At 41.7% G+C, this 55,915-nt stretch overlaps 6 protein-coding genes and 1 long non-coding RNA gene across 9 annotated transcripts; 4 read left to right on the top strand and 3 right to left on the bottom strand.

Moving 5' to 3' along the window:
• Nucleotides 1–483: 483 nt before the first annotated feature.
• Nucleotides 484–8,617, bottom strand: usp49 (ubiquitin specific peptidase 49). Its single transcript, XM_084349466.1, has 7 exons — nt 8,482–8,617; nt 6,372–6,480; nt 4,766–6,216; nt 3,191–3,398; nt 2,590–2,698; nt 2,235–2,440; nt 484–2,148 (listed from the first exon to the last, which is right to left on the bottom strand). Exons 3-7 carry the CDS (start codon nt 6,149–6,151, stop codon nt 2,045–2,047), a joined length of 2,013 nt encoding a protein of 670 aa, XP_084205592.1. The 5' UTR covers nt 6,152–6,216; nt 6,372–6,480; nt 8,482–8,617; the 3' UTR covers nt 484–2,044.
• Nucleotides 7,907–9,015, top strand: LOC311255194. Its single transcript, XR_014622334.1, has 2 exons — nt 7,907–8,058; nt 8,539–9,015. It is a non-coding gene; the product is annotated as an uncharacterized lncRNA (long non-coding RNA).
• A 952-nt stretch (nt 9,016–9,967) lies between these two features.
• med20 (mediator complex subunit 20) lies at nt 9,968–12,380 on the bottom strand. Its single transcript, XM_084349271.1, has 4 exons — nt 12,225–12,380; nt 11,802–11,947; nt 10,476–10,729; nt 9,968–10,390 (listed from the first exon to the last, which is right to left on the bottom strand). The coding sequence occupies exons 1-4, from the start codon at nt 12,236–12,238 to the stop codon at nt 10,169–10,171; spliced, it is 636 nt and encodes a 211-aa protein (XP_084205397.1). The 5' UTR covers nt 12,239–12,380; the 3' UTR covers nt 9,968–10,168.
• A 111-nt stretch (nt 12,381–12,491) lies between these two features.
• On the top strand, nt 12,492–17,955 carry bysl (bystin-like). Its single transcript, XM_084349270.1, has 7 exons — nt 12,492–12,877; nt 13,474–13,630; nt 13,754–13,892; nt 14,761–14,894; nt 14,990–15,150; nt 16,954–17,056; nt 17,228–17,955. The coding sequence occupies exons 1-7, from the start codon at nt 12,613–12,615 to the stop codon at nt 17,580–17,582; spliced, it is 1,314 nt and encodes a 437-aa protein (XP_084205396.1). The 5' UTR covers nt 12,492–12,612; the 3' UTR covers nt 17,583–17,955.
• Nucleotides 17,956–18,582: 627 nt separating this feature from the next.
• Nucleotides 18,583–22,894, top strand: ccnd3 (cyclin D3). Of its 3 annotated transcripts, XM_084349387.1 has the most exons (6): nt 18,583–18,683; nt 18,946–19,169; nt 19,250–19,465; nt 19,828–19,990; nt 21,371–21,513; nt 21,782–22,894. In XM_084349387.1, the coding sequence occupies exons 2-6, from the start codon at nt 19,071–19,073 to the stop codon at nt 21,944–21,946; spliced, it is 786 nt and encodes a 261-aa protein (XP_084205513.1). In that variant the 5' UTR covers nt 18,583–18,683; nt 18,946–19,070; the 3' UTR covers nt 21,947–22,894. The 3 variants fall into 3 exon arrangements, with proteins under 3 accessions (XP_084205513.1, XP_084205512.1, XP_084205511.1); XM_084349386.1 differs by having other exon boundaries at nt 18,589–19,169; nt 19,831–19,990; XM_084349385.1 differs by having other exon boundaries at nt 18,590–19,169.
• nuak2 (NUAK family, SNF1-like kinase, 2) lies at nt 22,891–34,517 on the bottom strand. Its single transcript, XM_084349384.1, has 6 exons — nt 34,014–34,517; nt 28,296–28,416; nt 27,596–27,747; nt 26,494–26,559; nt 25,908–26,160; nt 22,891–25,812 (listed from the first exon to the last, which is right to left on the bottom strand). Exons 1-6 carry the CDS (start codon nt 34,248–34,250, stop codon nt 24,767–24,769), a joined length of 1,875 nt encoding a protein of 624 aa, XP_084205510.1. The 5' UTR covers nt 34,251–34,517; the 3' UTR covers nt 22,891–24,766.
• Nucleotides 34,518–38,207: 3,690 nt separating this feature from the next.
• Nucleotides 38,208–55,382, top strand: dstyk (dual serine/threonine and tyrosine protein kinase). The gene is made up of 14 exons (XM_084349383.1): nt 38,208–39,417; nt 40,630–41,039; nt 44,433–44,939; nt 45,096–45,291; nt 47,433–47,671; nt 48,035–48,118; nt 48,204–48,380; nt 51,124–51,253; nt 51,582–51,738; nt 52,268–52,400; nt 52,499–52,612; nt 53,882–53,996; nt 54,262–54,396; nt 54,759–55,382. Exons 1-14 carry the CDS (start codon nt 39,213–39,215, stop codon nt 54,944–54,946), a joined length of 2,790 nt encoding a protein of 929 aa, XP_084205509.1. The 5' UTR covers nt 38,208–39,212; the 3' UTR covers nt 54,947–55,382.
• The last annotated feature ends 533 nt before the right edge of the window (nt 55,383–55,915 follow it).

Raw genomic sequence — 55,915 nt, 5'->3', positions numbered from 1 at the left:
TGATAAGAAAAGAAATAATCTTCAGAGATTATTTACATTTAATGCCGTCTCATCAGCAGCATCTTTGTCTGGTCGAGATTACATTTATTCTAGGTTGCCAATCTTTAAGAAAGCATTAGAGAAGCAGAATTAATAGGCTCTAGATCAGCAGCGCTTCCATCTGCTAATCCTGTGGATTAGTTCAGTTCTACTTCACTGCATCCATTTCTGTTACCATGCTAAATTTGTGAAGATGGTTGCAAACGCTCCATTTTTGTACACCGAACACGTACGATGTGAATTTTCCTACGACGCTGAACCCTCTCCAATCTTTTAAGATGTTTAACACGTGCAGTAAGTGATTCTGTAGAAAGATCAGATCACATTCCCAGGTCATCAAATACCACTTTAGATCAGTGGGTCTGTATGAAACAACCTGGGAATGAGACGCAACAATCAACTATCTTACATACTGGCTCTAAAATGAATACAAGCCAGGAAACGTTTCAAATTTGCTTTGTCTTTTTAATAATTACTGTCAGGCAAAACCCATATGACCATTACATTTATGACAGGTATTCTTACAGTACAAGACAGAACTCAAGGGGATCAGAGCCAGTGGCATGGCCACAACTGACCACTAAAAAGTAAGACATTCATCGTCATTAGATTGTTCCAACTTTTACATAGAGTTCACAAATGTATTTTGCATTTGACTCGTATCAAACACAACAGTTTTTCTTGATTACCTAGCAAATTCTAAAGACCTTGATAGAAACAGCAGAGTAGAAAAAAACATTGTATAACAAGCAGAAGAATTCCTGATTTTATCTTAATTTCCTGTCAAGATGCAAGACGTACAATATATTGCTTTCAGGTGCTCAACTCAAAATGGGTACCCCAAGTCTCCCAGAAACACATTCTTCAGTATCGCAGTCTGCCCTGTTCACTCACTTGACTGTCTCCTGCAGTTATAACAGAGGCGCAGTGTCTCCGGCCCGGGCTCAGACTAGTCTAACCGTTACACCACAGGGGGAGCTGCCATTTAAAGAACATACAGGAGCTAAAAGATGAACAATCACAAAGATAGGACCAACAATATTAGCCCCTCCTCAAAAGTGCAGCTTTCCATCACTCATCGTCAATCAAAGTGTCTGAAACTCATACGTTTTGCTTCTTTTCGTGGTAGTGAAACACAGAATGACTACAAAATAAACTAAATCAAAAACTATTCCTGTTCACTGAGAGCGCAGGACACAGTATTCAGTCATCGCAGTACACTTGAGGAGAGGACATGATGAAATACAAATGACACGGGGATGAGTATTCAAAGTTTCCAGAAGTGACATTTCACAATAATTAAAAAAGCTGAACAGGAGGCAACACAGAGTCTGGACTGTAGTTTGTTCTGCACAATGATGCTGGTAGATGTACCTCTTATAATATTTAGTGCATTGGCATCAAATGTAGTTATACAAATAAAAGGTACATCGACATTATTGTGATAAAAAAATGCTCCAAAATCCAGAATCTGTGTTGTCCCTGAATGTAAAAATGCTGTCTCAGGAGAGCACCTGGTTGGTTTCAGACTCAACAGACAAGAGCCTGATTGTTGTTTTTTTTAAACATGGACACACGACTTGGTGTTCAGCAGGACAGAGTCAGACCTGCTCCCACAGTCTTCAGGCCATTAACCAGTATGCTGGTCCCACAGGCAGAGAAACCTGTGGCCTCATTTATGAAAAGGTTTTTGATTTTTTTTTTTTTACAGTTAAAATCAAATCAAAGATTTCCATCAGAACATTTAAAATCAAATTAATCAATTATTTTCCTTGGCAACATGACAGTATATACCATTATTATCATCTTTCTCATCAGGATTATGCTGCTAAAATCTTCACCTCGACTCATGATTGTGGCCGTCCTACTGCCCTCGTTGCCATCTTTTTTTAGCGAATAATTTTAAAGTGATTGTTTTAATGACATCTGGGAAAACATCAGAGAACATTTTCATAAATGCAGCCTTTAGTTGCCGCGTACAGGTCGACATCACAGCGAGAGGTGCCTAGGCAGACCTCTGGGTATAGAAGAGAATATAGGCCTGAGTGTTGCACACTTCCTCCACGCTGCAAACCTTCATCTCAGAGTCATTACAGTGGACCCAGAAACCTGAAAGACAAAAAACAGGTTTAAATATGATGCAGAACAGCAGGACTTCATAGGTTGATCTGAAATATGTCCAGTGTTTTTCTCACCTCCTTCTGTATTGTAGCAGTATGCGGTGTAGTGCCCTGAGCCGAAGCCTTTACCATGGTGCATAACTACAGCAGACAGATCGTAGGTGTAGCCTCCTCTGTGGACAGAGTGACCTGAGCCTGTGCAGCAGTATGGTTTGATGTTCAGAACTTGGTCAAAGGCCACATGGACGCCAATTTTCTCCCTATGGTTCCGCCCCGACCATCTGCCGTACAACAGGGACGAGTTAGCATCACAAGGATTCACATGCGTCACACTGAACAGAAATGCGCTCTGCTTCCAGCTACAAATAACAACAAACAAGACCGATTTCTGCGGCTGTAATAAAAGTGATCAGCCTGAGGAGAGACTCACCTGAAGCGTTTGAGGTGCAGCCGTAGAACCTGAGGTAAACGGTAGATCAGAAGCTGCTTACGTGCCTCTGACAGAACTAAGGGTTTGTGGGATGATTTCCGTCTTCTTTCTGTCAAACCATAAAACAATGAGATGGTTATTTCACAACTCCATTCAAACTAATCTTATTGAAGTGAGGCTTTGTTTGAGTGCAGAGGTGACACTCCCCTATAATCTAAAATATCAGGATTTGCAAGCAGCTAAAACATTTAGCTCTCCTACACCAGACTCCTGATTTAAAATGAATTAGCCAAGTGAATTTCAGTGGAAAACACATTTAATTTCAAAGTTCTATTTTGTAAACGTATTAATTAAAATGTCTGTTTTTAAAACTTTAAACTAATGTAATTTACACAAATATCTCCTGCACTCAAAGTCAAATTTCCTTTTCTGATGGAGCTCTATTTGCACAAGTATGTGGATCATAGAATTATCATCAATGCCGTTTGTCAGAAGTTGATTAATTGATTAATTGTGAGCAGGCATCCTGATTTAATGAAGAATTCCAAAATCTTTAAAAGCGGCTGGCTTTGCTACGCGTTGTATGAAACATTGTACTAACTGTTGCAGTGGTTGCAGGCGTAGATGCTGCCTTCAAGGGCCTCCATCTCCGTAAACTTGGACAGCATCTCGGTGAGGGTGCAGCTGCGCTGGTAAGCCTGGGAGCCTGAGCCTTTGCCGATGCTGTGGTATCGCTCTGGAAACTCCAGAGACAAATCCCAGAATGGCTCAACTGTGTTTGACTTGTGCTTACAGGACAGACACGTCACCTAAAAAGTATGCAGCGAGAAGAGAGGAAAAACAGGTGAAGACTCCAGGTGTAGGTACATGTCATGTTTGTTGAAGTCTTAGTCTTAGTTTTTAGGAATTTAAAGGACCAGTCTGTAGGATTTAGGGGCATCTATTAGCAAAAATAGACTATAATATTCATGATTAACTTTTATGTATATTCACCTGAAACTAAGAATATTTGTGTTGTTGTTCGGGTGAATGAGCCTTTTGTATCTACAGGGAGCGTGAGTCCACAGTAGCCCAGAATGGACAAACCAAACACTGTCTCTAGAGGGCTTTACATGACTTTCACATTGCAACCGCTTCGCTAAATGCCACTAAATCCTTCACACGGGAAGGGGATTGCTGAAGACAATACAATGACAATACAATCACTTTGAAATATTTGAGTATTTTAAAAATAATAATGAAGTCGATTACTGTTAAAGGGACGGAGAAATAAGCAGCATTAGTAGTTGATGTGTTTGTGTGGAACACATTGTTTGTTAATCTCACTGCCCAGTTTATATCAGGGATGCTGCATCCTGGAAGTCTTTTAAATTTTAAATCAATTGCTCAATCATTTTTTAGGGTTGTTCCGATACCAGTACCCGTAAATGCTGCCAACACTGCCTAAAATCCTGTAATCTGTATTAAGCACATAAGTCTATGCACCGGTCCGATACCACATCATTTATTTATTAGAAACAGGACCCTGCTTCTTCCCGGCAGTGTCCCTACACCTGTAGGCAACTAACAGATTTGTTACTGCACAAGTAGCCTATATCCATACACGGCAGGGGATAGTGTAATATCACATCCATAACATAACCTACAATTTCAATCAGAGGAGAAAGAATTTCCTTGACTGATTTTTTTATGCCTAAACAAACAAAATAAAACTTTCTTCGTTTTCATGACTGAAAAAACAATCTGACCTTAAAGGACACAGTTTCATACAGTTTTACAGCGGACCCTGCCACCTTTCTAGCTTCACACAGTGCTCTGGGGACCTTGTGTTCCTCTGAAAACAACTTGCTTATTCAGTTATGGAAAAAATGAATATTTCCGAGTTTGTATGAATACCTCATTAATATTGTGAATATTCAAATTCAGAGTTTTAATTACTTCTCCATACACAGTGCCCCTTTAAAGGCAGGTTTGGAAAAGGTGCTTCTGGGTGTAGACAGGATGAGGCTGCACGAGTCTCTATCCTAAAACCAATCTGTATCACAGTGACTCATTATGTCAGTGTTTTGTGAAATACGCACAGGAGCTATATGTTCAACACCGAGTACCTGAGGATATGTTAATCACACTGTAAAATGTTTTAATCAGCACGTATGTGATGTGTTGACAGTCTCACCTGGCTGAGTAGCTGCCCGTGAAAGATGGTGTTCAGAACCTTTAGCACTTGCTTGGATAGCTTCCTCTTGGTGATGGGGATAACTATCCTGCGTTTGGATCCCTCCGTGTCCAGCTCCTGCTGCACCTTGTCCAGCAGCTCGCACAAGAACTCCTGGGCGTCCTGCTGGTCGTAGCCACGGAAAGCTGGGATGAGGTTCCACACAGAGTGCAGCATGGCGAAGGGAGACACTAAAGACCACCGGCCTGACCACATGACCCTGAAAAGTGTATGTAACTCATGGCACAGAGACATCTGCTGGCGGGTTGAGCACCTGGGCTCCTTGGGCTGGACCAACTCCGCAGCCTGCGGGGAAGGCGGGGCGCTCTCTTTTTTGCCCACGGGCAAATTCCAACTGCCTGCCTTCCCCATGCGTCCAAGAGGGCATCCTGACAGTGCTGTGTTACCACTGCTGACGACGCCTCCTGTCACACCCTTCATCCCTTGGGAGTGATTGGTCTTGGCCAGCAGCTCCTCAGTCTCACACAGGTCCAAAGTGAGAAAACACTCCCTGAATTTCTGCAAGTGGCTCAGCACTTGCAATATTGAGTTCATGTAGCATGTGTTCCCCAAGTTGCGCAGACCAGTGACACCTGGAGCGAGTCTCCGGCGGGTTACGGCGTGCGTGGAGTAGTATCTCCTCAGTTTAGCGGATCTGCCATTCTGAGGAGCCTTTCGGGACAGGGTTAGGAGGGAAGGCTTCTTGGGAGGAGGAGGTAGGCGTTCTGGAGGGTCGCGAAATTTGCGAGGAATGAGTGTGATGGTTGAACGTGGCGCCTGAGTAAGAAGCCTAGCACTCTTTCTGGGTGGTACATTGCCAAGCTCTTCCATGAGTCTCCTTTTCACGTCTTTTTTTTGTCTTCTAGCTTCCTCAAGTTTCTCTTTACGCTGATTCTGCAGCTCCTGATGTTTGCTGATCCACGTCTGAAACATCTTCCCGAGGAGTGCTTTCCTCCTGTGACGCAGGGCCAGCTGCATGGCGGGCTGTGGCCCACCTTCCCCCCAAGTCGAGGAGCGTAGCGAGCGTCGGCCTGGGCTGCGCACAGTAGAGAGCGCCCCTCTGAGGAGTTTGAGGTCTCCCTCCGCATTATCATTGAGTACATAGTCTCCACAGGCGAAACAGAAGACGTCCAGCTCACGCACCTCCATAGCCAGTGGGTGGTGTGACTCCTGAAAGTGTTTGAGTGAGTGCTCCTCCATGAAACGTCCACAGGCCACATGGGAGCACTTGAGGCAGGCCCACACTGAATCGGTGGTGCTGCAGTCGACACAGCGCCATTTTTGAGGATTGAGGATGGAGTGGTCGTGGCCCAGACGAAGGCGTCCGACGTGCTTACAACGATCCATCTCTCCTGATACACATGTGGCCTCAGTGATAGGACACACGTCCTGTAACCAAGCTGCAACTCATTCTGAGGTAAGACATACAGGGAAACAAACAAAGTGAGATTAAGATCTGACCATATTATCCAGAGGAGAATTATTATAGTGTCCACTATAAATCATTGAATTAATGAGCATACACATACTCTATCAGAAGTGACAGAAGATTAGAAGGTTTACTTACTGTAAAAGTAGTTTCGAACAATACATCACAACATCTGCAGAGAACTCAACAGCACTGTTCAGCTTGATCACCCATGTCCACTGTCACCACCAGCACCAACAGGAACATTCTGAGACACACAGACGAAATCAAGTAAATAATGCATAGCTGCATTTACTCTGGTTAATTACACAAAAATCTGTCTCTACAACAGACAGATTTTCAATTAAATAATGTTACAAATCACCGAAACTAGAAACATCAATAACAATTTACAAACAATATAAATAAGGCCTTTGCTGAGAAGACTGGTCAACACAAAAATACTTGTTTCTCAGCTCCAGAGATACACTTTGATTGGCTATCCACTAGAGTGGGATAATATAACATTGTTTACATTAGCATAAATATGCAACTGTTTTGTACAATCTACTCTTCACAAATATTTACTAATCTGAACAATTCATTAAAAACAATACCAGACGCTGAAAACTGAACGTGCCTGCAAACCTTCTAAACATGACGGGGTTTCACAGTTAACTGTGATTTTGCATTTGAGTCCAGATATGCAAAACAGCATGTACACCATGTCCTAAATGCACTTGGTGAATGCAAGATAGCGTCCCAAAAATACCCGTCTTCTCCCATGTGCAGCAATTTGAAGCAATTTACATGCATTCATCATTTTTATTGGCCATCGAAGAAGTCGATGTATTATATTAATCTCTTTACAGAGACATTCAGTTTGTGATGTTATGTGGATTTCCTTGTGGAGGACTCGGGTCAGATGTGACTTTAAGCCCGTTCTCGAGTGCCTTGCCTCAGTGCCTCTCTCCACTCCACTAACAGAAAGCAACAGTAGCCAGCTCAAGTTTACAAACAGCGTCTGTTAACATAAACAACCTGGCTTGTAGGTTTTTCCTTGGTTTCAGAGAGAGCCTGGGCTGGGTGGGGTAACACCATTAATATTGTGGGCCTGTAACACCCATTTGAGATATTGCACATAATACTGGCCTGTACAAATAAACCTGGCATGACATTATAAAAGACATATAATACAGACTATTGGCAGCAATTAGAGTTAAAGCAAAATAGATTATAGCTGCTGTGGTGAAAATGTAGTAATGGTATGATAATGATACAGTCTGACATTGTCAATATGCTTACTCAATATAAAAGGTGATCATTTCATTAGATAAGATATCTAAAGCTCTTTAATGTCCAAACTTACAGGCAGAAATGCTGACATGAAGGAGACTGGCTGTCTGTCCATTTAAATGATCTGTTAATCCATGTAATTGTCTAGCTCGCCAGCACCAGCGCTATGCTACACCATTAATCTTGCTTTTTATTTTCCTCTCTGTGTGAATCATCCTCTACTTTTTAAAGCATTTTCGTGAAAAGACATCGTTAACTTGCAAGTCGGTGCAACTGGTTTCTGCACAGCTGCATACCCAAATGCTGTTACGTTATGTTGTGCTTTTGACGCTGTGTCTACTATTGTGGCGCTGATATTCACAAACCTTACAATATCCTAAATGTGTGTGTCCGTGCATTAAAGCCCGTGGTGTGGAGCAGCCTGGCTGGCTCTGAACGCCATGCTAAGCTACCCCACCATCACCATGTTCAGCCAGAACAAAGAACAGTCAGAGAGCCACTCTCCAGGAACATCCAACAACTTTGTTGGTCTGAGGCAGCTCTGCGAGCAGTAAGTTAGCCACCGCCGCTAACCGCTAGCTCCAGCAGCCCTGCTCGGGATTAGCGTCGCCTGGCCGTGTGCCGTCTCACCCAATAATGCACTTTGTGAAACACATCTGATTCGCTTGGCACCAAGTAGCTAACATTTTATGTTATTAGCTCGCTATAGTGGCTAACGTTAGCTTCACGGCTAACGCGTTTGCTGAGCACAATCGAAGTTAACCTAACGGTTGTTGTTGGTCGCTAGCGCTCACCAACTATTAACACTGTGCGGCTTAGCTCGCTAGCAAACTGCGCCGTTAACCGTGAGAAAACTCCCCGGTGACTTTCAGCACAGAAAGCCGGTTAATGGAGCGCACATTAACGCCGGGCCTCATCTGTGGTCGTCACTACATTTGTTACATCTGATAATGGAAAAGCTGGGTAACGTTACCATCGCCAACATCCATCCATCCGGTACACTCAGAGCTGGTTGTTGTCCTCCTCACAGATTGAACAACCCAACTCTCGATCCGAGCCCAGACCCTGCTGCTCTCATTGGACTGGGACTGAGCGGCAGCCGGGCTCTCATTGGCGGACTGGCTGAACAACAGGCAGCAGGATGGACCGTCCGTCCGTCCACCCACCGAGGCCACATGGAACAATAACCGAGGCTAGACCGCGAACCGCCGGGCTAAAAAGAGGACGGCTGCCCCCGAGCATCTGACCCCGGTGTCCCCGAAAGCCCCGCGTTCACCATGTGTCAGCTGGTCTGTGCTAATCTCATAACATGCGTGTGGGGATGAGTGGCTTTAACACACAGTATCAGCTGGATGAGGAGGGGACTTGATGCAAAACAAGACGAGCCTCAATCACTGCAAATAATTCTGATTTAATAAAAGATACGACTGATGTCAAGGAGTGTTCCTGTATAAAGCTTTAGTAAAAAAAAAAAAACACACACACAATTTAAACTCATTTTAACATTTATGTGTTGTTATTATTATTAGTGTTTTTTTGTTTTGTTTTTTTCAAATAAAATCCCATTGCTGATAAATGTATATAATAGCCACCCTTCTTCTGTCTGTAGTCACTACTCTGTTTCTCTGTACTCTGGTTACACATCACAAGTAAAAATCTATGAACACCAAAATAATCTGACTCTGCAAAGTAACAAGTTACTTAAAGGGGCACTCTGGACACTACTGGAAATTAGTGAGGGGGTGCATATATGCGTTGGCATGGATGCAATAGCAGTCAAATGAAACGTGTCGCATTAGTTTTGGGCACCAAAATTATTCACAAAACACAAAATATAATTCAGATATGTCACAGAATAAACAATCGAGTGAAACACACAATATCCCAATATTCCTAACTCATTTTGAGTGGTGTAGTTTTGGTGAGAAAATTCAAACTTTTACAATTTTAATTTTCACTACATTAATGTGTTTTCATTCATTTTGCCTGATCAGACTCACTTATTCTTCATGGAGGACATTTTGACAAGTCACAGGAATAAGCACTGGTGTAAATACTATTACTCATAGCCAAATTCCCTTTAGCCTCATCATGAATTTTTTGATTTTTAATGTTGTCAATAATACCTGTGGTTTGCCTGCTTTTATAAAGGAAAATGTAAAAAACCTCTGTCGTTGAGAAAATGTCTCCTGGATGTAAACCATCAGTGAACTTAGATCTTCAGGTCTCTGCCCTGATGCACAGAGACTTCCTCGTCCGTACATCATTAAGGTTTTTCCTGTTCAAAATTTTATTAACTAATTAAACATAAGCCACCATCCATTGCAGGAAATCTAATAATAATTATGTGTTCATTATATAGATCTACACATCCCTACAGAAGGTTACAACCTCACCAAGAGGACATCAGAAGTATGCTTGTATGATAATAAAAGAAGAAACACAGAGACTCTGGCAAATGTCCTCTTTTACGTCTTTTTATTACAAGATGCTTTATCAAACAAGAACGTGTAATGCAATATTGAAGCACCAGAAATGGAAATAAAAAATCCAGGCTTTCAAAACTGCCTGGATACCATGCAGATCCACAGGACCAGAATTAAAGCAATATCAATACAAACATATAAAAAAAAATAGATCTCTCCATTACCACTAACACCTCATCGCACGTTACTTCCTGGGGCTTGAAGTTTACGAAGTTTGTTGAACAGCTCCAGGTACTGAGTCATGGTGTCAACAGAGTCTGCTGGTGCGAAGAGTCCTTCGGGCTTGGCAGCAAACACAGACGGCAGTTCAGGGACGCTGGAGCCCAGAAAGGACTGCATGAACTCCTTCGTGAGATTCCAGCAGTCACCTGGAACCACACAGGGACAGTACTCCACCTGAGGAAGCACGCCTAGAGTTAATGCTGTCACAGTGTGACAATGTAATGTTTCTACTTGCAATAATATTCATTTGATGACATACCTCTACTGATATCCCTCTGGCGCTGGAGCTCATTGTCACAGTACCGACTTTTATCAAGAAGTCACAGTAGCGGTATCTGGCACCACGACACTCCACCTTGTGGCCCTTGGCATTTTGGAAGTGACTTTTTAGCTTCACCATGAGAACGTCAAAGTTAGCGTCGGCTATCAGGCAGGGTCCGCCTTCAAACAGAGCCAGGCAGCTCAGGGGAGTTTCAGAGTTGTGCATCACATATAAGAGTTTGGAGGGCTGACCTGTGACAGAAGGGAAGAATGACTGTCAGAGGTGTCAAGTAAAGGAGTTTATTCACTCAAGTACTTATGTACAGTTTTGTAGTATTGGAACTATGTATTTTTACTTTAATGGTCCAGTTTGTAGGATTTAGTGGGATTTTGGGGTAGGAATGAAATATAATATTCATTTTATGTTTTCATTCATGTATAATCACCTGAAACTAAGAATAGTTGTGTTTTTGTTAACTCAGAATGAACCTTTATCTCTACAGAGGAAGCAGATCCTCTTCTATGCCATGTTTCTACAGTAGCCCAGAACAGACAACCCAAACACTGACTCTAGAGAGGACCTTTCTTGTTTTTCGCAGCCACAGTGGAGGAGGGTAAGACGAAGGGTATTCAATTTAACACAATGCAATTTGTACATTGTAACACTGTAGTTACTGACAGGATAAGGCTTTCCATGTAAAAATACAACAACATGTTAAAATATGATGAACTGTTACAGTTTAAATTAGCCAGCAGAGCCCGACCAATACACAATACCAATATTAGGGAGTAGATACCAATATATCGGCCCATATACATATTTTTTGCAGCGATGCCTCAAATATGGCTATAAAAACACTGTGTGACGGATGTAACAGAGGCAGGATATTTAACAGTTTAACAATAAACCTTTATTGCCCAAAGTTACATCAGTGCACTGAAAAAATTAACTTTCCTGGAAATTTTACAATTATAAATCATCTAAAGCAACCTTTTCAGCATTATGTTCATACTCATTACGTAAGAACAAAAGTTTTAATATCGGCTAATATGGGACAACATACACGCGGATAGCGATATATCTGTGATAGGCCAAGATCGGTCGGGCTCTGGTATCCCCTATCCCTCATGAGTATAATAACAAAGAGCCATACGTCAGTATTGTAAAGATTTACTGTCTTTAAATGCTCTCACTATTGATGGCCGATATATGGCCCTAAAATAATATTGCAAAAAATCTAAATTCAGAAAATCACATCACTTTAATGCAATCTATAAGAAAGGCTGGGTGAAATGAGAGTCATAGAAGAGATTTAGTGGTTACCGCTGACATTCCCAGTTGCATGGTATGTCTCACAGTCTACACAGAAGCTGCCCTGCTTCACTGCACCCAGCTGCTCCAGCTTCTTGTGCAGGATGTCCACTGTCTGCTGCACACTCTTCCCCTCAGCCACAGGCACCTGGCACACACTACAGGACAAACAAGGCACCACATCACACATGCAGCAGCGTGCTCTGTAGGGAGGAACTGAGCAGCCAGGTAACATCTGCTTTTTCTTTGGGATGGGAATTGAACGTTATCGGAACTACAGACAGAGCATCGTGTGAATGAACCTGAGCGCTGAGACGTGATTAAAACATATGAGGCGAGATGCTGAAGATAAAGCCATTCATAAATTAAGTAAATAGTGCCCGCAAGATTGTTAAAATGTTATCAATAGTTCAAATCGTAAAGTAATTATCTCACCAAGTGACCCCCATTGATGTTTCGTCTCCAACTGTTTTCCTGCCTTTCGGTGGAGTACTTCCGGGTAAAATACGGCACTTCCGGTAAAGTTAAATCTGAGTATTTACATTTATTTATTTATTATTTAAAAATACAAACAGCCAGTAGATATTTATTTCAACTTACGATGCTGATATTCTTTTAATTTTGACGACAATAAAGCAGTTTAATGCTAACTTTACTTGCTAGGTTAAAGACGTAGCTGTGATACGTCACTTCCTCCTGGTATGGACGCCTGCACGTGTTGAACAAGCAACTGTTTACAGTTCTTGTTAATTTGAGACTTTAGACAGCACATGCCAACAGAAAACAACAGTACTGTAGCGACATTTTCTTTCAAACCACAGTGATGCCGAAAGTTAAAAAGTCCAAAGGCGGAGGAGGAGAGAAGAGCGGAGGAGCGGTGGCGCTGGCTGACCAGATCATGCAGGCGGACACGGTGCGAGCCCGAGGCCGGGTGAAGACCAGAGACAGCCGGCCAGAAGACGAGGACACGTACGTGGACGAGCGTCTGTCGCGGAAGATCTTACAACAGGCCCGGATTCAACAAGAGGAGCTCCAGGCCGAGCATGGGCTGGCACCGGAGAAGAAGAAAACACCAGTCACCGTTCTCGGTAATTTTTTTTACATCTATAAATTATGTTTTATTTAAATTTACAAATATTTGAATGGAGTCTGGTGTGGCAGAGCTGATCGCACCAGCCTCGACTACAAGTGTCCATATTAGCACATTTATTTAGAATTTAAAGGGGCACTATGTAGTTCTGGCGAAGAAATTAAAAGAATGTTTATTTTTTCCACAACTGAATAAACCCCAGAACACTGTGAAGCTAGAAAGGTGGCAGGGTCCGCCACATATAAACACAGTAAAACAGTATGAAATTGTGTTGTCCTTTATGGTCAGTTTGCTCTTCTGATTAAAATGTCTTCCCCAAAACTACATAGTCCACCTTTAATTACCTGAAATGTTCACAACGTTGTGAGTAATTTGTAGTTTTATCATCACAAATCATCACATTTAAGAAGCTGAAACCAGACAGTTTTGCTTGAAAAATGACCAAAACGATTAATCGATTCTGAGAATAGTTGGGGATAATTTTTTTTCGGATTGAGTAATTTATTAATCGACTAATCGGAATATGTTAAATGGTAAAGTTTGAGTGTGACAAACTATTTGACCTTTTTTTTTAAACGTGTAATCACATTTCAGGGTCCGGCACTCAGGATGCAGACTCAGATGAGGAGTGGCCTGCGCTGGGAGCAGCAGGTGCTGGTGACGGCGATGCTATGTGTGACACTGAAGTCGTCGTCGACGCTGACGATGAGAAGGCCATGGAAATGTTCATGAATAAAAACCCTCCAGTGAGGCAAGATACAACTTAATGATCACTCTATCTTACAACTAGTTGTAGACATTGAACCTAAATGACACGCACCATGAGTTGGTGCTTTAAATGCTAAGCTGTGTTATTACTTTGTGTTCTTCGTAGACGGACCCTCGCTGATATTATCATGGAGAAGATTACGGAGAAGCAGACTGAGGTAGGAACAGTGATGTCAGAGGTGTCGGGGTGTCCAATGCCCCAGCTCGACCCAAGGGTAGTGGAAGTGTACAAAGGTGTCAATAAGGTGAGTAACATCTGTTTTCTTTAACTGAGTGCACAAGATCCCAACCTACAGTATATACACATGGGTCATTTAAAAGGGAAAACCTCAATAAATGAGTGAAGAAAAATAATGAATAGCAGAGGCTTTAATACAGGGAACAAGTAGTTACTCGATGGTTAAACTATGAAAGTTATGCGACTCATTTAATGGCCATCGCACTCCTGATCAGACACAAGTTGATCACCTGTAAGAGATACAGTGGCCTCCATCAACATCATCTGAACACCAAATGAGAGAATCATTTCGGAAATGAGGGCCAACAACTTCATTGAGACCTTTTTACCATGTTTGTTTTTTTCTATGATTTGGTCCCATTACCGTGATTGTGCACAGAAAAAAGACTCTTACATGTCAAAGTGAAAACAGACCTCTACAAAGTTATATCACTTACAAATATAGCAGCTAATTGGTTTTAGAAGTAAATTCAGTCAAATGATTTGTGAGTGGTGGCCTTGATCTGGGCGTGGACCATGAAAAACATTGTTTTCCCTTAATGTTCATCACTACCAAGGTGCCCTTTACTCCTCTGAACCACAGCTGCTTCAGTGGAGTAAAAAAAAAAAAAAAAAATTTCAAGGGGCTAACTGCATTTTAAAAAATAAAGTTAGGTCTCTGCATGACACAAAATGTGCTGGTATAAGTAGTGTTCGTGTACCTATAATAAGTGTTTTGCACAAATCAGCAAACACGCAATCTGTCTCTTGAGGCCTCATTAAAGAACTGTTCTTCTAATCTGACGCAGGTGTCTGTTTGGTGCCTGAATGTGAAGTATCTGAAGACCTCTGAGAGCCGTCGAATGATGGTTGTTGTTTCTGTTCTTTTGCTTCAGGTTCTGTCAAGATATCGCAGTGGTAAATTGCCGAAGGCTTTTAAAATAATCCCAGCACTTGCAAACTGGGAGCAGGTTCTCTATCTGACTGAGCCTGAGAGCTGGACTGCAGCTGCCATGTACCAGGCAACAAGGTAAGTCCCCAGGTTGTACAGAGAGAGTTTTTATATGTACTTCACGTATTCCAACGTGGTACAATGATGTATTTTCTTCTGTACTTTTGTCATAGAATCTTCTCGTCCAATCTGAAGGAGCGAATGGCTCAGCGGTTTTACAATTTGGTGTTGCTGCCCCGAGTACGGGATGATATCGCAGAGTACAAGCGACTCAACTTTCATCTCTACAGTGCTCTGAAGAAGGCCTTGTTCAAACCAGGAGCATGGTTCAAAGGTGAGGCATAAAGACTATTTCTTAAGCGTATTCAGCTTTATTTGCAGAGCAATAAGATTAGATCGGCATTAGGGCTGCAACGATTAGACTATTTTAATTCAAGCTAAATACTCCAAATGTTTTGTGAGAATTTGCTGTTCTTCTTACACCATAATAAACTGAATATCTTTGGCTTTTAAAGTGTTGGTTGGATAAAAGTTACTGGATGACATCAGCATGAGCTCCAAGATATTGTGATATACATTTCATCATTTCATATAATTTCAACAGTCAACCAAGAAAGTGTTCACGTACAATGGTTCCTGATGCTGCTTGGGCATCACTAGTTATTGTTTCATGAAATGCCCTATGAATGCCGGGATTAGCTCAAGTCACAAATGACCCTTGAAAATAAGAAGTGGGTGAAGTGATTGAAAGAGAGGATTTGACAGCTTGTTGCAAAGAACAAAACACAAGCTTTCTGGGACGTGTCACGTTTCTAATTTGAGCACTAAATTTAGACATTTTACCCTGAGGACACTGATGGAGGATTAGGTGGCGTCCACAGGGTAAATAACACTTTTGGCTCTGGAAGCACAGTATTAATTAACACACTCAAATTTAATTGGGTCAAAACATCCTTCATATATCAAGAATTCCTCTTGGCCAATCATTGTTGAGGATTTTTTCCTTTTAATCCCATCAGTCCTGTGTGTTCACACACTGTCCCAGATTGAATGTGACTATTTTTCTCCCAAACATCCCGTGACCCATATTTAGAAAACCACCAGTATGAGACAACACCACAAGGTGGCAGTGTTGCTCACAAATACATCGCACCATAGACCACATACAGTGAGAATGAGAGTGCTCATTGACCACAAGTGATTGGTATTCAATTAATTCATCCATTACTGAAGTTAATTTGATTTACTCTAGAAATTAAATATTTAGCAGTCTCAACTGTGTGTTATTGAATCAGAGTAAGCACAATAGGTGGTTATATTAAAGGGGCAGTCTGCCAAGCTTAAATTTCAATGGCAATTTCATATTTGAGTTCCTGTTATTACCATTTTCTGACTTGTAAGTGGCATCCTAAGTTTGACTTGGAAACTGAAGTTCAGAACAACCTTAAAACCCAGATTTAATTGATAGTGTTATGTCGTCAGTACATAGTATTTTTAACTCTAAAGTCCCAATCGGAAAAATACTTGTCGCTACAGGCGTAGTCGCTTTAAAAACACCTTGGAAAGTTCTGTTTTAGACAAAGCTCAGAACTACATCGTCTTACTCAACACGTCACCAACAACAACATGGCCGCCAACTCGGCACAGAAAAGGTACTAAAAAAGATGAAAATCACAATAAATATGGTCATATTGACAACTGCAAGTTTTGTGAGCCTTACGCTGAAAAGTTGAACATATTTCAACTTCTAAAAATCGTGAGAAAATGCAACGTGCAGCACAGGAGAGGAACTCTCCCAAGCATCGTACCATAGGAAGACAAAGCTTGTGCTTGCAATAGGTTCCTAGTGATGCGTCTTGCTTAAAAGACAAGTGATTGGCACACAGCCACCTCTGCTTATCATGCAAACATATTGACTTCTCAGATGGCGTAAACCTGGGAATATCTACCATCCATCACATATTATGTGAACACAGCTGGAAGATGCTGATGACTTGTATTACTAGAAATGTGAGATTCAGTGGTTTTTTCCCCCTTTTTATCCAGTTCAATCTCTTTACTGGGGCCTAACAGTCACGTTTAACATGGCCTCTGCTGGAGTACTGTTGTAATATGTGGTGCCTCCTCTGTCACACAGGTATACTGATCCCTCTGTGTGAATCTGGGACGTGTACTCTCAGGGAAGCCATCATCATCGGAAGCATACTCACAAAGTGCTCGATCCCTGTGCTCCACTCGAGGTAAGGTTTCCTTTCCCTGCCACACACCAGCAGACAGATGTCCGCTCCTATCATTAGATGGAAGATTCAGCCAGTTATCCCTGAAAGCTTTGTATTGTGTTGGAAAATTAAAGGTCAAGGCTGCATAACATGTCAGGTTGTATAATGTGCACAATCTTTCTTGTCTTTCAGCGCTGCAATGCTTAAGTTGGCAGAGATGGAGTACAACGGCGCCAACAGCATTTTCCTGCGACTCTTGCTCGACAAGAAGTACGCCCTGCCTTTCCGTGTCCTAGATGCCTTGGTGGCTCACTTCCTGTCTTTCCGCAGTGAAAAACGTGTGCTTCCTGTGCTGTGGCATCAGAGTTTACTCACCCTGGCCCAGCGCTACAAGGCTGACCTGGCCTCCGAACAGAAGACGTCACTGCTGGAGCTGCTGAAGATACAAACACACCCTCAGATCTCTGCAGAGATTCGCAGAGAACTGCAAAACTCGGAGTCGAGGGATATTGAAATCGGGCTCCCTGTGACGGTTGAAATGGACTGAGGTTTCAGTGTGGTCTGACACATCCTCCTTCTCTGATGCAAATGATTCATAGTTTCCTGACCATGAAGAAAACATTGTGAAAACTTACTTCTTTATTCTTCCTGCTCTATTAAAGGACAGTTTCAAAAGATGGCTGAGTCTTGGCAGTCAAATGCTGTTCCCTGCTTGGACGAGTTTGCACATTCGAAGATGCACATCAGTACTGATGTTAGATGTTGTGGTTTTGTATCTTGCATTTCTGAGCTTTTGTCCTGCAGTTTCGGTGCAGTGATCACCTGGAATACAAAGACTGGCATTTGTGTACATTTGATGGAAAACAACTTTGTTGTTTTGAAGCAACAATTTGGATTAAAAACAAACTGAATCCTTAAAATTTTGTCAAGCGTCATGTGTTGTCTCTATGTTATGTTCACGTCTGTAATGCTTTACACAACATGGATGGTGAAAGAAACAGCAGGGGCTGAATTGGATATGTTCAAACCAGTCATGACATGATTAGTAGTCGCAGCCTAGGTTGTGTCTGAAATCACCAATGCATTCACTACTTTCTACTCACTACATAGGGAGTCCTATATAGTAAGCCCATAGGTCAAATAAAAAAACACTTGTGGACACCACTCAGGTCATCGGCAGTGCACGACTTCACGATGCATTGTGGGATACTTTGTGTCAACTATATAGGGTTAAATAAATCTCACTATACATTTGGACAACACTACAAAATGACTATATACTCACTATATAGTGAGTGATTTCGGACATAGCACTCTTTTTTTTTTTTAGCTACATGCCTTGGTATCTTCATATGGGAAATACATTACGATATCCTAAGTACACCAAGTTTAAAAAATGAAAAAATTTAAGTCTGAATAAATAAAATAAAAGACTGCCTTATCGTTACATTAAAATTCAGTTTTTTTTTTAAACCACAAATTGCAAGAGGATGCCTTGTTTTATTGAAAACATCCTTTGTCAAATGTAACTTGCTGAGGGGTGTCCAGATTTTAGTTATTTTTAGTTTAGTTTAGTCAACACTGACTGACTCCGGCCTCCACCACCACTCAAGAAGTAGGCCACAGAAGCCAGACTCTGCCTCATTAGGTTGACATTTTTGACAAATTTAAGATATTTCTCTTAGAGCATGACTTAAATTGTCGAATTGTCTTTAAAAGGTAAATCTGGAGCGCAGCTGAGCCTCTCGTTGCTCTGCTTCAACTCGAGGTAGTAGTTTGTGAGCCGTTAGCTTCACGACAGTTAGCAGCAAGCTAACGTTAGCTAAAATAAGGCGGCAGCTGCTAACAGCTAGCTCAACGGTTCATTTATATTGATATTGAATGCTGCTATAATATGGCTTTCTGTGAAGATGGACAGCCTCAAAGTCGATTCAGAGACACAGATGGCAGTGATACGGTGTTTGGTGTTGTACTCCGGGCGGCCACCGACCCCGCAGTGACCGGTGACCCCAGAGCACTGCACCGCCTGACGGCCATGGAAAACACCTTGCAGGCCCGCCCCTGCTACTTCGACACAGTCCAGACAGACGTCCAGCCGTACATGCGGAGGATACTGGCAGTGTGGATGTTTCAGGTACTGCAAATCAATTAAGTGTCCAAAACTGACTATATTTCACATGAGTTGACTTTATACAGCAGGTGGCTGTTTTACAGGTGTGTGAGGAGCAGAAATGTGAGGAGGAGGTGTTTCCACAGGCGGTGCACTACCTGGACTGTTACCTGAGCCGTTTCCCCATTGAGAAGTCCAAACTGCAGCTTTTAGGAGCTGTTTGCATGTTCCTGGCCTCCAAAATGAGAGAGACTGTCCATCTGACTGCCAGCAAGCTCTGTATCTACACAGACAACTCCATTTCAGTCTCAGACATCCTGGTAACTCTTTGTTTTTATATATACTACACACTGTATGTAGGATAACAGAAGTGCAGATTCACAAAATGGAGTTTGAGGATTATTAACACACTTTGTTATGTTTCCCCCACAAAAAGATAATGTTTACAATACACAGTCACTAATGATCTATAATTTGCCTTGACAAATGTTGACTAAGCCTCTAAATGAGGCCTGGAAGCCCCAAAACATTGGATCACACCTAAATGTAAAACTCATGTCGCTTTAATTAAGATGTTACAAGCAACCAGTGTCCATTCTCTGCAGATAATGTCTATGTCATGTAGATGTTTTCATGCCATGGCATTATGATGGATTGCTTTAGAGGAATATGTGTGTTGCAGCAGTGGGAGCTGGCAGTGGTGTCCAGGTTAGACTGGTATCTGGCCTCTGTGGTACCCTCCGACTTCCTGGAGCCAATTCTTCACACTCTCCCCTTTGTTCGGCCCCACCACCTTCCAAACATGCGCAGGCATGTTCACTCCTACGTTGCTCTGGCAGCCACTGGTGAGTTACATAACTGAGTTACCAACACATGAGAGGGTTTTTTCTCCAAATGTAATACCACAAAGGACAATATGCACCGGGAGTTGATATAAAAAATATTTAGAGAGACGTCATTCCAGCGCAATAAAAGCAGGTATTTTATCTGCCTTGTGATTGAATCAGTGATATTTTTTTTGTTAGAGAGCATTAAGTGTAGCTGTTAAATGACTTTCTACGCAGTGAACAATGGACACAAAGCAGCCATAACTTTGATTACGATGTGTCAGCAGTTCATTTCGGAGACAGAGAGCTGAGTTTGTGTAATCCTGTATTGTCCGCTGTGAAAGACCCACGTCCGACCATTCAGCTGGCTGATTTCCCACGAATCTCTGTGATGCTGCCCGAGGCAGCAGGTCACAGGGATACAGTCAGTTGGTGCTGTTTTAGACTATGACATTACAGCTCATAAAATTCAGATAACTCCAGTGTCCCGATATCGTATCCCATTCAGAAAGGTGTCTGAGCAGGAAGAGAATAGCTGACTCTTTGTCTCAGCAATTGCCTGCCTGAAGCAATTAGGGATATAGTGTCAGATTATCAGGTTTTGGGAAGTGTCTGCTTTTGAGTGCGTGCTTTTGTCCATCAGGGTGTGTCCACAATGGTGCCATCCATCTAATTGTCTTCATCCAGCCGTAACTGACTTTCTCACTGTTGCAATAGTCTGCAAGTACTGAAAGCTCCAGTGTGCAGGATTTAGGGGAAGAAATTGAATATAATATTAATTAGGGATGCACGATATATATCGGACCTTTAAATTATTTGATAATAGAGATTATCAGCTATTTATCATCATCTGTGATATTATAGCTGATAAATAAAGCCAATAGCATGAAGCCAAATTGGTTTCATTGACTTAACAATAGCAGCATATACAAACCCAGATACAGTAGGTGGCTGTTTGCAACCTTGATAAATTGGTGTGCAATTCACATATAAACACAAAGAAGAAGGAGACAACTGGTTGTTACTGGTAAAACATGTTCTGCAAAGGTTCAAAGAGGAGACTTTGAGTTTAAACAGAAGAAATACTATTAGAGCTCTAAAATAATAAATCATCCATCTGTGCTCACTACATCTGAGGTGTGTCAACTACAGGAACTTCTTTTAAAATCCAAAATATTAAATTGTCTGTTATCTTATTGGTAGCAGGTAATTATCGTTTATTGGTATTGGCTGACAAAAACCCATATTGTGTAAGAATTAGGTGTTTTCAATACCTTAGAATGAGCCTTTTACACATACAGAGGAAGAGAGTCTGTGAGTTACAGGTGGTTATCAAATTAGCAAATACTGGTTGTGGTTCCTTTGAATTTTAGAGCAATCTTCCTCTCTTATCCTCAGAATGCAGGTTTTTAGTGTTCCAGCCCTCCACTGTTGCATGTGCCTGTGTGAGCATGGCCACGCAGAGGCTGAAGTTAGTGGACGCTGCGGTCACGTCTGATTCGGTTACGAAGTTTCTGGCTGACCTTTTGTCCATTGATCTGGTAAGGGTAATGTTTAACTTTCATTTTTAGATGATATCTCTTTTGACTTTGCCCTCTTGTCAACACTCACTGGTATGTTTTTGATCATTTTAGCCAGCACGCTGAACAAACAGTCTGAGAAAAAGAACAAACAAACTTTAAAATGCATGTCTAGAAGAGCAAAAACACACACATGTACTGTAGTATCTGTCATGATTCATAGAAAAAATCTGCCCATGACCTACTGATGAACCTCTGGTTGTTTCTCTCTTAATCCGACCCTGAACAGAAATCTGTCCTCCTCTGCTATGACCAGCTAATGAGTGTGTTGGAGCTCAGCCTGCCCTCATGTTTCCAGACTAGTGTTTGCAGATCAGGAGCTCACAGCTCAGAGATCAGCTACACCCCTGCTGACATTCAGGATGCTGGATGGACACCAGTGACATCAAGCTAAAACACCCCTCCCTGCTATGAATGGCAAGAATGAAATGTACGCTGACAGCCGTGAGACAGAACAAAAGGCCTAAATACCAGGTGAAATGTGTCTTAACGTCATCTCTCCTTAATCTTAATTGTTCTTTTCATGTTGATTGTTTTAGAGATACCTCTGCGACATGTGTAGAGCTTCTGCAGTTTGAAAAATGTTAAAGGTGCACTATGTAATTTTGCAGAAGAAATTTTAATCAGAGGAGAAATATTTGTTTTTATACCAAAACAAACTAAATAAACAAACTTTCTTTGTTTTCATGACTGACTAAACAAACTAAACTTAAAGGACAACCCAATTTCATACTGTTTACTTTGTTTATATGTGGCGGACCCTGCCACCTTTCTAGCTTTAAACAGTGTTCTGGGGACCTTATTTTCCTCTGAGTACAGCTTGTTTATTCAATTGGGAATGGGGAAAATACATATTTCAGGGTTTGTATTATTTCCTCATTGATAGTGTAAATATTACAATTCTGAGTTTGAATTTCTTCTCAAACTACATAGTGCCCCTCTAATTGTCCATCCCGTTGCTGCTTATTTTAGTATTTTGCAGTTGCTAAAGCAGCTTAATAAGATTGAATGTAATTGTTGTTGTGCCCTTGATCAAATTTAGGGCCACATTAACTGTTTTGTGATATTATCAGTTGAACTGCACTGTATCCCAATAGCAATGTTTGCACATTTTGATTGTAATATCTTCTAAACATGTATTCATTAATATTTTTGTATTTATCTGGATTAATTGAAAATGTAATATTGGCTCTATATCTGGACAGCTCTGTTAGGTTTTGAATAGTTGTTTCTTCATGGTTTCAACACACTACTGAATTCCCTTGTGATACAGATCAACACTGTTTAACTATGACATAAAACCTTTGTATGTAGGTCAGTAATAACATGAGCCTCCACTTTAGTTCTTCATTGTTTTTCTTTATTGATTTCCTCATCCCGGTCACATGGCAGATCACACAGTCACATAAATGATAAGCCAGTAACTTTGGCAAACGAGGGTTAAGAAAAAAAAAAAATCAAGTCTGCATACCTGCAATTTCCGGGACAAGAGAGAGTGAAAAACAGTGATGAAATGCCCAAATGCACATTATATTGTACAAAATATGAAACATACCATTTTTAAGACCTTTGGACCATTTTAATTCCTGATGTTCCTCATTATGTGCCAAAAAACCAAACCAAAAAAATACAATTTCCACATTCCAGTTTCTGAACAACAGCGTGGTTCGGGGTACTACTTCCTTGTGCAACTTTTGTTACAGGAACTCAATACTTACGTGACAGCTGAATAATAAATCGCGTGGTTATCAAGTTTCAATGGCCTGATAAAGTGCTATTCCAGGCGCCGGCTTCATGTTCTAATTTAATGCCAAGCATGTCAATCCAATTAAGCAACTCCAGTGTGCAGCATGAAATTTCATACAGAGACGAACACAACACACTGCTGTAACGTTCTCTGAGCACCAGGAGGTATTTCATAAAGCAGGATTAGGAAGTTAACCAGATAACAAAATCTCAAATGTAATCAATCATTAGCATGCATAACTCTTGTCATACGACATAGAATATAAGTTATTATACTGTTTCAGTAACCAAGATGCAACAGTTAACAGTTAGAAGGCTAAACTTATAATCCGGCATTGTGAAATACTGTCCACCCCAGGTGTCTGGATATTTTAAATTAAAATGCAAAGTTCATCACACATGAGCTCCATGACTGATCGTCAAAATTCAGTTGAAAGGTTACACATTAAGAGAGTGCGACGTGGGGTTCATGCTTCACTTTCAAACACACGTCACTGTTTTGCCTTGATGAGCTCCACCTTTGTGTGAAACTGCCACCTGCATGCTGTAAAAAGAGGGAATGGCCACCTGCGCACTGGTATCATTGTAGGCTTGGATGCAAAAGCAGGTTCTACTGGTTAAGCTTGATGTGAGTCATGATTATTATTCAAGTCATTATCCGAAAGTCAACTCAAGAGAAAAACAATAATTAAAAAAAATTTAATCCCTGTTATAAACACTTCTACTAGTGCTTTAAAAAAAACAAAAACAAAAAAAACACATCCAACATTTTTAGCAAATTTGCTTTGGTATCCATGAAATGTAATTTCCCCCACATCCTAAAGAGTGAAAGTTGTAGTAAATGACAAGAGTGAACCCTTCTAATAATGAACCTGTGTGTCATCGCTGTTATCTTAGATACACATAAGGTAGACAGATGATCAGCTACTACACAGCTAGAATTCAGAGCCATAAAGTCAGTTTCTCCCGCAGACAATAAAAGAAACCGACTTTGTGGCTTATGCAATATTCAAACAACAGTCCTATTGTTACTGTGTAAAATGTCAGTTTGCTTTAGACACTGAAGACCAGTATTTTGATGTTTGCACTATAGTCCTGATAGAAAGCTCTCATGTTGAAAATAAGAGCTCCTGATTGACCAGCAGCAACTCTCTTCTTCCCCCTGAGAACATTTGTAACTGTAGCACTATTATTCATCATTTCTGTCAAATACTGTGCCATCTGGTTATTTTTTGCCTTCAAATTACAAACTACAAGCTATCTAGTATCATTCACCATCGATATTACAATCTGATGTTTAACAGGAAGCCTCCTCCCTTTTTGGTACGGTGTACTTCGTAAAGTTAGCCAAAATGATCCTCACCACAGTTTTGCTGGTGATGTCACATAATGCACTTTGGCTATAATGTCGTCAGTAGTTTACAGTCATTTAAAAACTGAATGAAAAACAAGTCTTTACTCGGAGTCCTCAACTCGCTGCAGAGCCTCTTATAACCATGGCCTGTTTGTAGGCCTCAGTTACATTATCACAGTCTGTGATGGAGAAGGCACTGTCAGCCACTCCTGACTTGTAGCAGTTCCAGGGCCTCAGCGACCCGTCCCCAAGCATCCCGTCCTCCTGGATGTCCAGCAGGTTGTCAGCAGACACGCATCCTCTCATGCTGGCCTTGGCTGGTTTATCCATTTGTGTTGGAGGTCCAACGCGGTCTGGTAGATCAAGCTGGTCGAAGGACTCTGAAGACAGAATGCTGTCCTCGCTGATGGCCCCGCTTGGTCTCGACCTAGTGCGGGGTAAAGAGGCCGCCAGCTGGTCCAGAGAACCGAACTCCTGAAACCCACTTGAGGAGAACTTTCCATTGCGTTTCAAGATGCCTTTCCTATAGGTTGGTGCTGAAGGGCACTCTTGTTTAGTTTGTGGCACCCAGCCAGAGTCACTGTGTTCAGGAGAGGAGGAGTAGTACCCCGATTCTTGCTCTGTGGGCTTCTTCAGGATACCTTTACGAGGCAGCGATGCAGCTGAAGGGGCATTGGCTGGTGTAGACAAACCTAAGATGTTCAGTGGCTCCACTGAAGCTACAGCAGCGGGTTCACTCGTTGCCTTCTGCTTTGCACTGTTGCGTCTCTTTAAAATACCTTTAGAGGGGCGACTATCCGTGCTCACTTCATGAACGGTCTGGGAGACATTGTTTTCCTTTCTTGACCTTCGTAGAGAGCGCTGCCGGACTACATCCCCCCCACCTCCCTGTGAGCGGAGCAGGCAGCGCATCTTGGAGCCATTCTCCAGTAAAGGCCTGGAGGTGCGGCGCAGCCAGCTAGCAACACCAGCCAGCCCAGCAGGATGTGTTGTTGATGGAGAGGCTGGTGAAGCTGTCTGCTCAACTGCACTGCTCTTTGTCTCAGCCAGTAATGGCTGCTGGTAGCCCCAGTTGAGCCACCAGTGACCTGCAATCTCCTCTATTGTGGCTCTACGCTCAGGATTTACCATCAGCATCCAACGGATGAGCCCGCATGCATCTGAGAGACAAAAGAAAATCCAAGACATTTCAATAATAAAGTATAAACACCAAACTAATGTTTGAGAGCGTTCAAAGAAAAGGTAAAAGACTCACCAGAGGGGTTAGTGGGTTTTCGGTAGTTGCCAGTGCTTATCTGTTGGACCAGTGTCTTATGGTTGTGTCCATCAAATGGCATGGTGCCATGAACCATAGTGTATAACAGCACGCCAAGAGACCAGGTGTCCACCTCTGGCCCGCGGTATGGCCGTCCGTTGACGATCTCTGGGGAAGCGTACAGAGGGCTGCCGCAAAAGGTCTGAAGATACTCTCCACCGTGGTAGAGGTTTGACAGGCCGAAGTCTGCGATCTGCAAGAACCAGAAGTAGACGTCATGCTGAGCCACGTCAGATGTGTCACCACAGATTACTGTAAACCTAAAAGATTTCCATATGTATCACTGTCCCCTCATCAGTTACTCATAGCATGTTCTAAAGATTTCAGAGTGAATCATCTCGTCACAAGATTTATTGCAAGAAGTCATGAAATTTGTCATCAAATACTCCATACGAACATGCCTTTATATGTCCTTTGTGATTACCACCTCATGCTGGAAATTATATTTTTACAATTTTAACAATACATACTAACGTACAGGTGTGTAAATACTCATTTTTATGTTCTACATGCCCTTCATTTTTACCTTCACATTGCCGTTGCCGTCTAGTAAAATATTCTCCAGTTTCAGGTCCCGGTGTACTATTCCATTCTGAGAGAAAGAAAAAAAGATATCAGCTTCCACAGAAATATTTTCCTTATCTAGGCCATTACACACCAGTTTACTGGAGGTTGTCTATATTACATAAAAGGATTAGATTTTACTGGGTCAGAAACACATTCTTTTTCCAAGTGAAGATTTTTTTCTGGTATGTCAGCAATGCTTCATTGTCCTCCACTCTGCAGGGGGGCATACCTTTGACTCCAGCAGAGTTTGAAATTTGTTTTCCTTTCAAAAATGCAGGTCAACTACTTGTTACGTATGGACAGTTGTTGTAGCGACTGACAGAATCTTTGTAGGTTGTGTTGTGTAGAATTTATTAAGATGTAAAGACACGTTCGCATGCTGTGCCAAACATTAATAGTTTAGATGGCCTTGTCCTGCTTTCACCATGGAAAATCAAATATTTAACAAGACATCAGCAGTGACATAAAACAGATGGTTAACACAGAGTATGACAGGGCAGTTCACTCTGCAAATATTGTCCAGCAAACATGTATAAATGCCAAGTGCTGGACAGCTACACTAAAATATAGTGTGTTGTAAATGTTCATAATCACACAGCTATGGAGCACAGGAACAACCAACTGTGTGTGTGTGTGTGTGTGTGTGTGTGTGTGTGTGCCCTTCTGTTCCATCACACCCTCATTAGAGTGTGAGGCCATGCGTGTGTGTGCTGGGACTGTGCTGTGTGCTGGCCTTTAGCCCCGACGCTAGCTCTCTACAGACCAACTGTTCGGTTGCCCCACCGCCGTTCTCACAGCCGCCCTGTTCTGAACAGCAGGCTGACAGTGAATAATGCCCATTATGTAACTTTGGGGGTGCCAGTGTCCTGGAAAAGAACAACTAGCAGAACACTAGTTGGAGTGGAGCACTGCGCCGCTGGGCTTAATGTAGCAGCCATGTATTAGGTGGGTTTAAATATGCTAGCAATTAGTTATTATTTTAGTTTTTATGCAAGACAAGATGAATGCACAAGTTCTCCTAGTTCTGTATGAAAGCATCAGATTGAGAAAGACTGCCTCACCTGATGGCAGTAGTGCACGGCTGATACAATTTGTCTGAAGAAGTGCCTGGCCTCCCGTTCAGAGATGTTCCTCTTGTCACAGATGTAGTCGTACAGGTCCCCTCGGCTGGCATACTCCATCACAATCACGATTTTGTCCTTGTTTTCGAATACTGAAATATCAGAAAACATCAGAAGGTTTTAGATCAAACTCCTCAAAAGGAAACAGAAGCGCCACAGATTATGAATAATTTTGGCATGGACCGTGTAGAGTCTTCTACAGCACCAACATGGATGTAGCTTTTTAACCTAGAATGTGCCCGTGTTTAAAACTGATGTCTGTCTTCCTGTATAACCCCTAGTTTACACTGATTATGATACTCGGCGCCCCATTGATGAATGCACTGCAAACAAACATGCACCGAGGTGGACAGACTCTGAATGATGACCAGCTCATCAGGCGTGAGGGGCACTGGAAGACACGAGGCTCTGCACATTATCTCGCACTGCTGACAGGGTACGACAGCGTATCAAGGCTTATGTAACCTAGCATCTCTCTATAGCACAAAGACTTGCGTGACCAAACTGTGAATCTCAAACAGAGACTGATTGAGACGTCTTTCCCGAAGGTAACACGTTTCACTCCGCATGCCGCTCAGAGATTGAGTCACCTCTGACACACACAAAAAAAGCACAATTACAACATCTTTGAATGACGTACCTTCATATATGGTGATGATGTGCGGGTGGCAGAGTGTGGACATGATCTCAATTTCTCTGCGAATGTGAACCAGATCTTGCTCATCCTTGATCTTCTCCTTTCTGATCGACTTTATGGCAACCTTAAAAAAAAAGAAAGAAAAGGGGATATATTTGACTTTTCGAGAAAAAATTACATCAGTATCAAAAAAGTTCAAGGGACTAATCAATAAAATGACACAGCTTAGCAGTTGTTTGAAGAGTTAGATGTTTATTTTAAAAGGACTACAATACTTGTGAAGGATTTAGTGGTATCTAGCGATGAGGTTACAGATTGCAACCGACTGAATACACAACAATCGCATAATTGATCACCTGAATGGAGGTGACTATAAAAAAGAGGCGACTATAAAATGGTGCATACATTTTTTAGAGGGTCATAACTTCTGCAAAATGATTTGTTTCACTATTTGGTACGATGACATTTGGAAAGTTTAGAAGAGCCATACCATTCAATTTTGTTATTCCTATTCAGGTTAGTGGAGGGCTAAACCAGAAGTTAGCCCCTCGACCAGAGGAAGTCTCAAGTACGCACACCATGTGGGCTGGCAGATTATTCTGGTCATTTTACGCGAGGGAAGTCAAACCTTTTTGACTTCGCGCGCCACTGAGCAGCTTTTATACGAATGAACGTGTCCAGAATTTTCCTAAAAGATCCATGCATGCACGAGGACCCCTCCTTTTGAAGATATAAAAGGCTCATTCTAAGGTAAGGAAAACACAACAGCTTTGACTTTCAGGTGATTATACACTAATGAAAGCATAATATTGAAAACTTAATACAAATATTAAATTTATGCCAATAGATCCCATAGACTGGACCTTTTAAGCGAGACTAACTCGTAACAAACAGCTGCTCTTGTGGCCAAACTGCTGGATAATAATAAATATATATAAATAACAGTGCAACAGGAACACAAGTGAAGATGAGTCATTAAGTCAGTAAATACACAGTAATGTCAGTTACACAATATTTATTTTCCAGTTTCCCAACATTAGCTAACATCCGCCACCGTAAGCTACTCGTCATACCAGATTTAGTACGAGCGAAGTACCACGTTCCCTCAGTGTATTTAAAAGTGTGCTGGGTGTGTTTTCTTGCTTGTAAATTCAGATTCAGGTTTCATTTGCATCTTCAAGAAGAAGAATGCGTTTCCTTTTCCAAACGTTACATAATCTCACTTTAATGAAAGAGAACATTGATACAGCTTTTTCAAAAGAGGTCGGTATGTTCATATGCTGCACTAGGCCCGTCTATTTAGAAAAACAAGGTTAAAAAAACCTTCACAAATAAGCTGTTATTTATTAAGAATTGGCCTCCATCTGAAGGCGGTCCTCTTGTGAGAACAACAATGGGCAGTGAACTGAAAACTCTGCTATGTTGTTTCTAACAAGGCAGAGGGGACGCCGGGTCAAGTATTGTCTGCTGCAAACTGATCTATTGTCTGCTGTTATGTCTGTGAAACTCGTAGAATAAGGAAATTTAAATCTGAATGGTATCTGTCAGTGTCTGTATTCATAGACCTTCCATATTAAAGCTTTTGACAAGTGCGTACACATGTCTTTATGTTGCGTTTGTGTATTTGAGGCTCAGATGCCTGGGATTCCTCTGAGCACTCAGTGCGTCATCAGTCTACCCCGACTTTGAAGGCTGTCGAGAGGCCCCAGATGGCTCTGGTGGAGGGGTGTCCTTGTTTCTTATCCTTTGTAACCCCCAAGGCTACAGACAAGGGGAAATGAGTAAAGCAGCGACTTGTCATATCAGTTTTCAACGCTCAACTGTCTCCCGTCATGAGTCACTGTCTGGCCTGGATTCACCTCCAGGTCGGCACTGTATTCGCACCGCACAGACTTTTTTCTCATTCTGGGAACTGAGGCTTCCTGCGTTTGTTTGCATAGCTGTCAGACGGGTTGAACTCCCACTCATGATGTGTTCACACTAATGTGCGGTTTTCAGTGTGTGTGCGGTCTTTGTCAGTGTCAGTTCTTTTCACGCAAATAGGCACGGAGGTTAAAATCTATGATATTTAACACAGAGCTCTTGTACCAACAAAACCATATTTCTGTATTTGAGAACACCTTTAGGTGCAACTGTTGCATAGCTAACTGAACCAACTGACCATGCTAGCATTAGCTTGCTAAGATATGACCTGTTTGGAGTGAACAGCAAAAGAGATGATATGTAAAGGGGAACACATCCGACCTGTTACATTACATTTCAATAAAATAACACTATTATACCTCAAATTATGAATGTTGGTAGTTAACATTAACCTAAATAACCAAATAATGACAGTTATGTTGGTTTCACACTTCTATATTACTTGCTAACTGCGAGCTAAACATCTGTCCATGTAGACCCATGTATATATAAATAAAACCAATATCTACACTTAAAGTGCTGGAGGTTAGGTTTAATATATCTTTTGCCTAAAATGTATGTATGGAAGTTTTGTTAAGGTTTGTGGCGCTACACTACAAATGAGCTGAAATGATTATTACCTCCGCCAAGATGATTATGTTTTCACCCATGTCTGCTGGTTGTTTGGCTGGTTGGTTTGTCAGCAGGATTACACAAAAACTACTGAATGGATTTCAACGAAACTTGGATGGAAGATTGGTCTCAACCCAGAATAGACCCTGTTCACTTGTGGTGCAGATCCGGATAAAAGGTACAATCCAGAAACGCTTCCTCATTTTCTTTAACGTGGCAATACAGGGCGTTTTCCCTTAACTTCTCTTTGGGAATAGTACATGGATCTTGATGAAAAATACCAGGTGTTTTTAGGTGGCTGGTATCTTTAAGTACAAAAGGGGACGGCTGGACCTTGGCGGAGGTATGCGCTCTACTGGGTGCCATTCTATTTTGATTTGTCACTCACAAAAGTGTCAAACACTTCGTAGTTCTAGTTTCTTATTTGTGAGGATTTGCTGCTAATCTCTGCCTTAGTGTGAATATATGAATTTGTGTTTTCTGACATTTTACAGATCAAAGTGTTCCATATTGAAGATAATTGTCATCTGCAGCCCTGTCGCCTTTAAAGGATGGCCAACAGTTTCTTCCCGATATAATAACATAGTTTGGAGTAGGAAAAAGTCAATTGCCAATTAATCAATCAACTTGTATTTCTCTCCTAGACACTGAATTAAACTTTACTCAAGCCTGATCAAGCCAAAGACATTTCTCAAGTTTTAATTGTTCGACCTAATTTAATAGTTTATTTATTTTGAACATGTAAATAAAAAAAAGAGGAAAACTTTATCAAACAAAATGAAAAGACATGCACCAGTCAAAGAAAAATGAAGGAATAAAAGAAAAGCGAAAGAAAAAAAATCTGTAGTATGAAACTGAAGGTAGTTGCTTCTACTCAGAATGTAGGAAAGACTTTCAAAACAAACACAGTAATAGATTTATGAATAGCAGGTGCAACCTAATATAGGTATATTGGGGTGTCCTCCATACATGTCATGCACTGAGTGTGAGGTCACCCCTATATGGCTGCATGCTGAAACCCCCCACCTAAATGGGTTATGCAATCAAACATACGCTTTTAGACAATGGGAACAGCTGTAGTGCCACAACGCACGCAAGATGAGAGCATCCTTTGTGTGGTGTCACTCCCATTATGTTGTCAAAGCTAAGGTAGGTAGATAACAATAAAGCAAACGAATGTTTCTCCCGTTTCCATTCAATGCCAACTGCCGTTTTAAGCCATCTTTGTTTGGTGAGGAATCAAAACGTCATTTTGGGCTAATCAGTGTTTTGACATGTGGGTTTAAGGCATGGAGATTAGGAAGCTGCCTGCAGGGATCAAATCTCAGACAGCAGTCTCATATGCTATAAAAACTAGAGTGCAGCAGAAACAACGAGTCAAGTCAGCAGAGATGGGTGTGTAGACAAGGCTGGACTTGTATCACTGCATGTTTGCTGCGGGTGCAGGAGGGGAATTCCTCACATTTTACTTCCTCGACTTCTGAGTGCTTTCACTCACAAAAAATGTGATTTAACAAAGAGAATTTCTGACAAACATTACAAAGGGAGTTCACTTCTGGGCCAAGTATCTGTTTTCTATTGTTGTTGTTTTTTGATGAGTCACTTTATCAGAAGCCATCGGCCTGCAACAGTGGAAAACATGTTTACAGTCTCGGCGTGCTTTTTGATCATTTGCCTATAATTTACATTTCCTCGTTAAATGTTGGAGGGATGAGGTTGTGGAAACAAAACAAATGATGTGGAAAAATGCAAATTATTAAGTGTAGGACACAAACATTCATTCACTTGTCAGTGTATTAGGTACACCTAGTTCAAACTGGTGCAGTCTAATTTTTGCAGATTAATCTTTTTGGTCCTTTTGTAGGCTGTAGTGTGCAGTGCTGTTGCATAATACAGAGGTGTTTTTGATATTTAGTCCATTATCCATATAAAGACGTACATAATCCATTTGGTTATTATAAATTTGTTTGTCCCTTTAAGAGGCTTATCTCAATCTAAACACTTCCCATTTCCCCTTAGGTCATGGGGAACTGGTCTGGAATCCACCTGAAAGGCTCGTTGCAATTTCCCCCGCTCATCGGGAGCACAGAAAAGAAGTTACCTAACTTTCCTGTAGCGAACTCCCCGCTGTGACATTCACTTTCCAGTGAAACGCCTTTCCTTGACGCTTTCTTTCAACAGTAGGAGGTGACTGCATAAAAATGTCTTGTGTAGTGACAGATTTAGAGGAATCTATTTCTGTTTCGGTCTTTGCAGGATGATGTCAAACAGAAGTATCGATTTCCTCATTGACTCCTTTCATTTTACTTTAAAAATGGGCTCTATGTAGTTTTGGAGAAGAAATTAAAACCATTTATTTTTTCTATAGCTGTTCTCAGAGGAAAATAATCTCCCCAGAACACTGTTTGAATCTAGAAAGGTGGCAGGGTCCGCCACATATAAACAAAGTAAAACCGTATGAAAGAGAGTTTTGTTTTGGCATAATAATCAGTCAGAGAAGGTCTTTCTCTTCTGATTAAAATTCCTTCCTCAAAACTACATAGTGCACCTTTAATACACCACGAATAACTTGTTTAAGATCTCGAGATGGCCTCAGACACAAGGACAGCTATGCAGGGGTTGGGTTCATGTGAAAATTGTAATATGGTTTACACAGAAGGCCGAGAGTGTATACTTTTCCAACCCTGTTAACAAACAGAGGAGTATCTACAGGTTTTGTAAACCACTGATAAAGGTGGTGATAATGATGAGGCCAATAATAAGACATTATTCAGTTATCTTATCATATACACAGACAGGACCTTGTGTTTAAAAAACACTGTGAAAAAGTAAGAGCAACCCCCTCTAAAGCAAACACAATGACCTCTTAGGCAAACTTAAGCTGGTTTGGCAACTGACAACCATCTCAGCAGCACACACTTAACCTATTTTATTAGTTTACATGCAGGAAACTGGCTTAACCCTGCTTAAAGGGAGAAACTTGTAGACAGACCTGTATGGATATAAGCCTAGTGTAGACTGTGTACTCTGAAAATAGTCTATGTCTAAACAACAGGTGGCCGACAGGACACAAACACAGACCTTAATACTGACTGCAGATGCGGGCTTTGTTTAAAGAGGGTGATAATTGGCTCCAACAGTCAGTAAAATAGTGATAAAAGAAGGTTAATTAATATAAATCCTTACCTGTCTACCGGATCTTTCCTTGGCTTTCTTCACCTTGCCGTAGGTTCCCTTCCCGAGGGTCTCCAGGAACTCGTACCTGTGCTTCAGGTTGTGTTTGTGGTGGTGTCTCTTCACGGCTTGCTTCTTCACGGGCACCTGGGCCGGAGCTCTCCCGACGTGAGTGTTGTCATCGGGTGAAACTGCCCCCACAGACGGCCTAAGGTGGGACGAAGGACGGGCAACACTGGAGCCGTCCATCCCGACACGACGTTATCTGTGTCTTGCGTATTTTCGGACGCAAGTGTCGGTGTTAACGTGCATTCCTCCGCGCGGAGCCCTGTCGGTGTCTGGAGCGAGCTGCTCAGGTGTGCTTCAGATAAAAGTGTAGATATGAAGTCCTCCTCCTCTGACTGCACAGCAGGTCACTGCAGCTGAGTGTTGGAGGCAGAGGGGAGTGTGTGTCCTCTGTGTGGAGCTCAGACAGACTGGCAGCAGGTCCACAACATGCTGCTGGGACAGAGAGGACAGCAGCCAACTGCCGGACACGTCAAATAGTCGAGGGGCGTTAAGGTACACAGAGGAGCGCTTCATTTGTACACCGGGCGGTGCCGGTAACTGTAAGAGCATATATTAAAGTATAACTCCACCGGTTTTACACATGCAAGTGTGTTTGCAGGTACTGTAGGTAGATAGATAGATAGATAGATAGATAGATAGATAGATAGATAGATAGATAGATGGATAGATTTCAAGGAAAAGTATAGCCCTATATAAATAAAACTGATTTGATTTCTGTGATTTTGGGCTATATAAATAAAAATGATTTATTATATAGCGATTTCATTTTAATGTCTTCACTTGTTCAGATTTAGATCATTAATGTAAGACTTACTTTCAGCGACACACAGGTATCTAAGAAGTAACTTTTTCACTATGTGTCAGATACAGCATAAACAACAACAGCAAGAAAAGGAAAAAGCAAACGAAAATAAACACAAAACATAAATAAATGAACATTTTTGTTACATTTTTATATTTTAAATATATTTCAAAAACATACTGTTAAACACAATTTAATCTAAGCAGACTGTAACCTGCAATAAAAATAGCAACATCAACAGCTGTAGTAGTAATTTGAAACAGACACTTGTTGGTAAGTAGTAGCAGATAAGCCAATTAAGAACATAAAATGCAGCCAACAGCATTAGTGTGAATGCTGCTCTCAGTTGGTGTGCACAGGGACATACAAGAAGCGCACCACAAAAAGAAAAGTGTGAGATCATTGTGTAGAACAAATGTTTTTTATTACAGCCTTTCAATATGTAATAATAGTGGTGGAAAGAAATTAAGGATACTGTTTTACTGTACTTTTGGTTTTCTGAGACTTGAGGTAGTGGTGTTTTACTTAAGTATTTCTATTTTATGCTACTTTATAAAACTACTCTACAACAATTCAGTTTCAGTTTTTCGACCCTGCAACATTACAATTATTACAAGTTGAGATTGGTAAACTATGACTGACTACAACAGAAAATGTTTCTTACACATAAATACATTGTTACTAGTATCTACTATGTGCATTAGGAGTACATTATGAGGTCTGAATAGTTCCTCCAACCATAATAACATCCAATATGAGATATACACTTTCATTATTATTTATTAATGCAATCTCTGAAGATTTTTCTTTAGGATTCATAAAGTTCTGCCTCATCTTACTAAACTAAAAAAGAAATAAAAACTATACTAACTTATACCTACTCATGGATGATTAAGAGCGACACACTTATAGTTGCATGCAATGACTCTCACAGTCCCTTTTAAATAACAGTTTTTCCTCTTTGATTTCTGCCGTCCTAGGCAGATACTACATTTTAATCCTAGCTGACTTCATAGAGCAAGAATATGTCTTTGGTTATTCAACTATTCGGTCGGCTTGACCAAAAAATGCAGTCTGAAATGAACTGAAAGACATAAATTATAGAAAAGAGCTGGAGGCTGGATGAGTAGTGTCATTACAGTTGTGGGCCACTAGAGATCAGCGTGCAGTCACCAGCTGCAAAAACTGGGCTGACTAATTTGAACCAGTTGGTTTAACTTAAAGAGAGCCTGACACAGACAGTGGCTCTATCCCAAGTTTCCGTCTACCGACTAGAAGGTATATTCAATGTTTAATATCCTATGTATAATGTAATATGAGTTCAGACACAGCTGGTGAGAGCTCCTCAGTCAAGAAAGGGTGAACAGACTCCCTCAGTTTTCAGCAACACTCAGATTTAATACTTTGAGCCAATTGGCTGCTCCCTCAGAAAGTCTGTCTTAATTGACCTCCTAACCCGTCAGGAACACCCGCTGGCTTTGCCATTCAGTTTTCTGAGTAACGTGCCAGAGCTTCTTCACTCATGCATGCAAAGGAACAGTATGCACAAAATAAACAATGAAAGAGCTTTTGGACCCACAAGTCAGACTTGGCCCACACTGTGCTGTAACCCGGGAGCAGAATGAACTGAACACACTTCATCTCAGGAAGAGACAGGCTAGAAAAGATTAGCACAGAGACCAGATAAAACGTACTGGAAGGATAATAGTTTAAGGGAAATAATACCAATAAGTACTAATGGGGTTGTCTACGTCTGACTGCACACAGTGGACACATTCCAACATATTTACATCATAAATCAACAAGATTTGTCACCTTATTTTACATTTATGAAATTAAAGCACTTAAGCTTTTAAGAAAAGTAATCCATTACGACTAATTTAAGGTGTTGTTTATGTAATTCAGTATGTTTGCCAGAAGAGGGGGCTAATTAGTAGCATGGAGTCCTGCCAGCAATGACCAGAACTGGTTATCTGGTTTTCTACCTCTAAATTTCTCTATAATACTTTAATTTATTAGTCTATTTTTTTTAACTAATGCTTGTTAAGTGGATTTTTTTTATGCACAAAGAGGTGCAGAAATGTGTGTGAGTATATAGGTGAGATGAAAGTGGTTTAAGAAATGTGAAGTGGTAACCAGTGGACATGTGTGAACACAATTAGCCACAGAATTGACATTAATATGCTGATGATGGTGTATGTAACCATCAAGAAAGATGTTTCTTGTTCCTTTTCCATGTTACACTGGATTTAATAAAAAATCTGCTAACAAATTAGTCATTTCAGTGAACTAATTAGAAATGCAAGGGTATGAATGATACTTTGTATTTTTTTAATCTCCTAATATTTACTGTGGTCATTATGGAAGCCCGTTACTGCCAGGTAAGAAGTTGGACCCATCTAAATCTTAAAGGGTATACCCTGACTTATATTCCTTTTGGGTCAAGCTCCAGAAACACTGAATTTCCCACAGTGCATCTACTGTCTTTTGTTTTACCCACAGTGCCTGGTAAACACACATGTTTTCAAACTTCACCCCCAGGGTTTGTAACACAGGCTTTCTGTCATATATTTGAATTCTCAAGCCAAACCCGAGATAACCCTGATCGTATCATGAGGGCTGTTTTCTTATATACTCTACAAGGCTACCTTCAGAGCCACAGATGACGTCATACAACGGTCTTCACAGGCTCATTAGTATGTTCTTTATGAGAAATGAACAGCTTTTCTTGTATAAGATTGGGCCTCTTGAACTAAAGTTGACATTATGAGACACTCAATGCTGCTGGCTCATTGCCTGCTGTATTTACCCTCCTTGTTGTCTCTATTTAACTGATTATATGTAATTACTTTTTATCATTATTATTTTGGGGGGCATTTTTGTACCTTTATTTGATAGGATAGCTGAAGAGTGGACAGGAGAGGGGTAGAGAGGGAGGGATGATGACATGCATCGAAGGGCCACAGGTCAGATTCAAGCCCTGGGCTGCTCTATATGCACTTTGAAAAAAATGTGTACACTATCTGATTAGATGCCAGTGAGTGATAGTGACAGTGAGTCAACATTTTTGAATTAGCAAATACTAGAGTATTTCTGTTTTTGTTATCCTCACATCTCATCTAACGGTGTTGATCTTCCTGGGGTAAATGAGCTTCTTTGTTGGCTCTTTGTATGATCTGAGCATTTATAAACTGTTTACTGTGTTGCCATTGGAAACACTGAGATTACAGTCATTGAAACACATTTACTACAAAGACATCTATCCACACTGTACACAGTGTATGTATCAAACGCATATTGCCTACATTTCCCAGGGTGCAGCGCGTCATCCCGAACCCCGCCCTTTCCTCTCCCTAACTTTGTCTGTGTCGACTTTCTGTTTTGCAGTGATTTGATTGCTTGGCCCCAGCTATGTGATTTGGTTCGGACACACCTCGTCCTGCACCACCACCACCACCGACCCTCCTCTTCATCTTCATCACCGAAAGACAAAACGGTGGTCTTTATTTAAGGTGTGTTGTCGTCGCTCTCCGCGGTGGAAGAAGATGTCCGCTGGTTTCTCCGGGCCGGAGCCAGTTTAGGAAGATCTTTTCCTCCACTCGGAGTCTCATCAGGAAAACCCGGACGTTTTTGTCGCGCTCATCCTGTTGTCATCTAGAGGCAACTGTCAGGGTCTTAAACACGGAGCTGCACGGATGTGACACGGCGCCCTGGACTGTTTACGTGAAGTTAAAGGATATGTCTGCTGTGCCAGGCCAAGGCGAGGACGGGCAGGGGATGCCCTCTGGCTAGCAGCGCTAACGTTTTCTGGACCACAAGCTAGTTAGGTCGCAAAACACAGCAGGCTACTTAGCACGTTATTGTGGACTCGGTGCTTTTTTTTTTTTTTTTTTTTTTAACACACTCCTCACTTTGCAGGCAGACGGCCAGACAGTTTGAACTAGAAAAGGGCAGCTAACACAAGATGCCGAAATAGCGGTTAGCTTATCGTTAAAATCTCGTCGCGAGCTGATAAGACTGAAGTTATCTTGCGTTAGAGCAACGGCGTTCAGCTAGCTAGCTTCCACATCATAACAACAACAACACAACAGATGCCTAGCCTTTATTCATTGACACTACACACTGTAGGGACTGGTGACTGTCCAGCACTAACACACTAATGTTAATAATAAGTTGCAGCAAAGAGAAGTAAACAAAGGTGTCTCTTTGACTGATAAAGGAGGATGTACAAGCACGACTACTAACTAACGAGCAAGTAACAGAAAGTAAAAAGGTGTGATAACAGGGTTTATTGACGCACAGCGAAGAGAGTTCAAGTCAAGGTGTCGAGGAGCAGCCTGATGACCATGGAGGGAAATGTGCAACAACAGAAAACGACTCCTCTAGCTAGGGAGCTGATGAAGATATTTAACAGCTACAACAAGCACACCATCCAGCTGAAGAAGAACCTGAAAGAGACTAATTTATTCTTCCGGGAAATAAGGCAAAATTACAGCAATGCTTGTGCATCAACCATGAGCTCGGAGTCGGCTTCTCTGGAGGCAGGTAGGTTTGAACACATGCAGCTGTAGCATACCCATAGCTGTGTTATACTTCTGTGTCCTGTAGTGAAGCAAAAGGAACAAATGGCTGCTGCCAAGTGAAAAAAAAAAGCTTTAATAAGGGTTAGGAAAACTAAAGAGATTAAGCCCCCTCTCTGAAGCATGAGAAGACTAAAGTGCACCAAATATGCTGAGATTTCTGCACCCACAAGCTGGCTGAGAGCTGTAGACACCAGACACTTTTTCTTTTATTGTGCATTAATTGTGCCAGACTAAGATTGCTTTGTAAAATGTTTTTCATTGCTCTGTGATGAGTACTTCCTTGAAACACTGCTTTAACACTCAGTAGTGATGGTATGCAGATAAACTGTAATACATCACAGCTACCGGAGTGGCTAGTATGCTGAGAGGGTTAAAATAATTTTCCTCAGTGTTGAATGAACAATGTTAATCTTAAGATTAGCCACAATCAACAGAAAAGTGAGACTGTAATGTTGCCTTTCATGGGGAAAGCTAACCCGTGTCTTCACCTGCTAACCAGATTCATCTAGCAAATGTATTGGTTACACTTAGGCCACTTATCTGGACAAAAATGTGCATCACATGACGCAGAAAGATCCTACAATACTTCTTGATCTGATGTTTTGGTTATGCATAGATCTGCATTGACTGTCCAGCATAGTCTATCAACTAAGTGCAAGTCATGCCGTCAAATGCTCTGCACGGGTCTGTCTGAAACAATAGGGTTTAGTGCGTCATGTTAGGTGTAGGGGAATGCTAGATTAGAGTTACAGTAAGAACACATGTATGTTTAAAAAGGACTGCACTGGAATATAAAGTAGGCCATTGCTGCTCTCTTCTCTCTTTTGTTATATAACCTTTTTACACCGTGACTCAGCATCACTGAGGATTATGTCTGATACCCTCAATAATGAGGTTGAATTGGTTCTTCTGTGTGTTCGCCACATTTTAGGGTTAGATCAGGGAATAGTAATCCAAAGAAAAATATCTGATCGGAAATGTTTTAGTATCTCCACAATGGAACAGTGATCGTACTGTATACTCTGGAAATTACGCTCTGATATAAAGGATACTGTGTCATTGAGTGCCCGAGTGAACAGTGTTGTTTTGGGTTACTGATAAGGTTGAAGATAACCAAGCTCTGTTCTCAGCCACCTCTAAATATCATAAACAGTTTCATCTTCTGTTTCCCCAGGCCAGTTAAGCTGCATCTCTTTCCCGGGCCATGAAGAAGAGTTCCTACGCAACACTGTGGGCGCTGCCCCGTACATCCTGGTACTCGGCCAGGACTGTGCTGCCCGCTACCAGCTGCTCAACTGCCTTCTGGGAGAGAGGCTGTTGCCGCTGGGCCCTGAGGCCGGAGAGGCTTGTGAAGGAGTCCAGGGCACTGTCTGCAAGAGGCGCAAGCTGTGTTTCACCCACGGGAGACAGACACGGCTGAGTTTGGCGCTGCCCGGCCAGTATGAGCTTGTGCACCAGCTGGCGGCTAACTGCGGCCGCTGGGATACGGTGCCCCGGGAAGACTTGGAGATTCACGAGGAATGCGAGGACCCGGCCCACAGGCTAGCAGAGCTGGAGATCACCCTGCATCATCCACTGCTACAGGTGGGCTTTAAGTCACAGAAACCTGCTCTCTCAATATTGTATCCCCTCATAGTTTAAACAAGAAGTTTGACATGAAACCATTTCTGTGGTACTGGTCCTTTTTGGCATCACTTTGTTTCCTCTTCTTGGACTTCCACACTTTCACTCAGAGTTTCCATTTACATACAGTAAGGCTTGGCGATGGGACCATGTTGCTCGCTGCTTTATTTTTGGAACAAGATGTAGAAAAGGGGTGAGCTGAGGCAGAACATACTTGGATGAGAGGTGGCGGTCTCTGGAAGCTTTCACTGGAACCGATATGAGCCACATCAAATGTTGGGATCAGTACATTACTATTTTTTTGTTACAGCTTTATGGCACCCATGGTATCACATAAGTAGATTAATCTAGTATTGCAAAAACAGGTGTTCAGTGAATCAACACTAAAATATTTTTGTATATGCACGCATTCTTGCATCGACTGGAGGATACCTCTGCAGACTGATGTGCAGCGTGTCAGTTTCAGTTCAGTTATTTCGGTCATGATTTGGAGAATCAATAGCACATTTCTATAGTTGGAGAGGAAACTTCAGGTGAAGCCGAAGCCTGTGCAATGTCCTGCATATTCTTTGAGCATGTCTGTGAAATATCCCATGACAAGAACAGATTAAATGACATTACAGTCATCACTGAGAAAATTCATATTGTGATGCTATTATGATGCAATAAGGTTTGGAGGAGTTTTAGGGACATTAGTTGAGGACAAGTCATTTTATTCACAGTGCACTTAAATTAGTGCTGGTGTTGTGTGAAAAACAACATTTTTGTGTTCACACAGCTTAGCAGTAACAGATTACAGAGCAGAGCTGATTATTTCCTGTGTTGTTCAGTGTTTTACTTTACCTGATGTGTGCTACTCTTAAGAAATGAATTATTTTCCAGTTGCTTTTCTCACATTCAGGTTTTGCGCTCCTCTTTAAAACAGATTCACGGGTTACAGATGAAGTTATGTGAAAAAGGAAGAATTGTTTGGACGCAGTGGTATGGACCTTAAAATCACACTGTCTTGTGGGAGTGAATTGATTAAGCATGGTGTAACGATTGTAGTCATTCCTTCTCATGTGTGACACGAGGAAATTAGTGCCTAATCCTTTAGACCAAGGCCTCTGAGCGAGCGTCACAAAACCTCAGAAACTAGGCCTCACTCTGCCTCTGAGCAGCCCACCCGCCCAACCCCCTTACGTAATGCCACTGGTCTGGTGCGATTCACATGACTAGGTCATGTTAAAAAATCCCAAACCCTTTGCTGTGATGAAGTTGCCATGGTTACCACTGAATTCTGGGACACTGCTCGTTTGGTAGGTTACAGAAAAATATTTGGTTTTTAGTTTTGTAAAAGTCAGGATTTTGTGTGAGCTGTGTCAAAGAAAAACACCTATCACAACTGTTTTTAAACATAAAAATCAGTTTGTTGTAATGTCTGACACACATTATACACATAAACATTAACTGCATCTTCAAAAGCGCACATTAGTACTCCAATTAGTATTGTGGAATAAATCGAATTAGACTTGCATTACATTGCATTGTTTGCATGAAGTTCTTCATTGTTTAAACAGTGTGTTGGTGTAGCTGAGCTAAGTTCTTACATTCCTGCTTCAAGGTCCATCAGAGTCCGATCTCTAAAACAGAAAGCAAAAGAAACCTGGAAAGAAAATGTCTGGAAGTAAATCCAGTCATTTTCACAAGTGACTCTGATAGGCGGTGACACCTGCAATCCCTTATTTGGGTCAGAAAGTTGATCACACTTGAGAGCACCTCAGAGACTTTAACAGCAGAGTTATTGTTTGTAATATTATCATGCTTTATCATAGATGAGAGACAGAATGATTGAATGTATTTGAAGTTTTTTTTTTACTGAAGTCTGCTGCTTTCAAAGAAAATTAAATAATCTAAAACTTTGAATAGTTGTGAATCTACAATTTTTCATCAGCCAGGTCGGTCGCAAACTAAAGCAGTGTCAGTCTTTATGTTTCTGCTGAATGAAAAAGAGTTGAACATGTTTAGGTTGGAGTAAATAAAGGCACAGAATCTCTCTGCTCACTGTGGTATTCACACACTCCTGCAATAATCACAGTAGACTGTTTTAGGGGCCAACAGATGAGAACCGACTTAATTAGCGTTCTCTTCATCCTCGAGTTTACCCATGCTTACAGGCTCAACTTAAGCAGCCAGAGGACATAAAAGGCGCTATCCTATCACCACGTTTCTAAAATACTTTTGAGGTACACATTCTGTTATGTTCATATCCATCGCTCTATGAATTCGCATGAAGAAGTCTGCTTGTTAGCGAAGACCTGTGATATTAGCAGTCACGCTTAAAATATGCTAATGCTAAAAATTATATTTTCTTACATGGCTGTTTGTCTCGACTGTGTCACTTTGTAGAGCTGGGTCAGACGGACGCATTAATACTGACACTGAGAAACAAAATAGTAGCTTCAAAACAGGCCACAGACATTTCCTTGAAGGGTTGTTGTTGAAAAGGAACTACATTGAGCCAATTCAAACATTAAATTGATTCTGATTGGTTGTGAACAAAATGTTTGCAGGCTATCTTTGTTCCAAAGAGACTGCTCAGATGGGCTCCGCTCTTGTTTCTTGGAGACAGGACTGACTGTCTCCTTTGTGCAGCTGCGGGTCATTTTTGCCTCTTTTCTCTGGCTGTCTTTTCCCTCGTCATGGTCTCCCTCTCAAGCTGTCTCTGAGTCTATTTTTGTTAATGCCGTTATTTATCAAGGGTTAAGAAAACCTTTTGAGTTGTGTCATGTTTCTGCCCTGTCGCAGACTTTCCCAAGACCAGCACAAATATTTATTTACCATTCTGTGTTCAGGAATAGAAGGAGCATGTGATGTGTGTGTACTTCTCTTCCTGTGGCAGTGGTATCCGTGTGAACATTTCCTGGCGTAAATTGGTTGGCTGACATCTTAATTGTAACAGCTAAGCTAAACACGTTAGCGCGCACCCTGTTGGAAGTTGGTGCACGAGATCGTCCAAGCTTTGAGGGTGTAAATAAAATCTTTTCAAAGGAAGAAGTGTTTATGGGACAATATATCATTCAACAAAAGTATTTATCGTGACAGGCCAAAGCAGCTTCAAATTCCCTTTACCTCCATTTTTTGTTCAATGGCAGGCTGCAGCAAAAATGTGGCAACTAAATACAGTGGTATCCTTCTAGTGGTGTCTGCATGGCTGGATTTCACTCAAAGTAAATGTCAAAAGTAGTTTTTGTTTGATTTGGGTCAGCTGGGCTTTTTTACAGAACCTCATTTCCTAATAATTTCCTGTAGATAAACCAAATTGCTTGAAATGAAAGTAACGTTGTTTATCGTTTCTTTGTGTTTCGTCCTCAGGAAGCAAAGGTCATGGTGGTGCCCTGTCCGAGTGTCCAGCCCATAGAAGAAGCCCTGGAAGACTGTACTCGTAACGTGATCCCCATCATACTTTACGCCATTAACCAGGACTCTCTAAGCACAGAGCAGGCGGCTGAGCTCTGGAAGGTCAAAGAGATGCTCTCCTTTCCCATCTGTTTTGTTCGTATCCCTGACACCATACCAGCAGCCTCCCCAGAGCCCGGCCGCCGTGCCGAGAAGGAAAAGGAGAGGGAGAAGAGCGCCCTCCATAAGCAGCTTCTCTCCCTCGGCTTCCTCAGTGGCCCGACAGGAAACTGCTCCTGTGGCGCCCCTACACAGATGCCCACACCGGGTGCCAAACCCCAGAGCATGCTGGGTGAGGCTTTCGAAAGACTGCATCGGTTGCTGGTGCCTTTTACTCGCCAAGTGCTTCAGAACCAACAGGTGGAGGCCGCCAACCTGCTTAATGGGATTCATTGTCGCTGTCTAGATCTCTTCATTAACCAGGTAAGAGGATGATACAAGTCTGTGATTGTTTCACTGCGTCGTGTGATAGTAATTAATCCCACTGCAAGAGCTGCTTAGTTTCAGTCTGCTTTGACCCAGTGAGCCCGTGAAAAATCACCAACAGACCGTTGTTCCTTCTGCTCCTCTTCCCTGCAGGCCTTTGACATGCAGAGGGACCTGCAGATAACGCCACGCAGGCTGGAGTACACTCGTGAGAAAGAGGGTGAACTCTTCACCTCCCTCATGGCCATCGCAAACCGCAAACAGGAGGAGATGAAGGAGATGATTGTGGAGACACTGAGCAGCATGAAGGAGCAGCTGCTGGAGGACGCTGCCAACCTGGAGTTTACAGGTTAGTGAGTAAGCACTTTGGATAAACGCCACGGGGCAGGTGGGGTTTCCTCTCTGTGGTTGTTTAAGATTTTCCATATTATTTATGAAGATATCGATCTCGAAAACATTATAGATGGTAGAATACACATGTATATAATATTTGATGGAACTAATACATTCCCCCTGAGATTTAACTCATTTAATGCAGTGAATTAACCACTGTTTGATAATAAGCTGTTGACAATTACAACTCCCACAGAGTTGAGGAGAGATGGCAGAGAAGATTTTATTGTCTGATTAAACTTGTTTATATCAAAGAAGTGTCTTTGATGTCATCAAGTCAAGTTGAATGTTAACAAAAAGCTACAAAAACAAAAGTATGAGAGTGCAAACCAGGTGAGAATATTACTGTAAAGTTTTCTAAAGCTCAAAACAAGCTTGTGATTGTCATGGCCATTGAACAGGACATGTTTTGACTTTATCAGTAGTAATCATGTCTGGCCAGCAAAGTTAATTTATAGATTTCTGTCTCTACTGCTGTCAGACTTCTTAGAACAAGCAAAGGATTTTTCGCATGCTTACTACACACACTCACTATTGAGTTATGTTTTTACAGCTCACATGCTTCAAATTGTGACTTCAAATTAAGCAGACAAAGCTGTGATCCTTTTTAAATGTTTTAATTTACATTTGCTTTTTTTCCACAAAGAAATTTCTGACATTGTTTGGATTCAATCCAGAAGTGAAGTGGTCTGATGTTATTATGAAAAAGTGTTTTAAACTCTGAAAAAGTGATTTAATCTCTTCACTGAAGCCCCTGTTTGAAAGTACATGAGCAGTTGTTTTCTCCTCTTGAGCTGCACGAAATCATATCATTGAATCTGCGATTTCACATTGGATCACTCAGAAATGACCACACGTGTGGCTTTTTATCTTTTATGCTCTTACATCTTCAACTTAATGAGAAAATATTCCCTCTTTATTATTTTACAATTGCTGAAAATGTCTGGCTCGTGGTACCCAGACTTTTTTCATTTGTCTGTTTAGGATTTGTGACCTTTTGTGTCTTTGAGGCAGTTGAAGCAGACAACTAACTTGTCTTTACTGGGTTTTCTAGTCTGTAGCCTGAATTACCTCTTTACGGTCTTTAGACTCTAGTCAGACCTACAGGTACATTGCTGAGTCAGCTGCATTTCACAATCTGCCCATAAAGTTTTTCACCGTCTCTGGTTGAGAGTAGCTGAGAAAGGCCTTTCACTTGTTATTGTGTTCTGCTTCTTTCCGTTCTGTGCAGTTCTCCAGAATTAGTTTGGAAAATTTGTCATCCATTTTCTGGAAGCAAAACCATCAAAACAGAACACATGAAAATCACTCTTCATGCAATACGAGTGATCCGAAAAAAGATAACCTCAAGTTATTGGTTCTGAATGTACACTCAGTTGGCACTTTACAAGGCACACATAGCTTAAACTAACAGTCCTGCAATAAAATCTCCCTTCATGAAGGTAATGATGTTAAGTTTTTGTTGTGTTATGTTTGTTTGCTTGTTGGTTGGTTTGTCAGCAGGATTACACAAAAAATATTAATTCCATGAAACCAGGATGGAGGATGGGTCTCAACCCAGAATAGACCCCATTTACTTTTTCGTTAATTTCTTGGGGAGTAATGCATGGATCTTGATGGAAAAAAAATCAGGCGTGTTTAGGTGGCTGGTGTCTGAGTGAGTATAATTTGGATCAAGAGGATTTAAATATGTTTTATGTGACACTGGCTCAGGCTTGATTGAATCAAGGTGGACTGTTGGACCTTGGCGGAGGTATGCGCTCTAGGTGTTGATTTAACTGTGTGGTTGGTTCGGAAGCTGCAGTTTGTTGTTCTGCTGAGTTATATTGTGTTATACAGAGGTGTTTCTATTATTTTGTCCACCCCTTTTATATCAATCAGTGTAGAATTAAAAAAACCAAAAACTTCTCTGTATTATGTGATTAAGGGCTCGGCGATGTCGACTTAAAATAATATTGTGATAATAATTGATTGAAAGTGACTTCCATACTAATATCTGACAACACTGATTAATGAGTATTTCTCTGTTGCACTTGGTTACATACACTGCATCTTAACCCGTCAAACTCTCCTTCTCTGTCTTTCTGTCAATTGCAGACATCATTGTAACAACTAATGGAGAGCCCGTTACGTCAAAGGAGATCAAATCTTGCATCCACCAGATCCAGGAGCTGATAGTAGTCCGTTTGAATCAGGCCGTGGCGAATAAGCTCATCAGCTCTGTGGACTATTTGAGGGAGAGCTTCGTAGGAACTCTCGAGCGATGTCTCAACAGTCTGGAGAAGTCTCACATCGAATCCTCTGTCCACAATATCACTTCCAATCACCTCAAACAGGTTTGCTAAAAAAAACACAAAACAGGAACTGTATTTAGTGTGCTTGTTAAGATTAAGTATGAAAATGCTTAAATGTGTTGTCAGATGACTCAACAGCCCTGTTCTGTCTCCTCTCTCCACTATTTATTTAACCATTTATACTTAAGTGTGAACTAACAGAAGTAAACCAAACAAAGGGTTCAACATGGGGTCACACAGATGCAGAAACAGAATAAATATTCTAAGAAACATTTAAAGAAGACTTTGTGAACCTCATTATCCTCCATCAACTCCACTTGGCTTCAGTGCCAGAGGCCTCAGATGACATTTACTGGTAATTTGTGTGTTTTCCTGCACATTTACTTCATTTTCTCTCTGTCCCAGTTATTAAATGCTGCCTATCATGTAGAGGTCACCTTTACTTCAGGATCCTCTGTCACGAGACTCTTCTGGGAGCAAATCAAGCAGGTCAGAGTCGAATGAATTTCAGCCGGTTTCAAACAGCGTGGTGACTTAACCCTGACCCTAACCCCACTCTGTGTCTCGTTTCTAGATAATCCACAGGATAACGTTCGTGAACCCTCCTGCCATCACGCCAGAGTGGAAGCGGAAAGTGGCCCAGGACGCCATAGAAAGTCTCAGTGCTGCCAAACTAGCCAGAAGCATCTGCTCCCAGTTCAGAACGCGCCTCAACAGCTCCCATGAGGCCTTTGCAGCATCTCTACGCCAGGTGAGCTCTTCATCTTTCTTGTAGTTCTGTGCCCTGTTATATTCCTACTTTTCGTTTAATATATAACTTAAAAACTCTTTTTTCCCCTGACCATATAATTTGTTGTTCACTGTTCTATCATATTTTTATTTATTTTTTGTTATGAAGTATTAAAGGTAGCCAGATTAAAGGATAACTACCGTTTTTTACAACCTGGACCTTATTTCTAGCAAAATATATGATCATTTACTCACCCAGATAACTTTGGTGTCATTTGGCGTCGTTCGGACGAAATTAGATCCAGTGGAGCGCCGCGTATATCCATATAATGCGAGTGACGGGGCACCGAAGCGCAGCCTCTATGAGCAGTTCTATTCCCCTCTGAGTCCGGGCTTATCTGTTATCAACATCCGGGGTCTGTAGGTTGACCTACTACCTCTGACCTGGAAGATGTCATCTCTGAGCTGCGCGCGCACCCGCGACAGCCCGGCTTGTTTACCTGTAGCTGCTGCTGCTAGTTTGACCCCGGATGTTGATAACAGACGAGCCTGGACTCAGAGGGGAATAGCACTAGTGTATCATGACAAAATATTGGTGAAATGAACTAGTTTCGTGGCAGATAATGCGTTATATAGAGGCTGTGTGTCAGTGCCCCGTCACTCGCATTATATGGATATATCGGCGCTACACTGGATCTAATTTCATCCGAACAACTTCAAATGACACCAAAGTTATCTGGGTGAGTAAATGATCATATATTTGATCATTGGAGCTTCAGTTTTGTGCTGAAAGCCAGTCATTAGTTTACGGTAGAGGACTCCATTCCTAAACTAACGTTAGCTACTGTTGCTCTCTGTTAGCGGAGCAGAGAGAGGCACTCGAGGCCCTACATAAAGTCACTGTCACAGAAAATTCTACCTCACAAAGAAATCCACAGTCCAGCAGCATTAAACAACTTAAACAAATCGTCCACAGGCTTTTGTAGGCAACTGAGAGAGACGGGGTAGGTCTGATTTTTCACGTCACGTTACAATCTGCTCATGGCCAATAAAAAAGTGATGAATACATGTAAATTGCTAGAAATTGCTACATGGGGCCCCTTTAAGGCTGGTTTCAGATAAAATCAGGTGGTGTGGCGTAAACGCAGGTCTTCCCATTCATTTTAATGAGGGCAGTCTGTTTTGGCTGTGGCTGTGTTGGCTGCAGGGAGTTCTGCAAAAAAATCCATTCGGCTTCGGCGAAAAAGTTGAAGCCACCTCAGCTTTTGGAGAAACGCAGCCAGACACTATATTTATTGTAGCTTTGAATGAGTGTGACATTAATCACCTGAGCAGAAAAAAAAGGTTTGTGCTAATTCTTTGTTGATTCACTTGAGCGGTTTGGAAGACAAATATTGTCTTATATTTTTTCGAATGGACTACATTGCTTCATTAAACTGTGTGAAATCCCCGTCATGCCCTCGATGTCCTCTCTATAGAGAGCTTTTATTGGCTCTCAGGCGCCGCACAGCTCGTGCTACAGCGTATTTATTTCTCTTCACATGAAATGTTTTGCCTTTTAAGCTCTGTTATGCTAATTGCTGCGACCTCCTCCATGAGGTCCTTGACAAATCCTTTTCAGTCAAATTGCTGTGATGAGAATCATCACATGACTTGCAGTGTGTGTCACATCACTGACTGCATTTCCATGCTCGCCAATTCATCACTCCTAATGCAGTTACCCAAATACACTGGTTGATCGTGGCAGTCTTATGGAAGACATGACTTGGCAATGCTTTGTATGTGCAGGGCTCTTGACTGACAGAAATATCCTAATTTCATTTATTTATTTGACTGAGTGCCCTGCAAAAAAAGTCAACCCAATAAAATAACATTATACTACTGTCACATTCCTGTCTGTGACTAACAGAGGCAGAAACTCTGGCCTGCAGGATGTCGGTATGCAGTTTGTCACAGAGGAGCTCTTGAATGTGCAAAGTAGAGAGGATTGTCAAAGGAAAGCTTTCCTCATCGCACAGGAATTTAAAAGCAGGATCATTTTTACTGTAGTGAAAAGATGACAGACACTTTTCTAAGATCCCCCACGTTGCAACAATGTGATGTTTGTGGTTACAGACCAATGTGGGTCAGATTTTCAGGCGTCTGTTTATAGCCATTTTCCTTTGGTTCAGTGCGCTCCTGCACATTAGAGATTCTGCTTTCAGAGCTGACTCGGTTTGTTGACAAGCTTGCCACAACATGCTGCATGCAAACTAAAATATTTTATCATTTCTATCAAAGCAGACTGGTGGCCGTTCAGTTCAGAGTAGACAAAAACAAAAAAAATCACCACCCACATACATTTGGTGCCTCACTCTCAGGGATGCAGTTGCAGTGTAGTGAGCAAACTTCCCAACATGTTTGTTCTCATGTTGACTTTAAAGTTAAAGCTCAGCGCAAAGTAAACACTGGCGATGAGAACTCAACAAAAAAATGAAATACATCGAGGAGCGACTCAATGCTCATTAACCAGTCTGACAAATGACGACATCGCCACAGAGGTCAAAGGCAGCTGGCCTGAAGTCAGTGAGAACTTGACAGCTTTAGATGCAACAGGATGGACCAAGAACATGCAGTTCAGACACACTCAGAAATAAAATCACAACCGCAAAAACATAAACCACCATTTTGCAAAATGAAATAACCGTTAACAAATGAAACCAGTCACTTAGCAGCTGCTGTTAATGCTAACCATGAGATGTAATGTCATGTGTTTGTGTTCGTAGCTGGAGGAAGGGCACACGGGGCGACTGGAGCGCACTGAGGACCTGTGGCTGCGTGTGAGAAAGGACCACGCCCCACGGCTGGCCCGCCTGTCTCTGGAGAGCCGCTCCCTCAGAGATGTGCTGCTACACGGTGAGTCACCACCAAACTCTCCCATTGTTCACACGCATCAAGTGAAACTGCTCCACGAACAACAACATAGCGTTTACTTTTGATTATGCTAATTATATCTATTGCTCACGGCCATTTATGACCTTTAATATCTCCACCAGACCTCTGCTCCATTTACAAAAACTACTGGACATGAGATGTCTCCTACTTCACTGTCGAGTCATGAGCTTAGATTTAAGCTGAGCACAGAGAAACTTCCCCTTTTAGCTCAGTGAAGCTCAAACTCTGAGTCGAGTCACAATCAGCAAATCACATTTTCGAGGCTCACGACTGCATTGTTTTCTGACAGGCAAGCCTAAACTGGGGCGAGAGTTGGGTCGGGGCCAGTACGGAGTCGTGTACCTGTGTGACAGCTGGGGAGGACGCTACCCGTGCGCCTTAAAGTCTGTGGTACCACCTGACGATAAACACTGGAACGACCTGGCTTTGGAGTTTCACTACACGAGGTGAGTTAGTGAGAGCGAGCGTGTAAACATCACACACACAGACAGCTGCTGTGGCGTGATCTCAGCAGCTGTGTGTCTGAAACTTATTTTGATTCTTCACACTGAACACTCGTCACAGCTGGCAGTGTATTTTACTGACACTGAGAGGTGTGCATGTGAATTTTAAAGCAGCTTGAGCAAGTCTTAAAAGCAGATTTATCAAGAGCAGAACTGTATTCAGTGGACTTGACAGCTGCCTTGTTATAAAGGCCCAACTCCACCCACTGTACAAAAACTAGTTTTGACTGTTGAAGCCTCGAGGCGGTTCTGTGTCATCATGGCAAACGTGCCAGCTTGTCTTATTAATGCTCACCTGCTCCAACTGCCATAAACCTGAGGAATGCAGGACTGAGGCTGCGTCACAGTGGTTGTGTTATGATAATATGACAGGCTGCCATTGTAAAAAATAATATGTCCCTAATGACTTACCTGATTTAATGAAGGACAAATAAAATCAAATAAAAATGTAAATGAACCATTTTTCCTTCAGGACTCTGCCCAAGCACGAGCGTCTCGTCGACCTGCACGGCTCTGTGATCGATTACACCTACGGAGGCGGCTCCAGCATCGCCGTGCTGCTCATCATGGAGCGGCTGCACAGGGACCTCTACACAGGCCTGAAGGTGACTTGATGATGCAGCGATTAGAAACAGACGTGTTACTTAAACACAAACTTAATCTTCCATCTCACTCTTTCTACTTTGCTGTTTTCGTCTACCAGGCTGGCTTATCACTGAGGGAGAGACTTCAGATCGCTCTGGATGTGGTGGAAGGGATCCGCTTCCTGCACAGTCAGGGCCTCCTGCACCGAGACATAAAGCTAAAAAATGTTCTGGTGAGATCAGCAAGTATAGAGCCTATGACTTCTGAGGTGTTTTCTATGTCTGTGCTTTGCTTTTATGAGCACAGGTAGGTGACAAATTAAAGGAAAAACCAACATTAAGTGTCACAGTGAGGTGTTTGGGTTGAGATCTGGTGGCTGTGAAGGCTGCATCATATCATTTTCACACTCATCAAACCATTCAGTGAGCCCTCATGACCTATGGATGGGGGCATTGTCATCCTGGAAGAGACCACTCCCATCAGGTTAGAAATGTTTCGTTATAGGATAAAAGTGATCATGCAGAACAACTTTGTATTGATTTGCAGTGACCCTCTCCGTAGAGGGACAAGTGGACTCAAACCATGCCCCCCGCAGCGTAACAGAGCCACCTTTTGTAATGTTTCTCCACTCGTTTATTCAGGTTTTTCCTTTAATTCGTCACTCGTGTCTGTAGTAGATGTATCACAACACCCCAGGGATGAGCTATACAATGACGTATACAATTGGCCCAGTATAACTTTTACTTGTTTTTTGGTTTTGTTTTTCTTTTTTGTGAGTCAAAATGTGTAAAAGTCATTTTTCTGCCGCACCTGCTGTTAATCACTTCAACACAGTAGCTGAACAATAGAGCCGGGCACCCAGCTCAGACTTTATGAACAACATTTAAACATTGTAGATATAAATGATTCACTATCTAGCAACTACAGTGTGTATTTTTCACCGTAAACTGACTCACAGATTTATTTTGGGGGATAATTCAGATGAAAGTGATGTTTTCACACCAGCTGCCATCTTACTCTACTATCTGAACATCAGAAACTAAAGATGTTGGAGATCAACGGTAGTCTTGGGATCATGCAAAGCTTTTTGTTTTCTTGTTTATATTAAAGGTCAGACCTGCAACTTTTAAAGATACACTATGCATGATTTTCCTAAAAACAACGTATAGACTCAAAGTAACCCCTCACAATCATCACTTATGACCACTAGAAGTGTGTGTGTGTGTGTGTCTGCAGAGAGCCCTCTGCCCCTCTTCTCTTAGTATTTTGCTTTGTTCAGGACATTTCTGAGTGACAGAGATTCAAGACAAAGATGGTTGATTGTTGAGTGTCATTCCCGGGTCGTTCAGTGTCCCATTACAAACTGTAAATGGTGTGTTTAAAGACGGCACCTGACAAAACCCTTTAAGTTCTTACAACAGCTTCTGATTGTTACTAATATTTTCCTGGAAAAGAAAATGACCTAACAAGCTTTGCACTCTTTTAATTTATTTTTTTCCAGTTGGACAAACAGAACCGTGCAAAGATCACAGACCTGGGCTTCTGTAAACCAGAGGCCATGATGTCTGGCAGCATCGTTGGAACGCCCATCCACATGGCTCCAGAGCTGTTCACAGGTACGTCACTGAGCGGTCACACGGGCCCTAATTTAATCACAGCTTCAAACTGTTTAAATGGTCACAGCTGTGTGAACAAGCAGCTACTGGTGGCTCACACAAGTGTGTTTACATTCTTGACGGGAAAACCAAGTTACGTGAACTGTTATAGACGAAATCTCATCAGAGGAGGAATTATGTCTTATGTCATCATTGTACCCAATTGTGCAGGAATGTTGTGAGATGTTCAAAGGTTTTCTCTCCATTGTGACGCTTCTCCTCACAGGAAAGTATGATAACTCTGTGGATGTCTACGCCTTCGGGATCCTTTTCTGGTATCTCTGCACTGGTTCAGTGAAACTCCCAGAAGCCTTTGAGAAATGCTCCAGTAAGGACCAGCTGTGGAATAACGTTAAAAAAGGTAAACAAACATAAACAGATCGCTTTCACACCTGCAGCTCAGTTCGTTCGGGCCGGACCAAGTAAAAAACAAGTTACTGACTTTTTTACAAACTCTCATTGATTGGACAGTGTTGCTGATCCTTATAACTCATACAGAATGCTTTCTTGACATTAAATGTGCAGTTAAAATCACATCTACTGTCAAAACATCTTGTGGTTGGTTGGTTCACTTTTAAACCACAATGAACCACACCAGTTTGCTTGTAAGCTGGCCAGCACCCTCCTTTTTAGGCGGTCTCTCTATCAGGTAGACGAATAGAAATGAAAAACATGTCAGTCTTCAAACACGAAGCCTTGACGTCTCACTTGTGTCGTCTCCAGGAGCCAGGCCCGAGCGGTTGTCCAGTTTCGACGAGGAGTGCTGGCAGCTGATGGAGGCCTGCTGGAACGGGGACCCTTCCCAAAGGCCGATGCTCGGTATTGTGGAGCCCAGCCTGCAAAGCATCATGGTCCGGCTCTGCAACTGCGGCTCGGAGCAGAAAAGCAGCAGCCTGGAGGACTCAAACTGAAAACACTCCAGACAAACTAACACCCGACCACCTGGATCCCGACCAGGAAAGTGTTTCGTATATTTATGAGGAACGGAGAAGAGAAGGTGACCGGTGAATAACGTTCGAGCTGTCCTCCTCGTTCACAGTCGTTGGATTTACATTATTTATGAGGAGTTGATACAGACCAGGAAGTTTGCAAATATGTGTGTTTTATTGTTTGTGCGTTGTGTATTTGTATACAAACTCTACAGTCTGCTTTCGTCGTAGCTGCCGTGCTAATTGCTACTTGGTCATAGGATTATAACTAGATGCAAATTGTTTTAAAAGTAGTCCATTCACAGTATTATGAAAAAAATATAAATATATAAAAGATTAATTTTAGATTGTATTTAAACTGAACATGTCTGCATCTATACAAATACATCTTTTTTTAATAAAATGATCTGTTACAACACATGACTGCCTGTGAAGCTGTTCATTAACTGGTTTACGACTGTGTGACTGTCATGACGGTCACTGTGTGACTGAGGGAAGAAAGTTTTACTGTTTTATTGAATCAGAGGTTTACGACCTTTTTGTCTCGTGACTCCTTAATACAAAGGAAGGAATGTCTCTTGCGACACCTCGTCACTGGTTTTATATGCCCCCGGGTATGACCACTTCAACTGATTAGTGGTTTTGTTTTCTTTGTGTTTTGTCTGAGTAGCTTTTAGAAGCTTAGATTGACTTTTTGAGAAATTTGAAGAAATTTGAGAAAAGTCTAAAAATACATGAAATTTTGTGCTGCTTTCTGTCCTGTGAATCATCTTTTGAGCCTTCAGGTGACTAGGGATGCACAGTAATATCGACACGTCATCTGTATCGGCGGATAAATGCTTTAAAATAAACTATCGGTATTAGAAATGAATATTTCTGCCAGTATTACAGCTGGTAAGACCACCCTTTAACTTAAATGTTGAAGTAATTTTCTTATTTTTGACGACAACA

Source organism: Pagrus pagrus, assembly GCF_965226575.1.
Source record: "Pagrus pagrus genome assembly, chromosome: 3".
Taxonomy (NCBI): domain Eukaryota; kingdom Metazoa; phylum Chordata; class Actinopteri; order Spariformes; family Sparidae; genus Pagrus; species Pagrus pagrus.
This window is presented reverse-complemented; position numbering and strand designations above follow the sequence as displayed.

What these genes read in the sequence shown, in the direction of transcription:
- usp49 (XM_084349466.1), bottom strand. Translation starts at nt 6,151, where the DNA reads ATGGATCGTTGTAAGCACGTCGGACGCCTTCGTCTGGGCCACGACCAC. An exon ending in CTGCACCTCAAACGCTTCAG is followed by an intron (nt 2,441 to 2,589) that starts GTGAGTCTCTCC and finishes GTTGTACGGCAG; the next exon opens with ATGGTCGGGGCGGAACCATA. An exon ending in CTGCTACAATACAGAAGGAG is followed by an intron (nt 2,149 to 2,234) that starts GTGAGAAAAACA and finishes TTTGTCTTTCAG; the next exon opens with GTTTCTGGGTCCACTGTAAT.
- med20 (XM_084349271.1), bottom strand. An exon ending in TGCAACTGGGAATGTCAGCG is followed by an intron (nt 10,730 to 11,801) that starts GTAACCACTAAA and finishes CTTCTGTCACAG; the next exon opens with GTCAGCCCTCCAAACTCTTA. An exon ending in CCAGAGGGATATCAGTAGAG is followed by an intron (nt 10,391 to 10,475) that starts GTATGTCATCAA and finishes GTGCTTCCTCAG; the next exon opens with GTGGAGTACTGTCCCTGTGT.
- ccnd3 (XM_084349385.1), top strand. Translation starts at nt 18,930, where the DNA reads ATGGCTTTCTGTGAAGATGGACAGCCTCAAAGTCGATTCAGAGACACA. An exon ending in TTTCAGTCTCAGACATCCTG is followed by an intron (nt 19,466 to 19,827) that starts GTAACTCTTTGT and finishes TGTGTGTTGCAG; the next exon opens with CAGTGGGAGCTGGCAGTGGT. An exon ending in CGTTGCTCTGGCAGCCACTG is followed by an intron (nt 19,991 to 21,370) that starts GTGAGTTACATA and finishes TCTTATCCTCAG; the next exon opens with AATGCAGGTTTTTAGTGTTC.
- bysl (XM_084349270.1), top strand. Translation starts at nt 12,613, where the DNA reads ATGCCGAAAGTTAAAAAGTCCAAAGGCGGAGGAGGAGAGAAGAGCGGA. An exon ending in GCCATGTACCAGGCAACAAG is followed by an intron (nt 14,895 to 14,989) that starts GTAAGTCCCCAG and finishes CTTTTGTCATAG; the next exon opens with AATCTTCTCGTCCAATCTGA. An exon ending in ATCCCTGTGCTCCACTCGAG is followed by an intron (nt 17,057 to 17,227) that starts GTAAGGTTTCCT and finishes CTTGTCTTTCAG; the next exon opens with CGCTGCAATGCTTAAGTTGG.
- dstyk (XM_084349383.1), top strand. Translation starts at nt 39,213, where the DNA reads ATGACCATGGAGGGAAATGTGCAACAACAGAAAACGACTCCTCTAGCT. An exon ending in GGCTCCAGAGCTGTTCACAG is followed by an intron (nt 53,997 to 54,261) that starts GTACGTCACTGA and finishes TTCTCCTCACAG; the next exon opens with GAAAGTATGATAACTCTGTG. An exon ending in GTGGAATAACGTTAAAAAAG is followed by an intron (nt 54,397 to 54,758) that starts GTAAACAAACAT and finishes TGTCGTCTCCAG; the next exon opens with GAGCCAGGCCCGAGCGGTTG.
- nuak2 (XM_084349384.1), bottom strand. Translation starts at nt 34,250, where the DNA reads ATGGACGGCTCCAGTGTTGCCCGTCCTTCGTCCCACCTTAGGCCGTCT. An exon ending in AGGAAAGATCCGGTAGACAG is followed by an intron (nt 28,417 to 34,013) that starts GTAAGGATTTAT and finishes TTTTTTTTTAAG; the next exon opens with GTTGCCATAAAGTCGATCAG. An exon ending in AAAACCCACTAACCCCTCTG is followed by an intron (nt 25,813 to 25,907) that starts GTGAGTCTTTTA and finishes TTTGTCTCTCAG; the next exon opens with ATGCATGCGGGCTCATCCGT.